Source organism: Alexandromys fortis, unplaced genomic scaffold (assembly GCF_014885135.2).
Source record: "Alexandromys fortis isolate MF-2015 unplaced genomic scaffold, M_Fortis_MF-2015_v1.1 scaffold_107, whole genome shotgun sequence".
NCBI classification, from domain to species: Eukaryota; Metazoa; Chordata; class Mammalia; order Rodentia; family Cricetidae; genus Alexandromys; species Alexandromys fortis.
This window is the reverse complement of record NW_026067987.1, coordinates 6,068,499-6,140,304: the sequence shown is the minus strand read 5'-3', so window position 1 is coordinate 6,140,304 and position 71,806 is coordinate 6,068,499. Positions and strand designations below refer to the sequence as shown.

At 40.2% G+C, this 71,806-nt stretch overlaps 7 protein-coding genes and 2 pseudogenes across 7 annotated transcripts; 2 read left to right on the top strand and 7 right to left on the bottom strand.

Moving 5' to 3' along the window:
- Window positions 1-3,094: 3,094 nt before the first annotated feature.
- LOC126511940 (trace amine-associated receptor 8b) lies at window positions 3,095-4,170 on the bottom strand. Its single transcript, XM_050159461.1, has one exon. The coding sequence runs from the start codon at window positions 4,127-4,129 to the stop codon at window positions 3,095-3,097; it is 1,035 nt and encodes a 344-aa protein (XP_050015418.1). The 5' UTR covers window positions 4,130-4,170.
- A 7,331-nt stretch (window positions 4,171-11,501) lies between these two features.
- Window positions 11,502-12,578, bottom strand: LOC126511958 (trace amine-associated receptor 7e-like). Its single transcript, XM_050159476.1, has one exon. The coding sequence runs from the start codon at window positions 12,576-12,578 to the stop codon at window positions 11,502-11,504; it is 1,077 nt and encodes a 358-aa protein (XP_050015433.1).
- A 1,895-nt stretch (window positions 12,579-14,473) lies between these two features.
- On the bottom strand, window positions 14,474-16,806 carry LOC126511953 (protein max-like; annotated as a pseudogene).
- A 2,363-nt stretch (window positions 16,807-19,169) lies between these two features.
- On the bottom strand, window positions 19,170-20,246 carry LOC126511942 (trace amine-associated receptor 7e). Its single transcript, XM_050159463.1, has one exon. It carries the CDS (start codon window positions 20,244-20,246, stop codon window positions 19,170-19,172), a length of 1,077 nt encoding a protein of 358 aa, XP_050015420.1.
- Window positions 20,247-31,439: 11,193 nt separating this feature from the next.
- Window positions 31,440-32,039, bottom strand: LOC126511952 (trace amine-associated receptor 7a-like; annotated as a pseudogene).
- A 3,359-nt stretch (window positions 32,040-35,398) lies between these two features.
- On the top strand, window positions 35,399-36,475 carry LOC126511955 (trace amine-associated receptor 7a). Its single transcript, XM_050159474.1, has one exon. The coding sequence runs from the start codon at window positions 35,399-35,401 to the stop codon at window positions 36,473-36,475; it is 1,077 nt and encodes a 358-aa protein (XP_050015431.1).
- A 9,068-nt stretch (window positions 36,476-45,543) lies between these two features.
- Window positions 45,544-46,581, top strand: Taar6 (trace amine associated receptor 6). The gene has a single exon (XM_050159475.1). The coding sequence runs from the start codon at window positions 45,544-45,546 to the stop codon at window positions 46,579-46,581; it is 1,038 nt and encodes a 345-aa protein (XP_050015432.1).
- A 9,573-nt stretch (window positions 46,582-56,154) lies between these two features.
- Taar5 (trace amine associated receptor 5) lies at window positions 56,155-57,168 on the bottom strand. Its single transcript, XM_050159430.1, has one exon. The coding sequence runs from the start codon at window positions 57,166-57,168 to the stop codon at window positions 56,155-56,157; it is 1,014 nt and encodes a 337-aa protein (XP_050015387.1).
- Window positions 57,169-64,169: 7,001 nt separating this feature from the next.
- On the bottom strand, window positions 64,170-65,213 carry LOC126511908 (trace amine-associated receptor 4). Its single transcript, XM_050159408.1, has one exon. The coding sequence runs from the start codon at window positions 65,211-65,213 to the stop codon at window positions 64,170-64,172; it is 1,044 nt and encodes a 347-aa protein (XP_050015365.1).
- Window positions 65,214-71,806: the final 6,593 nt, after the last annotated feature.

Here is a 71,806-nt window from a genome sequence, read left to right as displayed (position 1 = left end):
CTCACCAAGGCCAGCTGGCCTGGGTCTAAAAAAGCCTGGGATAAAACCGGACTTGCTGAACATAGCAGACAATGAGGACTACTGAGAACTCAAGAACAATGACAATGGGTTTTTGATCCTACTGCACTTACTGGCTTTGTGGGAGCCTAGGCAGTTTGGATGCTCACTTTTCTACACCTGGATGGAGGTGGGTGGTCCTTGGACTTCCCACAGGGCAGCAGGGACCCTGTTTGCTCTTTGGGCTGACAGGGAAGGGGACTTTTTGGGGGGAGGGGGAGGGAAATGGGAGGCAGTGGCGAGGAAGAGACAGAAATCTTCAATAAATAAATTAATTAATTAAAAAAATGAAAAAATATTTATGCCCCAAATCTTGAGGCTCTCGATTCTATAAAATAAATCATAAAAAGATTTAAAAAAAACTAAAAAAAAAGGTGAAGCTAAGCCCCATGCTGTGTGAGTCAGAATTGCCACACAACTGGGAGCTATGATTGCTAAGTGATTAGACACATGTGACCTTTGAGTTTAATCATATCAATATTTATGCGTTATCTCTGCCACTAAATAACATACTCTAGAAAAGCCATTATAGTTACTTTACTTACAAAATGAAAATTCTTAACAGAAATAAGTAAATTTTATTTATTTACTTAAATTTTAAACCACTGGTTTATTTTACTTAATTTTAAAACTACTTAACCATTGAATTAGCTTGAACACTGTATCCTTTGAAGAGCATATATGTGTACCTTCAAAAGACAAAGAATCATAGCCATACCTATTGTTAAAAGACCCAAAGGCATCTCTCTCTCTCTCTCTCTCTCTCTCTCTCTCTCTCTCTCTCTCTCTCTCTCTCTCTCTCTCTCTCTCTCTCTGAATGCTCACATCTGATTCTCTCACCTCTGCTCACTAAATCCAACTGCGCTTCAGGCTCACTCATTTTGAATTCCTTCTTCGATAACGATGCAGTCTTAACCTGTGTGGACTTCTGTAACTGGGCAGCTCCCAGGCACGACCAGCAGTCCTGGGCTGCACTTGCGCTGCTGCCACGGGGAGCAGCCAAAGTTCATGCAGGAGGGGAAAAGTTCGCGTGAGTGTCGGAGAGTGAGTGGTGAGCTGGAGAAGCCAGCCCAGCGGGAGAAGCACCAGCTGGGGAGAAAGGACAAGAGTTCTTCTTCTGGGGGAAACTGAGAAGTCCTGTGATCACAGACTTGACAACAGTCCTGTCTGCTTGGTGGCAGAGGGAGAGAATTCACACAGCAGGTCATACTGATAGCCACTGGGGGTACGGGTCTAACCACTTGTGTGTGGATTGAAAGGTGGACACCCTCACAGTGGGAGACAGTCAGACACTGGGCAGTGCCTACAGCTGCAAGTTCAGAGAGAATGTGTTGTAGCAAGAGGATGGATATGAGAGAGACGGAATATGAATATAGCAATCCTGACAACCTGTTTTCAGAACCCAAGGAGGGTTTTGTGTAATGAAGCACCCTGACCTGACTCCCGACAGACTGTGAGGATGGGAAGGATGCTGAGCAAACACAGTCATTGGACCATTTGTCAGTGGCCCGCAGCATGAGGGGTACTGAAAACAAGAGCATGCAAACTCTCCCAATCCGCTGCAGATATTCTCAGCAGAAGGATTAATAACCACCTTTTTCCTTTGTGCAAATCTGTTCTTATAACCTCCTTATGTGTTCGTTTACTTTTTACTTACTTATCTGTAGGAATATGCAAATGGAAGTCAGGGGACAACTTGCTGGAGTTGGTTCTCTCCTTCCGTTGTATGGGTCCTAGTGATCAAACTCACCTCATCAAGTTTAATGGTTGGTGCCTTTAGCCTCTGCATCATCTCTCTGGCCTTCACATTTCTTTCTGTTCTTTTCTTTTTTTTTCATAGTATATTGTTATAATTCTTCTATCTAGTTTGCTACTAACAACTGAATTTCCTGATGAACCCAATTTATAAGTTATACTTCATCTATATCCCCGGATAGTTAGACAGACTGACAGATAAATAGATGAGAAAACTGTATAAATAGGGTCAGGTGCCACCTATTATTTCAGTCATCCATCGATATCTTTATCTTGAGAACAAAGAAGTGCGACACATACCATTTTGGGGTGACAAAAACGGTTTAGATCTCATGCAGAAGTGAATTACGCAGTGCTTAAGGTGACTATGCTTGGTATAGCTTGTTCATTGTGCCAAGCCTATGCGGTAGAAAGCCTTGCCAACTTTCTGGAAATCTTTATACTAATTATATGACCACCAAGGCTGAATTATTGGTTCTACATTATTGTATGTGTTCCTAGATTCTTTCTCAATACTGAGTACAAGAAATTTGCTTCAGTCCCCCAATCTCCTGCTAGGGACAAACACTGAAGAAAGGGGGAGGGGATGTCACAGAGGAGCAAGAAGTAGACAGCCGCTTGCCTAGTGTCATCAAACTTAGATAGGTCTATTATGAGCTGAATTGTGCCACTTAAAATATACAAGTTAAAGTGTTAATTCCAAACACTCCAGTAGTGACTAAATGGTTAAATTGTGTACTTAGCATCCTATCAAATCCAGTATGATAGATGTGGTGCTTGCAGGAAGAGATGACAAGGCCACAGACACACAGAGGGTGAACCTGTGTTCACCATCTGAGTATAACCATCTCAGAACGTCTAACCCAGACTCTTGAATAAAACGAACGCTGACATCCCATGATCCTTGACTTCAAGCCTCTAGAAACCATCTACTCATGGAACATTTTGGCATCCCTAGTCACTCATGAAAAATTTCAAAAGAAAAGAATTACCATATGAGAATTGTGCCAGTCCAGCATAAGCTAGAAGCTTAGAAATGTCACATCAAAAATGATTTCCAAACTAGAAACCCAAGTGAATACATACAAAACGCAAATGAAGATGACACAAACCAAGCATTCATTATTCATTATTTAATGCAATAAACATCTTCACAACAGTTTAATCTGCCGATGACTTCTTTCTCACTCAAGTGGAAAATATTGTTTCCCCAACTCAGAAATATTTTCACATTAGTAAACTTACTAATGTGAAAATATTTTTAACAACATAGTGCTAATACTTATTCTGAAAACAAATTCATGGTAGATGAATGACTCTTTAGAACCTCCCCACTTAAAATAAGCCTTATGGCTTTCCTAAACCAAGGATAAAAGAAAGCATAAATCAAAGGATTCATGGCTGAGTTATAATAGGCACTCCAGCAACAAATTTCATAGATGTAGGCAGGAGTAATGAAACCCATGAAAGCATCAATCAGTGTGTCAATTGTGTATGGTAACCATGAGGACACAAATGCCACTACAGTGACCCCCAAGGTCTTTGCAGCCTTCCTCTCTCTCTTGGCCACTCTGGATTTGTAAGTCTCTGAGGATGACTCTGTTTTGTTGCCACCTATGGTAGTTTCAATTTTTACAGCTTGCTGTTTCGCTATCAAAAAAATTTTGCTGTAGAGAATGATCATAACAAGGGTAGGTATGAAAAACAAAAGAAAGTCTATCAAAACCCAGTCTTGATTGACAACAATTTGGCAGCCTCCTACACAGTTGAGAGCACTCACTAAGCTTTCCATCCCCTTAGCACTGATGCCTGTGTAGAACACAGCACTGCTATACACCAGGGGCAGAATCCAGGAGACGCTGATGCAAATTCCTGACACAGACACAGTGAACTTGGTGGGATAGACCAGAGGGTCAGTAAGAGCAATGTACCTGTCGATGGAGATGAAGCACAGGTGGAAGAGAGAAGAATAGCAAAATGCTGCATCCCAGCAACTGTGTAGGCTACAAAACTTGTCTCCAAAGTACCAGCAGCTCTCGATGGACCTGACCATGCTGAAGGGCATCACAGAGATACCCACCAAAAAGTCAGCGCTGGCCAGAGAGGCAATGAGGAAATTGGCTGGAGAGTGCAGCTGCTTGAAATGGAGAACTGAAATCACCACCAGGAGGTTCCCACACACTGCCAGCACAGCCCCAAAGCCAAAGACCATATACAGGATGGCCCTGGCCCCTGGCGAGTAGGGAGTTTTAATGCAGGATCCATTCATGTTCTCATAGCAGAGCTGTAGGACTGGTTGAGAAAAGTTGCTGGTCATGAGTCTGCTTTATGGTGCTTGAGGGATTTCTGTCCTGCTGGAAGACAAGAGTAATTCTGAGCTCTAAAAATTAAAGAGTTGGATCTCCTTATCTGAAAAATTATCTTTAAATATTACCCAGGATTATATTTCTTTTTAATTTTATTTTTTTTAAAAATTAAACTCAGAAAATTGTTTTGATAATTACATTTAGTTTCATCTTTAAATTCTGGTGTATCTAATGCAAACCTTAATTTAGCCCAGGAATTATTACCTGAATAGTTGAAGAAAAGTAATCTCAATAAAATTTTGAGTTCTGAAGTTAAAAAAATATTACAGAGTATTTGATCACTTGCTTTAAGTATTTTCCTAGATCACATCCTTCTACGTATAATGAAAAATTAAAAGACATAAATCTCAGAAAATTATCCTTAGTTCCTAATCACATAATAATTTATAATTATCTCTAAACTTCATTGCTAACCCACAGCAAATGTCCTATGAATTGTCATCAATCCAGAAATTACATTAGATTAATAATTTACAAACTTTTTACTTAAATACCTGTTTACAGCGGTGACACTCTTCTGCAAAGGAAAATCACACATATAAGTAAATATTAGAGAAGGAATCTTTTAATGAGTTTCTCCCTTTTAGAGTTTTAGGCAGTCAGCTAACCCACTTCAACCATTATAAAGTCCTCTCAGAGGGTCCCTGTGGCACGAGGTGTGAATCATAAAGGGGAACTTGCTTTGATAATTATAATCACTAAGTTCTCTGAAGTGTGCTCTCTGTGCTGTGCCGCTCTGTAGAGATGATTCTCAGTTCTACCACCCAAGGGTTTCTCTCAGTTCAATCTTGCCTTCTTCATTAATCTACCTTCAAGTTTTCTAAGGCCTAGGACAAAACAAAAATGAACATAAGAAAGGCTGTTTACTTCAATAAAGGGCGGGGTGGGCATATGAAAGGCTTAAAGCATCAAGCTTTTTCCTATCTTATGCGGTCTCTCATGGAGTTTGGTGTTTGCAATGGTTTACTTCATTAGCGTCACAGTTACTTTTCAATTGCTGAGACAAGCTTGCTGCCATGATCCACACCATGGTGGTCATGGACTCGATCCCAAGACCAAAGAGACTTATCAAAAAGCATTTAATTTGGACTGACAGCTCTAGATGATTAGAGTCCATGGCCATTGTGATGTGGATCACAGCAGCAAACAGACAGGCATGGTACTGGAGAAATAGCTGAGAGCTTACATCTTGATCCATAAGCACCAGGCAAAGAGAGCTGAAATTGCCATGGGTTTATGTAACCTCAAATATTACCTCAAAGTCATGTCTACTAACCCTTCCAAATAGTTTCACCAACTGAGGACCAAGTATTCAAACTTTATGGGGCCTGTGGAGGCCTATGGGAGCCATTCTTATTTAATCTACTACTTGGGTACAGGGTTTTTTTTTTTTATGTTTTGGTTTCTTTTTTTAATTTAATTCTCTGCTCCCCTCCATGACTCTCCCCTTCCTTCAGCCCTCTCCCATGTTGCTTCCAATTTACTCAGGAGATCTTGTCTTTTACTACTTCCCACGTAGATTTAGATCTATGTACATCTCTCTTAGGGTCTTCATTGTTGTCAGGTTCTCTAGGATTGTGATTTGTGGGCTACTTTTCTTTGCTTTATGTTTAAAAGCCACTTATGGGTGAGTACATATGATGATTGTCTTCCTGGGTCTGGGTTACCTCACTTAAAATGATGTCTTCTACTTGCATTCAATTATCTGCAAATTTCAAGCTGTCATTATTTTTCTCTGCTTTGTAGTACTCCATTGTGTAAATATACCACATTTTCCTTATCCATTCTTTGGTTGAGGAGCATTTAGGTTGTTTCCAGGTTCTGGCTATAGTAAACAATACTGCTATGAACATAGTTGAGCACATGTCCTTGTGAACTGAATCGAAGACCCAGATATTAATTCACACACCTATGAATACCTAATTTTTGACAAAGAAGCAAAAAATATCAAATGGAAGAAAAGAAAGCATATTTAACAATGGTGCTGGCATAACTGGATGTCAACATGTAGAAGAATGAAAATAAGTTCATATCTATCACCATGCACAATACTCAAATCCAGATGGATCAAAGATCTCAACATAAAGCCATCCAGACTGAACCTCATAGAAAAGAAAGTGGGAAGTACACTTGAATGCATTGGCACAGGAGACCACTTCCTAAATATCACCTCAGTAGCACAGACACTGAGAAAAAATATTAATAAATAAGAACTCCTGAAACTGAAAAGATTCTGTAAAGCAAAGGACATGATCAATGAGACAAAATGGCAGCCTACAGAATAGGTAAAGATCTTCACCAACCCCACATCAAACAGAGGTCTTATCTCCAAAATATACAAAGAACTCAAGAAATTTGTCATCAAAAGAACAAATAATCCAATAAAAAAAATGGAGTACAGACCTAAACAGAGATCTCGCAACAGAAGAATCTAAAATGGCTGAAAGACACTTAAGGAAATGTTCAACATCCTTAGTCATCAGAGAAATGCAAATCAAAACAACTATGAGATTCCTTTTTATACTTGTAAAAATGACCAAAATCAAAAACAGTGATGACAACTTATGCTGGAGAGGTTGTGGGGTAAAGGGAACATTCTTGCATTGTTGGTGGGAATGTAAGCTGGTACAACTCCTTTGGATGTCAGTGTGGCAATTTTTCAGAAAATTAGGAAACAACCTTCCTCAAGACCCAGCAATACCACTTTTGGGTATATATCCAAAGGATGCTCAATCATGCCACAAAGACATGTGCTCAACTATGTTCATAGTAGCATTGTTTGTCATAGCCAAAATCTGGAAACAATGTAAATGCCCCTTGACCAAAGAATGGATAAGGAAAATGTGATACATTTACACAATGGAGTACTATATAGCAGAAAAAAATAATGATATCTTGAATTTTGCAGGCAAATAGGTGGAGCTAGAAAACATCATACTGAGTGAGGTAACTCAGACCCAGGAAGATAATTATCATATGTACTCACTGATAAGTGACTTTTAAACATAATGCAAAGAAAAGCAGCCCACAAATCACAATCCCAGAGAACCTAGACAACAATGAGGACAATAACAGAGACATACATAGATCTAATCTACATGAAAGTAGAAAAAGATAAGATCTCCTAAGTAAATTAGGAGCATGGGGACCTTGGGAGAGGAGCAGGGAGGGGAGCAGAAAAAAATGTAGAGCTCAATAAAAATCAATAAAAAAGAGTAAGTTCTTAAAACATTTTAAATGTCATATTCTCTAAGTCTTTGAAGTGTTTAAGGAATACCTATCAATTTGAAATATATATCTGCATATTTAGAAAAATTAACATGGCTATTAAATTTAACAATTATAGATAACTATTAATTTGCATTTCTTAGCTATATATTACATTTTTAAATAAGCTGAATAAACATAATACCTTAAACATGAGTAGAAATATATATATAGTATAACAAAACTGGCATTAAATTTGCATAAGTATGGGGCTGGAGAGATGGCTCAGCGGTTAAGAGCATTGCCTGCTCTTCCAAAGGTCCTGAGTTCAATTCCCAGCAACCACATGGTGGCTCACAACCATCTGCAATGAAGTCTGGTGCCCTCTTCTGGCCTGCAGGCATACAGACAGAACATTGTAAACATAATATATAAATAAATAAATTAAAAAAAAACTTGTATAAGTAAACCAAAATTCATGCCAATGTAAAGTATTTTGAGATTAAAAGTTACATTTTATTAAAGCCAATTTAATAATATACCATTTTATCATTTCTTTTTTTAAGTATTTTATTTATTATGTATACAATATTCTGTCTGTGTGTATGCCTGCAGGCCAGAAGAGGGCACCAGACCTCATTACAGATGGTTGAGAGCCACCAAGTGGTTGCTGGGAATTGAACTCAGGACCTTTGGAAGAGCAGGCAATGTTCTTAACCTCTGAGCCATCTCTCCAGCCCCATTTTATCATTTCTATATCATATCCCCATTTTCTTTCTAGGAAAAGATTGACTATGACCATTAACCATTTATAACCAATCCCCTTTAAATGAAAATATACATTTATAAACAATATTTAGGGAATTTGGGTGTAGCTTTTTATACTACTTCTGGCTGATTGGGGGGCACTAGCAATCTCATGGGGATCTTGAGAAAATTTAGAATTATGGTTAAATTTTGGCTGTAGTGGTTTGTGAGATTACATAGTCTCAACCAATTGCATTGAAGCTGTTACAGATGTTGGATCACCTGGGCCACAGCTCCCATGGAGAGCGGTCCGGGGGGGGGGGGGCTTACTTGATCAAGCCATATTAGCCTAGAAGGAATCTATAGTTTTTCATCTTCTGTGGAAACAAAAGCAGAACCCCTTTTCCAAAGCAACATATCCTTAGATCCAAAGTTTTAAGTTAAGTTACCTTTATGTTCATTTAGCTTAGTAGCCCCCACAATCAATTGTCTTTCTGCAGTTAGTTCATTAGCAGTCAAAAAATTCCAAGTTTTTTGCAGGGACGAGGAGAGATCAGCTGAAAAAAAAATCTCACATACATGGCTCAGCAGGGCTGGATTCCTCCTATGAATTTGGGTTTGTTTAATATCACAGACCTTACATTGCTTTGGTGGCCTCCTCATGGATATTGTCCATCAAGGAGGCTACATGACTCTTACACTCGGGGAAAGTTGTTTTCCTGGTATCAATATTCTCTTTGCTTTATCTTTTTCACTTCTGGACAATGAGTGGGTATATAAAGAAGGAATGGAGAGACCAAAAAATAAGATATATCATTCAGTGGTTTGCATCTGGGTGGCATGGGCAGGAAAGATAAAAATGTGCTAAATTGTATGTGATTTTGAAGTTTTAATTTAAGTTATATTTTGAATAAGCTTTGAAATTCATATGCTATGAGTATTTCCAGAGTTGGTGTGTTTTCTACTGGATCCCTTCAATAAAAAGTCACTGAAATAAGGGCGCATGCAATAAACCACCACAAGTAGAGAGATTCTTAGAGATTAATCATGCACTAACATGTTCAGATTTGTAATCAGTCTTTCAATGCTTATGAAAATAGTTAGAAAAGTTTATTGATCTTGGGAAATGGTAAAATTATTTGTCTAATTTATTGAAAGGTGTCTTAGTCAGGGTTACTATTGCTGTGATGAAACACCATGTCCAAGGCAATAGGTAGAGGGAAGTGTTTACTTGAGCTACACTTCTATGTAACAGTCCATCACTGAGGGAAGTCAGGGTAGGAATTCAAATAGGCCAGGAACCTTCCAGAGGCAGGAACTGTTACAGAGACTTTGATACGTATTGCCTTGCTCAGCATGACTTGCTCAGCCTGCTTTCTGGGATCAATAGCCCAAGAATGGCACCACTCTCAATGGGCTGGATACTCCCCCTTCATCCCTAATTGAGAAAACTTGTTACAGCTAGAACATATGGAGGCATTTTTCCAATTGAGATTCCCTCCTGTAAGATAACTTTAGCTGTGTCAAGTTGATATCGAGTAGGCTACTAAAAGGGAATTGCTACTTGGAGCATACTGAACTGAGTATTAGAGCTACTTTTGAATACAGACATTTACAGTATGCATCAATTACTGTAGAGCTTTTGTTTATGTATACTGTCATTCAAGTAAAGAAGGAATCCTGTTCTATGGCTGCAGGAAAAGACTCTTGCTGAAACAACTGAAGTCAAACGAAACTGATGGTGTTTAATATCTGAACTGAAGACCTATGAGCAGAGAACATTAATGAGTCTGAGGAGCCTTTAGTCATCAGTCAATCACACAATGACAGAGTTCCTCAAACATCCTAAAAATAAAAAAAAAATAAAATAGCTTAAGCCTCTATTCAGAACATTAAGAAATTTAAGGCAGGGGGATTTCCTGGAGTTCCAACACAATGTAGAGTCTGAGTTACAGAGAAAGACTCTATCTCAAATAAAAATGAGAAATGGGATCTCACCTAAGGGAAAGTTTTAAATATGCCTGACAATAAAAGACAGCATGCATTAATAATAAACAGATTTGGTGTATGTCACCATAGAAATTAGAAAAATAAGAAACAAGAACACTTCAATATGTCTGGATAACTTTGCCAAATATATAAGGCTCAGATTTTTTCCTTTATTTTTCTATCAATGCATGGGTTTATTTTCTTCCATGTATATCTGTGCACCATATGCTTTCTATGCCTTTAGAGGCCAGAGTTCCAGACGGGGCTAGAGTCACTGATGGTTGTGAGATGTCATGGAGTTTTCTCCTAGAAGAGCAACCAGTGCTCTAAACTGCAGAGCTGTTGCTCCATCCCCAAAGCTTGCAGTTTTATAATTTCTTATCTGAAACATGCTAATCTAGTAGTTTACACAGCTAGTTTATTACTCTGCTGTACACTGCCCTCTAGATCATTACTAAGATAGTCATCTCAAATACACACAATTGTATTGTCCAGAATTTATTGTACAAAAATTCAGATTATTAGGGCATCTCTGTATTCTAATAAAAATGTGTTTTTCAGACTCGGGGTGACTGTACATATTGTCCTTTACCTTAGTGATTTCTTCTTCTGAATACATTAATTGGCTCTTGTGCATATCTTTTGAAAATTTCGATAAATTTTTAGAAACTTTATAAAAGACTGGTGGATCAAAATTATACATTGCATTGAATAAAGAAAAAAATCCTCAAATTCTAGATTAAAACAAATAACAATTTGTAAAGCTTCTAGACTGTGACCGTTCTTATGCACTTGCTCCCTAAAAAATAGGTCACTACAGATATATAACTATTTGTGACACTGTTTTTCTTTCCTCTGTAAACAACTGTGTAGGTGTTAGCTAATACATAAACTACTTGGTTTATTTTTGCTGGCCTTAAAAATTACATTTTTGAATGTGCAAGTAGTGAGCCTCAGAGAGAAGAGACCCACACATCTCACTTTTCTCAACAAGAGACAGCCCATAAGGGTCACTTCATTTCATTTACATTGAATTAGAAAAATACTACTAAGGGACTAAAAGGCTAAATATTAAAAAAATTGAGGCTTCAAAAGATTAACAAAAGGAAAAAACTAGAACTTTAGGAAGGCAGGAAAGGGGGGACAGGGAAAACAAGCAATACTAATTAGCACAAAACACAGTGGAAAATGATTAGGTCTAGAGTCATCTGATTTCATTACAGATAGAAACTAATTTTATATTTCTTGAAGAAAATAGAAGCTGGATTTAAGTATTTTCATCAGAGCTAAAGCATAATTCATGCCTCTAAAGATTGAGATGTGGCATTCAGTCTCCCGGTGATGTTCTTCCCAATTGTCAATTCCCATTAACCCAAGAATCTACTCAAGAAACAAGTTAGTGGCAGAGGAGTTCTCTCTCAAGATCCTGCCAGTGGCGATCAGTTTAATGGCTTTTCGAAACCAAGGATAAAAGAAAGCATAAATCAAAGGGTTCATGGCTGAGTTGTAGTAAGCAATCCAGACTAGGATTTCATACACATATGTGGGAGTGATGAACCCTAGGAAGGCATCAATGATGGAGTCAATGAAGTATGGCAACCATGACAGGAGAAAGGCTGCCACTGCGATCCCCAGGGTTTTGGCTGCTTTCCTCTCCCTCCTGGCCACTCTGTCCTTGTAGCTGTCTGATGCCTTGGCAGTCTGGTCGCTCATTCTCTCAATCTTCTGAGCCTGCTGTTTAGCAATGAGGAAGATCTTAGAGTAGACAGTTATCATTATGAGTGTGGGGATAAAAAATATCAGGAAATTGATGAAGACCCAGCTCTGATTCACTGCAAGTTGACAGCCTCCCACACAGGTGAGGGCAGTCACTAGATCCTCCAGCCCAGCTTCATTTGCTCCTGTGTAAAGGAGGGAAAAACTATAGATAATGGGCAGGAGCCAGGAGAATGTTATGCACTTGCCAGAATTAGTTGCTGTTAACCTTGTTGGGTATGTGAGGGGGTCACTGACAGCAATATATCTGTCCACAGAGATGAAGCACAAATGGAAGATAGAAACACTACGAAATGACACATCAAAGCAAGTGTGTAATTTACAGTAAGTGTCCCCAAAGTACCAGCAGCTCTCTACAGACCTCACTGTGCTGAAGGGCATCACTGTCAGTCCCACCAAGAAGTCAGCACAGGCCAGGGATGCCACCAGAAAGTTGGCAGGGGAGTGAAGCTGCCTGAAATGAAGAATTGACATCATCACCAGGAGGTTTCCACACACAGCCAGCACAGCCCCAAAGCCAAAGACTGCATAGAGGATGAGGCGAGGGCCTGGGGAGTATGGGTTCCTGATGCAGGATCCGTTCAGGTTCTCATAGCACAGCAGGGCAGATGGGACAGAGAAAAGATCTCTGCTCACTGTGCTGTCTTGATCCCGCAGAAAACTTTCATCATCTGTAGCCATGTATGCTATTCCGGAAATCCTCAGAAAAAATGCAGATTGTGTATTTGCTAATGTGTTTTCACTTCCTAACATTATTTGCTTCCTAATTCACAGTCAGACTTTGTTATTACAGGGATGGTCTTTAAGCCTATTTTAATTTTTTCCCCTGCTCTATCTATTTCTTCACATCTCAAAAGCAGAGTTCTGGTCTGAGATGCCAGTTTAAATCTCACTTTTTATTGGCATTCAACCCTTATTTACCTCACCTACACTATGCCTCCAGCACCTTTAACTCTCAGGATGAGGCCTAATGATGCTCAGAACAGTGTGTCCCTAGACTGAATCCCTGTGGTGTAAGGTGAGGTAAGTGAGAATTCATCAGTAGGGATGTTGTTTGTGCCACAACCAAGTCCCCCATTCTGACTTGGACATAGCTAACCTTTCTGTTCAAAGCATGTGTATGTGATTCCTGCTCTAAGAGAACGTTACACAGAATTTCAAACTTTGTCCATTCACTAAAAATAACCTTTCCCCTTCATGAGAAATTTTATCAATGACTCTCATATTAAAAGTGAATAAAATTTTCTTGCGTTAAAAATCTTTCTTCCTTCAGGCATTGGTTGACTCTATTTCTTAGAAATACATGCAGAAAGAAATGAAGATTTGATCGTTACTTTATGAATCTGTCGCTTTACAGTATCGACATCATCAGAAATAGGGCCATTTCATTCAGATTCAAATTTCAGTAGCAGGAAATAAATATCAAAACATCATCACTGGCCCTTAATACAAAACCTCTACCCCTCCTACGACTCCTTCCCTCCCTGTCCCGCCCACACATTGATGTGGGAGTCTTCTGTTTTGTGTTGATTTCATTGGTTAAATAAAGAAATTGCCTTGGCCCTTTAAGAGGACAGAAAATTAGGTAGGCGGAGTAAACAGAACAGAATGCTGGGAGAAAGAAGCCGAGTCAGGCAGTCTCCATGCCCCTCCTCTCCAAGATGGGCGCAGGTTAAGATCCTTCCTGGTAAGCTACCACCTCGTGGTGCTACACAGATTCTTAGAAATGGGTTAATCAAGATGTGAAAATTAGCCAGAAAGAGTCTAGAGCTAATGGGCCAAGCAGCGTTTAAAAGAACACAATTTCCATGTAATTATTTCGGGGCATAAACTAGCCATGCAGGTAGCCGGGCACCGGAACGCAGCCCACAGCTCCTTACAACAACACATAACCACCCCTACCACTCCTGGTGGCCGTTTCACTGCTGTCAGCTCCCACACATACCAGTGTCACCTGGCCTTCTGTAAGGCTGGCTCTGCAGGCTTAAACAACTGAAGCGTGAAACATGCCAAGGATTCTGCAAATCCTTTTCACCACAAACTTCTTCAAGAATCTGGTCTTTCAACAGGAGCGATAGATAGCATTTCCAAAACCCAATCCTTACAGAGGAGAGGGGTAATTCTGATTACTCCAATCTGGTCATCTTGCCAAAGCAGAGCAGTTCAGAGTCACAAATTCCACCAAACAGAGGTGAGAGGACTGGGAGGGGCCTAGCGGGGCAGATGCCCTCCAGGCACACGCTCTGAAGGCAGGAGTTGGGGGGTGGGGTGGGCAGGACACCATGTACTCAGAAGTCTGGCCAGCTGTCTGTCCTCCACAGAAAGAGCTGCCAAGTTAGGGTATTTTGGTTTAAAATTTCTGGTGGGGACAGGAACCCCTGAAGGGAACACATTTAAAAATAGTGGACACAGGGAGGGGATGAGGGCTGTTGTCCAAGAGCTTCTATGCAAAAATAACAATTAATAAGGAGAGAGGAAACTAAAGAATCTGTCAATGGTTTGCGAGTTCTAACGATGAACTGAAAGGATGAGGCGGTGGAGATGACAGGTTTTATTGCTGGCCTGTTCTGCGTGGCTTAGCTGGCCTCCATCCGGAGTTTCTTCCTGCTCTTGGCTCTTCAGGCTCGGACTCTGAGCTGGAGTCTGAACCCCCATCGAAGGCAGAGGTGGTGCCGCCCTTGGCGTTGGTGTAGAGGCTGTTGTCTGAGGAGGGGTAGTTGGTCTGCAGTTGGGCACTTGACCTTGCCTTCTCCAGTGCACGGACTTGCTGCTCCAGAAGAGCATTCTGCCGCTTGAGGTCATCAATGTCGTGCTGGTGCGTGTGGTTTTTTCCTTTGCATATATTGGATACACTCTGTTGTTTTGTCTAAGATTTGGGCCTGGGATGCCTTCTCTCCTTGGAGTGATGGGACCGAGTCCCGCAAACTGTGAAAGCTGTCTCCAGTGCATTATGGTGAGCCCTTTTGTCAGCCTCGCTCTCCGCCTTGATGTTGGCCGAGGAGCGGAGGGGTGGAGGGAAGGGGGACGTCACCTACAACAATAAGCCAAGTGCCCCCAAGCACACACTCACTCACTCACTCGCTCCCTCACTCACTTACACACACACACACACCTACTGTAACTCTTCTACACTTACACTAGACAATCCAAACTCAAAGACACCCAGGCTAATCTGGCTTTTGCCTTTAGACTAAATGAAAACCTAATGCTGAGGTAAGACATAATTAGGAGATATTCCCAATACTATAACATTCCTGTACAAATGCAAATACCACTGTTGTTTGCAAAATTGTGTTCACTAAATGCGTCTGCTAAAAGTCAGATCAAGATCAGACAGTAGTTTTGTTGCCATGGGGTTGAAGATTCTAATACTGAAAGCATGATTTTCACGCCAGCGTTTGGTTCTTTGGTGAATATAAGTTTTCCTTCTCATTTCTGCATTAGTGTTAGTTTAGAAGCTGTTGGCTCCTGAACACATTATTTAAAACCCACACACTTGTAATTATCCAAGTGATAAAGAGTGTGAACCATTCTTTATTAGCGAAGAATTTTGTAATGATGGTCTATAGTCATAGCACAGCCAAAATTAAGAAGACATTTAGTGAAAGAAAAAAGAGATAATGGTTTAATGCCCCATCTTTATGTGTTAGACTCTAACGCAATGGTTCCCAGTTTTACTAATGCTGTAATCCTTTAATTCAGTTCTTCACATGGTGAAGACCTGACCCCAACCATAAAAGTATTTCATTGCTACTTTATGACTGTAATTTTGCTCTGTTGTGAATAATAATGAAAATATTTGATATGCAGGAGCTCTGCTATTTGACCCCACTGAAAGGGTAGTTCATCCCTACGAAGGGATTGAGACCCACAGGTTGGGAATGTAAATATTTGGTATACAGGATATCTGCTATGTGACCCCAGTGAAAGGGTAGTTCATCCCTCCAGAGGTATTGAGACCCCACAGGTTGGGACTCCTTGGAATAGAGGATAGCAACAAACAGACATAAGAAAGACCAAAATAAAAGCCTATATATGAGCAGCAGTGAGCAATGAACACAGGCAACAAATTGTCTACTAATGGATCTAGGTAATTCTTTGAGTTGATGAATAATTGTACCAGTTCAGCTTGATTCACCACATAATCTATGTGTATTTCACAAACATTTTTATAGATACTGTTAATTGCCTAAGGAATGCTTAGATATGAGTATGAAATTATGCTTGTTTAACCATAGAATGAAAGTGTCCTGCAACCAATTTTGCTTTTTCCTCTTTCAATAAATTCTCGATTGTTAGTCTCCACAAGCACTGAAAATGTGGATTTCTTTCAACTTCAGCTCCACACGCTCAGTCCATATCTGAGCATTGCCCCCCTTTCTTCCAGCAGAAGATAAGTGATAGTGAATAATGTTTGGTTTGAGGAAGATAAAGGTCTTTCTTCATGTTCAGTATACTACAGCCATTTCTGTTTTCATCCCAAAAGGAGGAGCAAAGGGTAGATTAAAATGGATGAAATAATTCTATAACTAATTTCATCTGCTCTGGTGAAGAGCTCACTAGGCGGGCTACATTTTTGTCCATTAAGCCCCTAATCATGAAGGCCTAATCTTAAGTATTCTGTGGGAAGCATAACAATCCACAATAACAAAGGGGCCTCTTTCTACCAATTCAGCTCCTGTATGAAATTCAGGCAAGCTCTGCCTAGGCTCTTCGACTTCCATGAGTGCTCTATTTCATGTAGAACTCACATTTCTTTGTTTTATGGCAGAGAGAGTTAGCGTTGGTTTCTTCCAATCACTCCAATTACCTTCCCAATTTTACCTTCTTTCTTCTCCAAATAAACATGGCCAAGTTTAGGAATATAAATAAATAAAGAGACTTGACTGGGGACTGAAGCTTTAACCATCTTATCTGTGCCTTCTTCAAAGTCAAAGTCTTTAAAAAACAAGACATTATGAAAATCCCATAAAGCTTCCTGTCATGCACAGACTGCTAGTGGGGACTGGGAGAGATCCACTGGAAAATCTCAGCATATGTCCTGGTAGGGAAGGATTTTGCCAACAGGATCAGATGTGTACCATATCACAGAGCTTACATTTGTTTGGTGGCTTGTCCATTAAAGCTACATGACTACTACACACAGGTATTTATTTTCCTGGTATCAGTACTCTACTTTTTTTTTTTTTTATCTTTCTTGATTCTGGACAATGAATGGGTTTATAAAGAGGGACTGGAGGGACCGAAAATTAAGAGCTTTCATTCAATGGTCTGCAACTGGACAGCGTGAGCAGGAAAGACAATGTGCTGAATTGCACATGATTTTGAATTTTTAATTTAAATTATATTTTGAATAAATTTTTAAATTCATAAACTATGTAGTATTTCCGGAGTTGGTGTGTTTACTACTGGGTCCCTTCAATAAACAGTTTCTGAAAGAAGGGCACATGCAATAAATCACCACAAGCACAGAGATTCTTAGACATTAATCATGCACTAACATGTTCAGATTTATAATGAGTCTCCAAATGCTTATGAAAATAGTCAGAAAAGTATATTGCTCTAGGAAGGGGCTTGAGAAAATTACTTTTTAAATTTGTTTGAAAAGTATCTTAGTCAGGATTACTGTTGCTGTGATGAAACACCACAACCAAGGCAAGTAAGGGAGGAAAGCATTTACTTGTGCTTACACTTCTGGGTATCAACCCATCACTGAAGGAAGTTGGGGCAGGGAATTAAACAGTCCAGGAACCTCCCAGAGGCAAGAGCTGTTGCAGAAACTTTGGCACTGACTGCCTTGCTTGGTCTGCTTTCATACGTAACCCACTATCACCAGCCTAGGGATGGCACCACTGAAAGCTGAGACGTAAGGACTTCCTGGAGTTCTAAAACAATATAGGTTAGTCTATAGAACTACAGAGAACCTGTCTCTAATAAAAATCAAATACAGTATCAACTCTAAGGGAAATGATTACCAATTTAAAATAGATCTGATAATCTATTTTATTTTAATCTAAAACCAGCAATCATTAATAATAAAATTCATGGTATACATCAACAAAAATCAGAAAAATTACTAAGCAAGAACAACACAATGTGTTTCCATAACTTTGCTAAATAGAAACAGCTCAGTTTTTTTCCTTTATTTTTCTATTATATGTATGTGTGTTTTGCTTGCATGTTTGTCTGTACACCGTATACTTGCAATGACTACCAAGTCCAAAGTTGCAAATGGGAGTAGAGTTAGCAAAGCCTGTGAGCGGCCACGGAGGGTCCTCTGAAAGAGCAGTCAGTGCTCTTAACTGCAAAGCTGTCCCTCCAGCCACATGGTTTATACCTTTTTGTCTAAAAAAAAAAAAATAATCTAGAATAGAGTATGGAGTTTGTTTATTCCACTACTGTATACTTACTGCTCTCTAATTTATGATTTAAGCAAGTCATCTGTATAACACTAAGTTGATTTTATCCAGGATTATTTTTAAGACAAATTCAGAAATTTTGATAGGTAGGCATTAGTGTTTTCTTTTTCAGAACACATTATTAATTTGGCTTTTGGGTATATTTTAGAAAACTTCTATAAATCCATATAAACTTTACAAAATATTGATGTATCAGGTGATTTATGTATGTCATCGAATAAAGAACAACCACATTTAAAACCTTAATTTAAACAAATAACCACTTGTAAAGCTTATGAACTGTGACAATTCCTATGTGGGTTTTTTCCTTAGAAAGCAGGTCTCTGGACAGAGGTTATTATTTGTGATATCATTTTTTCCTCTTTAAACAATCCAATAAGTGTTAGTTAATATATACACTTCTTGGTTTACTTTTCCTGACCTTAAAATTCACATTTTAAATATGCAAATCTGGGCCACAATGAATAGAGAATCATACACACCACTTCTCTAAGGAAGAGTCAGCTGGTAAGGGTCTTTTTGATTCAAAAAATTAAAGACTATTAGATTTAAAGACTGTATATTCAAAATTGAGGCTTAAAAGGTTTAACAAAAGTCAAAAATCAGAAAGTTAGAAAGGCAGGAAAAAGGGCTACAGGATACCATACAACAATAAAAAGCACAAAATACAAGATCATCTAATTCAATTACAACTAGGAAATTTTACATTTATGGAAGAACATGGAACCTAGAATTAAGTATTTTGATCAGAGCTGAAGCAAAATTCATGATTTTAAAGGGTCACAAGTGGCACTTAGAATCCTGGTGATGTTCTTCTGTTAATCTTTTGCCAATCCCCAACTAACCCAAGAATCTACTCAAGAAACAAGTTGGTAGCAGAGGAATTCTTTCTCAAGATTCTGCCAGTGACAATCAGTTTGATGGCTTTTCGAAACCAAGGATAAAAGAAAGCATAAATCAAAGGATTCATGGCTGAATTGTAGTAAGCAATCCAGACTAGGATTTCATACACATACGTGGGAGTGATGAACCCTAGGAAGGCATCAATGATGGAGTCAATGAAGTATGGCAGCCAAGACAGGAGAAAGGCTGTCACTGCGATTCCCAGGGTTTTGGCTGCTTTCCTCTCCCTCCTGGCCACTCTGTCCTTGTAGCTGTCTGATGCCTTGGCAGTCTGGTCGCTCATTCTCTCAATCTTCTGAGCCTGCTGTTTAGCAATGAGGAAGATCTTAGAGTAGACAGTTATCATTACAAGTGTAGGGATAAAAAATATCAGGAAATTGATGAAGACCCAGCTCTGATTCACTGCGACTTGACAGCCTCCCACACAGGTGAGGGCAGTCACTAGATCCTCCAGCCCAGCTTCATTTGCCCCTGTGTAAAGGAGGGAAAAACTATAGATGATGGGCAGGAGCCAGGAGAAGGTGATGCACTTGCCAGAAGAAGATGCTGTGAACCTAGTGGGGTAGGTGAGGGGGTCACTGACAGCAATATATCTGTCCACAGAGATGAAGCACAAATGGAAGATGGAAACACTACAAAATGACACATCAAAGCAAGAATGTAATTTACAGTAAGTGTCCCCAAAGTACCAGCAGCTCTCTACAGACCTCACTGTGCTGAAGGGCATCACTGTCAGTCCCACCAAGAAGTCAGCACAGGCCAGGGATGCCACCAGAAAGTTGGCAGGGGAGTGAAGCTGCCTGAAATGAAGAATTGACATCATCACCAGGAGGTTTCCACACACAGCCAGCACAGCCCCAAAGCCAAAGACTGCATAGAGGATGAGGCGAGGGCCTGGGGAGTATGGGTTCCTGATGCAGGATCCGTTCAGGTTCTCATAGCACAGCAGGGCAGATGGGGCAAAAAAATGATCTCTGCTCAGCATACTGTCTTGATCCCAGAGAAAACTTTCATCATCTGTAGCCATGTAGGCTATTCCGAAGTTCCCCAGGAAAAAAAAAATACAGAATGTCTAATTGCTAATGAGTTTTTATTTTCTAAAATATCTCCTTCCCAATTCACAGTCAAACTCTCTTATTACATGAATGCTCTTTATGTCTATTTTAAGTTTTCTCTACTCTATTTCTTCACATCTCAAAAGCAGCAATCTATTCTGTGACACACATTTAAATTCCACCTTTTATTAGCATTCGCATCCTTATTTAACTCACTTATGGTAATGCCCTGAGCACCTTTAACCCTCAGGAAAGCAGCCTAATGATGCCAAACACAGTGTGTCTCTAGGACTGAATCCCCATGGTGTAAGGTGAGGTAGGTGCCAGCTCATCAGCAGGGATGTTGTTTGTGCCACAACCAAATTGTTCCCCTTCTCACTTGCTAGTGAGCTGATCTTACTGTTTGATGTATGTCTATGTGATTCCCTTCCCAACAGAACTTTACCCAGAAGTTGAAACTTTATTCATTTATTAAAAATAAACTTTCCCCTTCATGAGAATTTTTTTAATTTATTTATTTATTAAAGATTTCTGCCTCCTCCCGGCCACCACCTCCCATTTCCCTCCCCCTCCCCCAATCAAGTCCCCCTCCCTCATCAGCCCAAAGAGCAATCAGGGTTCCCTGACCTGTGGGAAATCCAAGGATCACCCACCTCCATCCAGGTCTAGTAAGGTGAGCATCCAAACTGCCTAGGCTCCCACAAAGCCAGTACATGCAGTAGGATCAAAAACCCATTGAGATTGTTCTTGAGTTCTCAGTAGTCCTCATTGTCTGCTATGTTCAGCGAGTCCGGTTTTATCCCAGGCTTTTTCAGACCCAGGCCAGCTGGCCTTGGTGAGTTCCCAATACAACATCCCCATTGTGTCAGTGTATGGGTGTACCCCTCCGGGTCCTGAGTTCCTTACTCGTGCTCTCTCTCCTTGTGCTCCTGATTTGGACCTTGAGATTTCAGTCCAGTGCTCCAATGTGGGTCTCTGTCTCTGTCTCCTTTCATTGCCTGATGAAGGTTAATATTCAGGAGGATGCCTATATGTTTTTCTTTGGGTTCTCCTTATTTAGCTTCTCTAAGAACCCGAATTATAGGCTCAATGTCCTTTATTTATGGCTAGAAACCAAATATGAGTAAGTACATCCCATGTTCCTCTTTTTGGGTCTAGCTTACCTCACTCAGGAGAGTGTTTTCTATTTCCATCCATTTGTATGCAAAATTCAAGAAGTCATTGTTTTTTACTGCGGAGTAGTACTCTAATATGTATATATTCCATAATTTCTTCATCCATTCTTCCATTGAAGGGCATCTACGTTGTTTCCAGGTTCTGGCTGTTACAAACAATGCTGGTATGAACATAATTGAGCATATACTTTTGTTGTATGATAGGGCCTCTCTTGGGTATATACCCAAGAGTGGTATTGCTGGGTCCAGGGATAGGTTGATCCCGAATTTCCTGAGAAACTGCCACACTGCTTTCCAGAGTGGTTGACAAGTTTGCATTCCCACCAGCATCATGAGAAATTTTATCAATGATTCTTATATTAAAAGTGATCAAAATTTCTGATAAAGGTTCTTTCTTCCCTCAGGCATTGGTCCATGTTGAAGAAACAAGAGGCAGAGTCATGAGAACAACTCTTTTTCTCCCTGATCAGCTTTAATATTTTTGATTTAGTCAAGTTAGGGTATGGACTTCAAGTATTTGCTCATGAAATTAAGCAAGGAGGCTAATATCCCAAACAGAATTATCTTCTCTGTGTTCTTTGATTTAACAGGATCATTAGAAAGATACTGTAAAACTCAAATATGGAAAGATTCTTCAGAGTGTTGGGTTGCAATACATATTTCTATTTAACTTTAAAAATGTTTCTTCTCAAAAAAAAAGCAGTGTTACAAAATCTACCTAATCTCTGCAAAGCTTATTCTGTTCAATGTCTGGACATTGTTATACTGGATTTCTTGGGGGGCGGGGGAAGAATTAAGCTCTAAATTATATTTTAAATACTTTACATTAAAATTTATCTAAAGATTTTTTAAATAATTTTTGCTTTCATCAATACATGTAGACATGAATTTTCCCTGTAGTTAAATGATAGTCAATGTGCAATTATATTTTTTCATAATAATGATATTAATAATAACAATAATATTATACAAAACAGATTTTTCTTATTTGTCTATTGTAACAACAAAAATGTAATACGCCTTGAATTACATTTATGGTTCTATTAAAAATAAGACCACACTTTCAAGGCAGGGAGCTGCCCAGTAAACAAAGTGCTGGCAGTACACATGTAGAGATGGGAGTCTGAATCCTCAGAACACTAATAAATACCTGGTAGACAGGGCTGCTCACCTGTCATTCCAGTGCTCAGAAGGAAGAGTCAGTGATTCACACAGCAAGTGGGCTAGCTAGAACAGTAGTATTGGCAAGCTATGGGTTTAATTAAGAGACCTTGCCTCAAAGAATGCGGGAAGAGTGTGGAGGCTCAAAGAGGCCAAAGATCAGAGAGTTTGGTACTTGTTTTTAGTTCATTCCAGGTTATTATACTTCTAACTCAAAGGTCCCACCTAGGTGTAAAACAGAGTTCTGCTCTCTCAAGGCTATTGTCAACAGGTGTGCCTAGTTGCCAGACCTGTGCTCCTGAAATAGGAAAGTAGTTGGTTCCTACCTAAAACAAAAGTCTAAGGATCCAACTAAGTTCCAGTTCCCTTTATGGAAGTAACTTGTGATTCTACCCAGGGAGTGATTTACCTACAGAGTGTTTGGTCTAGGGCGTGAGTCAAGGGCATGAGTGGTGAATGTAGCCCCTGACTTTCTTTTTCTTTTTTTTTAATACTGCGATTAAATATATTTGGTGGTCAAATAAAGAATAAAACATACAAGTTGGCCATTGGAATTTACATTATGAGAAAATATAAGCAGCATTGGGTAAAATACCAAGTTTTTCACATTTGGGTCATGGTGTTTATCCCATCTGCATACCATTGGACTCTCAGTTACTATTTTTATTTGGTTGATCTAACTTTTGTCATTTAAATACCGACTTTAGATCTGTCAGACATCTCACAATCCCTAAGACTCCCGTGTCAGGACCGGAAACACTAGCGTTACAGCAAAGGGAGCCAGACGCCTTCAGATCTGTTTCCTTCATCTAAGAGTTGCAGGTTCTGCATGGGCTGCTGTAAGTGGAGACTGTACTTTGTTTCCCATCCGTCCAGACCCGAGTAATCACACAGGAACTATATTAATTACAACACTGCTCAGCCAATAGCTTAGGCATATACCCAGCTGTTATATCTTAAATTAACCCATTTCTATTAATATGTCCATAGCCATAAGGCTCTGACTTTCAATTTGGATGTTAATGCAGTCTTTTGTTTAACTCCTACCTTTTGGGGTCAGGGATATATTAACAAGTTGAAAATTAAACATGGGCGAATTTTCAGTGCTCACTGAAAAATTCCCTCTCAGTACTATCCTATATGTTTAGTGTCTCTGGATTCTTTACCATATTTCTAAATTCCCATGCCTCCACTCTGGAGAAAGGTATTTTTGTTGAGGCTGGCCCCCAACAGAAGAGAAACTGGATAAGCCTCCCATTGTCACCTACAGGCACATGTACACATATGGACATTTATAAACATGATAAATACAGTGATAGTAAATTTTAAGATTTCTGTCTAATTGTAAACTGTCCATTGTATTATTGGTTATATTTTGCCTAATCTTTATAATTTTAGGAGTTTTTATTTAGTTTTACCTGCTTGGATTTTAGATTGCACAGTATCATCTTTTATTATGCATTGCAGGAGTGGTGTATCCCATCACCCACATGGTGGTTCACAGCTCTCATTAAGACTAGTTCCAAGGAATCTGGTACCTTCTTCTGATCTCCATGGATACTAAATATGCAAATGGTGGAAAGACACACAGGCAAGCAAAACACTCACATAAAAAGAAGAGATATAATTAAAGCATTTTAAAACTTAAAAGGAAGTTTCTGTTGTAGAGATTACATTTTTTGCTCATAGTAGAATGTGGACTGGAGGCTTTTTGAGGACAGTAACTAGCCACTGATGAAGTAGGCATACAGGCAGATTTGAGTTGAGGTATTTAGGAAATACTGCACAAACTAATATTTACTAAACCATATTTTTTATCAAGTAATTTAAGATGATCGTACAACCAAGAACCTACTAAAATAAAGGCTATGCTATAAATTTTACATGTCATTTCCCCTCCTCAAGTTAAAACAGCATAATTATGGGCTGTATAATAACCTGAGGTTCGCCATTCATTTGAAGCACCTGGATTTCATCATTGTATTTCTGACTTATTTTGACTTTGTGTGGGATGTCCTTTAGCATGGTCACAGCCATTGAGAGTTGCTGGTACTTTGGGAGAAACTTCTTTACTTTTCTGACCTGATGAGGGTTTGGAGTGATATTTTATTTGTGTTTTAATAAATAAAGCTTTCCTGAAGATCAGAATGCATACCTTAGACACTAGAGGCCAGGGAGTACCGACACACACCTTTAATCTCAGGACTCAAAGACACCCTGGGCTATACAATATTGAATCTGTCTGAAAAAAGAAAGAGAACTCACACAAAGGTGCTCCCAGCACTCGGGAATCACAGGCCTTTAATCCCAGCATTATTGAGGTGGAGACGGGAGTGGTATGGCTGGGCAGAGAGGGGAATATAAAGCAAGAGAAGACAGGACTTCATTACAGTCTGAGATTGATGGAGAGTATTGCAACTGTAGTCACACTGAGTACAGGATTGTCACTTAGTTTGTCTGAGCCTTGGTAGAGGGAAGAACTCTAGAGTGGCTTGGATGCTTTGCTTTCCTAATCTTCAGCGTGAATTGCAATATCTACCACTGGGTTTTTATTATTTCTGCTACATGGGTTCTGGACTCTGAACTCAGGTCTTCTGCTAGAGCTGTACATGTTTTTGATGCAAAGCTTTATGTTGCTTAATCTGACTTCAAACACTCTTTACAACTGAAGACAACAATTGACAATAAGTCTAATACTCCTGTCTGTACCTCACAAGAGATGGAATCAGAGGCAGTTTTATTTTCTGTCACCTAATAATTTCTCCCTTGGTAAGGATATAATATTTTTTTAATTTGTTCTTTTATTGTTTGGTAAGCAGGTTGATCCTAAACTAGCTTGTTGTGAATAGAGCAGCCATAGACATGAGTGTGCTTGATGACTTTGGGTACACTGTAAAGAATGACTCAACTGTGCCATGTGGTAGTGACTACAGACGAGTAAGTACTAGAAAGGGGAAAGCCAGGGCCTGACAGCGCAGCAAACACAGGGATGGTCATGTGCAGGCAAAGCAAGATGTCTCTTCAATGTTTTTATACTCCTCTACATTCACACTAGACAATCTAAACTCAAAAAGGTTTAATTTGATCGTTGCCTTTAGACTAACTAAATGAAAACCTATTGCTGAGGCAGGACATAACTAAGAGATATCCCCAATGCCCGTAACATTCTTGTCCAAATGTGAGTCCCTCTGTTATTTGCAAAAACATTTTCAATAAATAAGTCTGCAAAAAGTCAGATCAAGATTTGAGAGAAGTTTCGCTTCTGTGAGGTTTAACATTCAAATACTAAGAGCACAATTCTCATGCCAACTTTTGGGTTTTTTTTTTTTTTTTGGGTGAACATAAGTTTTCCTTCTCGTTTTTGCACTTGAACATTAGTTTATTGGTCCTTGGCTCCTGAAACACATTATTAAAACTCCAATAACTTGGCCAGGTGGTGGTGGCGCATGCCTTTAATCCCAGTACTCGGGAGGCAGAGGCAGGCGATCTCGGTGAGTTTGAGGCCAGCCTGGTCTACAGAGTGAGTTCCAGGACAGGCTTCAAAGCTACAGAGAAACCCTATTTCTAAAAACCAAAAAATAAATAATAAAAATAAAAAAATAAACCTCCAATAACTTATAATCATCCAAGTGACAGAAAGTGCAAACCATTCCTTATTAGAGAAGAATGTAGTACTAATGGTCTATGGCCAAAGTATAGCCAAAATTAAGGCATTTTGTGAAAAGAAATAGAAAGATTTTATGTCCTATCTTTATGGATTAGATTCTAATGTACTGCTTCTCAAACCTCCTAATGTTTTGACACTTTAATCTAGTTCCTCATGTGTGGAGACTCCCCATTTTAAAATGACTTTGTTACTACTTCAGAACTGTAATTTTGCTACTCTTAGGAATCTTAATGCAAACATCTGATATGCAGGAAATTTGATGTGTGACTCCCGTAAAAAGGTAGTTCGAACCCCAAAGGGGTCAAGACCCACAGGATGAAAACCCCTGGATTAGAGGATGGAGGCAACCAAAGCCCTGAAAGATCAAAATACTAAGCTTTATACAACATGCAGCAAGCACTGAACACACACACCATCTGTGCAATTCTCTGAGCTCATGAATAACTGTACCAGTTCACTACATAATCTATGTGTATTTCACAAACATTTCTGTTTGTATTTCCTGCCTAAGGAATTCTTAGAGATGGATGTAAGACTGTATGAAATTATGCTTGCTTCAACTATAAGTTTTCTGCAGCCAATCATCTCTCCTCCCCTTTTGGTAAAGCCTCAACTGTTACTTCTCCATGAGCACTGAAAATTTGGATTTCTCTCAACTTCACTTTAAAACTTCAGGCCCTGAGTATTGCCACCCTTTATTCCAGTGGGAGACACGCAACAGCACATAATGTTTGGTTTGAAGAAGATAAATGTCTTTCATCGTGTTCAGTTTACTACAGCCTTTTCTGTTTCCACCCCAAAGGAAGGAGCAAAGGGTAGATTAAAAGGGATGAATTACTTTTATAAGCAATTTCATCTGCTCTTAGACTTCACTAGCCTATCTCTGTGTTTCAAGCCTCTAATCATAATGGCCTAATCTTAAATACTCTATGGGAAGCATAATAGTTCCCAACTACAAATGGCTTTCATTAAGCTATCTTCCCATGGCTACAGTTCTCTTGTGGAATTCATGCAAGAGGCTCTTCACCTTCCATGACCTCTCTGTGCCATGTGGAACTAACACTTCCTTGTTACATGACAAAGAGGGCTAGTGTGGACTTCTCCCAATTACTCAAATTACCTCCCCCATTTTATATTCTTTCTGCTCTAAGTCTAAGCAAACACAGTGCTAGTTAAGGACTATTACTAAATAAGGAGACAAAAGTAGGAGCTAAAGCTCGAACCCTCTTGTCGGTACCCTCTTCAGAGGCAGCAGTTCTGTAGACATCACATTTCAATAATCGAACGGTTGAATCACTGTACACTACCTAAACACTGCAATAACCAAATGCAAAGTTTCACTTACATTATTACTAAATTCTCACTGAAATGTTCTAATACACAGACTTGAAAGATGAAAATCAGAAGTGGTCAAACTGATGGGAAAAATAAAATATCACACACATACATACACATATACATACTCACACACACATACGTATGAATCACCCTACACACATAAATATGTACATGTATATGTACATAAAAGCACATGCACATGTATAAATATCAACTTTAATTATAGTTTTCATGAGGCAAATCATATTTTCTCTTGATAATTATGTGAAACTTATGTGTTCCATAATTTTTGCTCTAAAAAAACTTGGTCTACTTCTTTGTGATGGGAGGAACATTTAGGAGCACACAACTTGCTCCCTGAAACCTAGGTGGTGCATGTTCACATCTGGTTGTGATAACTTTAGATGTGGGACTTGACTTCTTCTCACCTAAGTATGCTCAAGAACAAAAGCAGTTTTACTTGTTCTACCAGATTGCGCTGAAGAAGAAATGAGCGGTTGTAATTAAAACAGTTCACAGCACAGAATAAACATCCAATAAACTCACATGCAGACTTCAGAAACCATAAGTTCCCTCCCTGTTGTCTGCTTCCAGTTCCGGAGTCAGCATGTCTGCCACTGGGTTCCAATCTATCTCATCTAGAAACCATAATAGATTCTAGACCTCTTAGCTGTGGAAGACGCCTTCATGGTCACATGTAGCTTATAAGCTTTATTGTGTGCTTAGAATCAGAATGATTACTGCTTGGAAAACTTTTCCCAAATTCTATTGTGTTTAAATATGCGTATAATAAACCACCATGTTTCAAACTCCCTAAATTGATGCAGATTGACACAGTCAATCTGAAATGAGTTTTTATTCTCACTTCTTCATTTGCCTGCCTGCTATGACACCTGCAGGGATCCCGTCTGCTGTGATAAAATACCATAACCAAAGTAACTTTGGGAGGAAATGGTTTATTTCAGCCTATATTACACTACCGGGTAAAAACCCATTACTGAGGGAAGTCAGGACAGTAATTCAAATAAGGCAGGAAACTGGAGGACATAAGTGATACTGAGGCCAGGGAGGAGTGCTGCTTACTGGCTAGATCAACATGGCTTGCTCAGTCTGCTTTCTTAGAGAACCCAGGACCACAAGTCCATGGGTAGAACCACTCACAATTGGCTGGGCTATTCCGTATCAATTACTAATTAAGAAAATGCCCTGCAGCCAGAGAATATGGAGGCGTTTTCTCAAATGACGTTCTATCCTTGTAGATAACTCTATACATAAAAAACTAGATAGCACAAAGGGGTACTAAAAAGGAATTGTTTCTTTGAAAATACTGAATTAAATATTAGAGTTACTTTGGAATGCAAACATGTTGGAGAAGGCCGCTTGTTTCATCCCCGGCTGCTCAGCCCCGAAATAATCACACAGAAACCATATTATTTCGCTAACTCTTACAAATTAATTTAACCCATCTCCACTAATCTGTGTATCTCCACGTGACAGTGGCTTACCAGCAAAGTTTCAGCTTGTCTGACTCTGGCAGGAGCTCCATGGTGTCTCCTTGACTCTGCCCTTTTTTTCTCCCAGCCTAGCTTTCCCTGCCTACCTAACTTCTGCCTTGCTATAGGTGCAAAGCAGTTTCTTTATTCATTAATGGTAATCACAGCACACAGAAGGGACTCCCACACCACAGACATTTACAGTATGCATCAACTACTGTAGATCTTTTATTTATGTACACAGTCACTCAAGTGAAGAAGGAATCCTGTTCTAAGGCTGCAGGAAAAGTCACTGTTACTGAAACAGCTAAAGTCAAAAGAAACTGATGATGTTTAGTATCTGAACTGAAGAGCTATGAGCAGAGGACATTAAGGAGCCTGAGGAGCCTTTAGTTAGCTGTCAATCACACAAAGACAGACTTCCTCAAGTACATTAAAATAAGAAACAAATACAAAGAAAAGTGTGGTAGCAGGACTGGAGAGATGGCTCAGAGATTTAGAGCATTGGCTACTCTTCTAGAGGTCCTGAGTTCAATTCCCAGCAACCACATGGTGGCTCACAACCGTCTGTGCTGAGATCTGACGCCTTCCTCTGGCATGTGAGCATACATCGAGGCAGAATGTTATAGACATAATAAATTAAAAAATCTAAAAAAGAAAAAAGAGAAGTGTGGTAGCTTAGCCTGTAACTACAATGTTCTGGAAGCAGATGCAGGGGGATTACTTGGAGTTACAATATAGGTTATTCTGAACTATAGAGAAATTGTCTCAAATAAAAATCAAATATAGTACCATCTCCAATGGAAACCTTTATCAATTTAAAATATATATAATAAAAGACTGTAATCATTAATAATAAGTATCCATGGTGAAAGTGTCAATGTAGAAATTAGGGGAAAAATGCAAGTAAGAACATTTCAATATCTATCCATAACTTTGGCAAATACCTTATTTTTCTATTATATGTATGGACTTTTTTCTTGCACACATGTCTGTACACCATGTGCTTCCCATACGTGCAGAGGCCAGAGTTACGGATGGGACTAGAGTCATCAATGACTGTGAGCTGTCATAGAATTTCTTCTGGAAGGGCAGCCAGTACTTAACAGCAGAACTCTTTTCCCAGCCCCAAGACTTAACATTTTATAATTTCTTGTCTGAAACATGCTACTCTAGAATAAGGTATGCAATTTGTTTGTCCTCTGCTGTACAGTGCCCTCTAGATTATTATTAAGCTAGTCATCTGTAAAACACCTAGTTGGCATTATCCAAGATATTTTTATGGTACATTCAGACTTTTGGAGGGCTTTAGAAATACATCAGTGGATCCTTATAAAAACGTGTTTTTCAGACTCAGGGTGACTGCATAGTTTGCCCTTTATCTTAGTGGTTTCTTCTTCTGAACACATTATTAATTTGACTCGTGTATGTTTTTGAACACTTCTATAAATCTATAAAAATCTAACAAAATAAGAGAAGAATAAGTTAATTTATAAATCACATTGCAAAAAGAATAACCAAATCCTTGAATTCAACAAATAACAACTTGTCAAGCTTTTGGGCTGTGACCATTTCTCTGTGAGTTTGTTCCCTAAAAGCAGGTCACTGGATAAAAGTTACTTTTTTTTTTTTTTAAATTTTAAAGACAGGGTTTCTCCGTAGCTTTTTGGTTCCTGTCCTGGAACTAGCTCTTGTAGACCAGGCTGGCCTCGAATGCACAGAGATCCGCCTGCCTCTGCCTCCCGAGTGCTGGGATTAAAGGTGTGCGCCACCACCGCCCGGCTAGAAGTTACTATTCGTGACATGGTTTTTTTTCTCTCTGCAAACAATGAAGCAGGTGTTAGTTAATACAAGAACTTCTTGTTTTATTTTTCCTGACCTCAAATATTACATTTTTAAAAGTATAAATCTGGGCCTCAGTGAGTAGAGAATGACCCACACCCCTTCTCTGAGGAAGATATAGCCCATAAGGGTCTCTTCATGTTCTTTACATAGAAATATACTACTAAGGGATTTGATGACTATATAGTCAAAAGTGAGGCTTAAAAAGTTTAACAAAAGCCAAGAATTTTAGAAAGGCAGAAAAGGGGTTACAGTAAACAAAGCAATGTGAATCAGCACAAAACACAGGGGGAAATGGTTAGATCTTGGGTCATCCGATGCCAGTACAAATAACTACTAAGTTTACATTTATTGAATAAAATCATAGCTAAATGTAAGTATTTCGGTCAGAGCTGAAACATAATTCATTCTACAGAATTAGATTAGGCCCTCAATCTTCCCATTAATGTTCGCTGTGAATCTCTTGTCAATCCCCAATAAACCAAGAATCTACTCAGGAAACAAGTTGGTGGCTAAGGAATTCTCTGTCAAGATTCTGCCAGTGACAATCAGTTTGATGGCTTTTCGAAACCAAGGATAAAAGAAAGCATAAATCAAAGGGCACATGGCTAAGTTGTAGTAAGCAATCCAGACTAGGATTTCATACACATACGTGGGAGTGATGAACCCTAATGATGGAGTCAATGAAGTATGGCAGCCATGACAGGCGAAAGGCTGCCACTGCGATTCCAGGGTTTTGGCTGCTTTCCTCTCCCTCCTGGCCACTCTGTCTTTGTAGCTGTCTGATGCCTTGGCAGTCTGGTCGCTCATTCTCTCAATCTTCTGAGCCTGCTGTTTAGCAATGAGGAAGATCTTAGAGTAAACAGCTATCATTATGAGTGTGGGGATAAAAAAAAAAAAAAAAGAAAATTGATGAAGACCCAGCTCTGATTCACTGCAAGTTGACAGCCTCCCACACAGGTGAGGGCAGTCACTAGATCCTCCAGTCCAGCTTCATTTGCCCCTGAGGGAAAAGCTATAGATGATGGGCAGGAGCCAGGAGAAGTCGATGCACTTGCCAGAAGCAGATGCAGGACATATTTCAGCCATCAGGATTTTTTTTTCTTTCTGTGAACATTCATGAGCTTCTCAAGTTTCTGTTTTTCTGGTAAGCTAAACAGTATCTGTAGTGTTCATGGCGTAATTCGATATACTCAGCAGTGTGGTGACAGCTGCTGGGCTCAACCTCCAGACCACAGGGAAGTGCTCAGAGATCCAGGACTCAACCTGGTGCTGACACAATCAGGGAAGGCTTTGACCTTCCATCAGCAAGAGTGAGCACGGCATTTTTGCCTTTTCATGCCTGGCTTATTTTGTCACATCTGCTGTCTTTCATTTCATCCATTTTCTTGCAAATGGTAGAATTTCATTCTTTTTTTTAAATATTTATTTATTTATTATGTATACAATATTCTGTCTACATGTATGCCTGCAGGCCAGAAGAGGGCACCAGACCCCATTATAGATGGTTGTGAGCCACCATGTGGTTGCTGGGAATTGAACTCAGGACCTTTGGAAGAGCAGGCAGTGCTCTTAACCACTGAGCCATCTCTCCAGCCCTAGAATTTCATTCTTAATAGTTGAACAACACACCAGTGTGAATGAGCACAGTGTTTTAACATCTACCCACTTGTTAATAGACACCTTGGTAAATTCAATATCATGGCTTTTGAGAATAGAGCTGTCAAGAACATGGGAACCCAGGTGTCTCTTTTGTTTGTTGACTTCATTTTCTCAGGCATACTCCTAGTCTCTGTATGGCCAGATCATACCTTAGTTCCATTCTTCAGTTTATTTTCAGCTTTTTTAATCACATATATTTATTGGTTCATTTGTTTCTTTTGGCGGGAGCCTGACTTGTGCATTTGTTGTGGTGTGTATGGCAGTCCGAGGCAACCCTCAGGAGTCAGTTCTCTCCTTCCACCGCGCAGATCCAAGGCATCATTCTCAAGCTGTCTGGCTTGGTAAACGTTTTCAGTCAATGAGCAGCTCGCCAGCCCCATTCATTAGTTTTTAAAGAGATTCCTCACTGATTCCCATGACTCTTATAGTCTATTTTCTCACCAAGCATTGATAAGGATCTCTTTTCTCTACAGTTTTTCCTGCATTAGTTATTTTATTTTATTATTATTTTCTTTCTTTTTTGTACTAACCATTCTCCCTGGGTAACAGGTTTCTCATTGAGCTGTGGTTTGGATTACCCTGATGTTTCAGAATGTGCACTTTTCTTGGGTAATTATTAGCCATTTATATTTAATCTCCTGAGAAGCGTTGGTTTAGTTCACACATTTATTGACTGATTACTTGTCGTTCCATTTTCTTTCTTTCTTTCTTTCTTTCTTTCTTTCTTTCTTTCTTTCTTTCTTCCTCCCTTCCGTCCTTCCTCCCTTTAAGCCAAATGTGCCACAACATCTGGCTTAAACCATTTCTTTTAAAGATTTATTTCATTTTTAGTTTTATGTGTTTCCCTTTGGGGCATCTGAAGGCTCAGAAAGGATGGCCTAATGAAGGGAGCTATGAGACAAAGGAGATATCAAAATCAAAGTTACAATGTCTAATCAGCTAAATGAAGAGAAAAATTCAATCAGTAAAATGAAAGAAAATAAAAATTGTGTGACGCAGGGTGAAATTTCTGACTGGGTCTGCACGTGATGAACAATCGCTTGTCTGCACTCCAACCCTGACACAGGCAGCAAAGAATGGGAGCCGAATGGACCCAGAACAAAGATGGCTGAGATAGTTGGGGAAAGGGACACACTGAGCTGAGTGGGGGTGCTCGTCAAAGATTCTTACATCTCTGTAGGATCTGTTCTTCCTGGAACCCACGAAAACTAAGCAGAAAATGGTGTTTTAATGGTCCACTTTCAAGTAGCAATTGAGAGCTTACTAAATTATATTAAAGCACCTGTCAAAAATACTGCACCTATGCTTAGCTTGGCTTAAGAAAACCGAATCTTGAACAAAATACTAACATTACAAAATATAAACAGGTTTTGGGGTACTTTTCATAGAAATGGAAAGTAAGGAAATGAATAATTGTTTGAGATTATGACCTATATAAATTGCACATCATCCCTGAGATGTATAGTAAAAGCTATGGCATCTAAAATTCATAAAATTAAAACTAAACAATGCTCCTAAAATCCTAATCTGTAGGCAAAGTATCTCCAATAATAAAATAGAGAGTTCGTAATTGAACAGAGAGTGAGACATTATTTGTCATTATAATTAGATGTGTTTGAATGTCCACACGTGTGCATGTGCATGTGGAAGTTTGTAGAGAGACTGAGAGTCTTCTCCAGTTGCTCTCTCCTTCTTGGAGGAATGTATCTCAGTTGAACCCATAGCTTTCCAATGCTATCATTCTAGCTGTCCCACTTGCTATGGGAATCAACTGTGTCTTCCTTCTGAGCCCTGGAATTACAGGTGGGCAGCCATGTCTACCAGGCATTTATTAGGCTTCTGAGGATCCAAGCTCACACCCTGACATGTGTACTGCCAGCACTTTGTGTACTGGGCCACTCCCTGCCACGAATATCCACCCCTTCCACATTCGATTAATACATTACATTTCCGAAGAATCCATTAAACCAAATGCAGGACACGGAGAAGAAACCTCTATTTGTTGTAAGAGCCTTTTGCTTCTTTCCCTGACCTCACTTTCCCAATCCAGAAATAGAATCCAGAAATATTAAAGCTAAACCTGAAGAACAACTAGGGGTTTCAAGAGTCTGCACCATATTCCTCTAAGACAGATGAATGCCTGAAGGGAGAAAAAAAAATCCTTTATGAAGGGATTTTTATACCTTTCAACATGAGGGCTTTTGATAAAATTTCTCACAAGGAGAAAAACGAGCTCTAATAAAAGAACAAAGCTTCAAATTCTGTGCAAAGTTCTGTTGCAACAGGTATCACATTCACCTACGTCATACCTAAAGGTCAGCTGCGACCAGCAAATTAGAAGGGGGAAAATTCGGTTGTGGCATAAACAACATACTTACTAACAAGCTGCTACCTGCCTACCCTTACACCATGGGGATTCAGTCCTAGGGACACGCTGTATTTGGCATCATTAGGCGGCTTTCCTGGGGGTTAAAAGTGCTTAGGGCATTGCCATAGGCTAATCAAAAACAATGGCATTGCTAATAAAAGGTGGAATTGAAATGTATGCCACAGAATAGACTCATGCTTTGAGATGTGAGAATAGATTAAGCAGAGAAAATATTTAAAACAGATGTAAAGAGCATTCATGTAATAGGGAAGGTTGACTCTGAATTAGGAAGGAGATAATTTTAGAGAATGAAAATCTGAATTTATGCCAAAACCTGGTGCATATATGTGCAGGTACAGAGAAACTGTGACAACTATAAGCTCTGCATTTTTTTCTGAGGATTTTTAGAACAGCATAAATGGCTACAGATGATGACAGTTTTGACTTGGATCAAGTCAGAATCATAAGTGAAGCTCCGGTCCCTCCCACAACTGCCCTGCTGTGCTATGAGAACCTGAACGGATCCTGCATCAGGAACCCATACTCCCCAGGCCCTCGCCTCATCCTCTATGCAGTCTTTGGCTTTGGGGCTGTGCTGGCTGTGTGTGGAAACCTCCTGGTGATGATGTCAATTCTTCATTTCAGGCAGCTTCACTCCCCTGCCAACTTTCTGATAGCATCCCTGGCCTGTGCTGACTTCTTGGTGGGATTGACCGTGATGCCCTTCAGCACAGTGAGGTCTGTGGAGAGCTGCTGGTACTTTGGGGACACTTACTGTAAATTTCATTCTTGTTTTGAAGGGTCATTTTGTTATTCTTCCATCTTCCACTTGTGTTTCATCTCTGTGGACAGATATATTGCTGTCAGTGACCCCCTCACCTACCCCACCAGGTTCACGGCTTCTGTTTCAGGCAAGTGCATTGCCTTCTCCTGGCTCCTGTCTATCACCTATAGTTTTTCCCTCCTTTACACAGGGGCAAATGAAGCTGGGCTGGAGGATCTAGTGACTGCCCTCACCTGTGTGGGAGGCTGTCAAATTGCAGTTAATCAGAGCTGGGTCTTCATTAATTTTCTATTATTTTTTATCCCCACACTCATAATGATAACTGTCTACTCTAAGATCTTCCTCATTGCTAAACAACAGGCTCAGAAGATTGAGAGGATGAGCGACCAAACTGCCAATACGGCAGACAGCTACAAGGACAGAGTGGCCAAGAGAGAAAGGAAAGCAGCCAAAACCCTGGGAATCGCAGTGACAGCCTTTCTCCTGTCTTGGCTGCCATACTTCATTGACTCCATCATTGATGCCTTCCTAGGGTTTATCACGCCCACGTATGTGTATGAAATCCTAGTCTGGATTGCTTACTACAACTCAGCCATGAACCCTTTGATTTATGCTTTCTTTTATCCTTGGTTTCGAAAAGCCATCAAACTGATTGTCACTGGCAGAATCTTGAGAGAGAATTCCTCAGCCACCAACTTGTTTCCTGAGTAGATTCTTAATTCATTTGGGGACTGACAAGAGTTTAACAGAAAAACATCACAGGGGAACTGAGTGCCCTGAAATGCTCCTGTAAAGTGATGAATTATATATCAGCTGAGACACGAACACATAAATTCAGCTACAATTGTTCCCAGAATAACATAACACTGAATTTCAATTGTAAAGGTTTTAACAGGACAGAATCCCCCAAATGGGGGGATTCTGGCACATTCTGCCTTTTATCATTGTGTTTTTATTCTGCTTAGTTCTTAGTTTCCCTCTATTTCATGGATTAGTAAGCCTCTCTTTGTAGTATTCTTGAGAAAACTTTGTGTGTGTGTATGTATGTATGTTTGTGTGTGTGCATATATATGTAGATATATTTTATTTCTATCATATCTCTATGTTTTTAATCAAATATATACATATATGTATGTATTCTAAACTATGGAATTTCTACATTCATGTTAGTTCAACCCCTCGGCATAGCACACCTTCATTCTTCTGTATATTTAAAATAAAATGTAAATGCAAAAGAAGAATGTAAATATAAGATGAAAACATAGGTGCATAGTGTCATTCAGAATTCTGAGTCACAAAGTGCAGTCTCAGTCATAAAAATTATTATTAATAATGTTAGTTCAATTGCTGGCAATTATAAAGAAAACAGACATCATAAGGAATAACATCCATTCACATATCATCAACCTGGAAATGAGCATTCACATCCTCAGAGTCAAAGGACACAAGGTTACTCCTAAACGTTCTCTACTTACCAAGGACAAAGAGCCCCACCACAGTGGTCAGTTTGCTTAAACCCCTTTGAAGGACAATTATTTACCTAAATAATTGTCATGATATAAAGTATGAGAATCACAGATAATATAGACATTGGAAGGAGTAAATTAATTTACAGCAATACAAATGTCTAATCTACTAATAATATCCTCCATACTTCTTAATTCAAATGTACCTTTGTTGTACAAGATGTTTTGCTCTAAGGCCAAAAATAAACAAACAAATAAATAAGAAGCTGTCAATCAGATAAACTGTTTTGGTTATTAACACAAGCTTTACCCATACAAACAAAACTATGATTATGACATTTTATACAGTTTGATCTTACAGTGCCTTTGAGTCTCTCCCCAACCAGACTAGCACACTCAAGCTCATTTTCTCACCCTCGGATTACCTGAGATAACAAACCATAAACTACTCTCCCCGTGGGTACTAGTTTGTTATTGGAAGAACAATGTGATCATGTTTGTGAATTGCATACCCCTTCCATGGGTTATGTATTTGATAGCACTTTGGCAAGCATTCTATGTAGGAAAGTTTAAGGCTAATGCGATTCTGAGAGCCTTCTTGCATAGTAGCCCAGGCTTTAGGACCCATCGATCAGGTGACATTCTGCATTCAAATGAGCCACACATATATTTGCTTCCTTTCCCTGTTCATCTGCATGCCTCCAGCAAGGACCTTCCACTCTGTATGGAATAGAATTATTAGTCAATGGATTTTAGCTAAATAAACATGTTTTTCCTTTAAATTCAGGAATATTTTAGTATCCTTCTCTTAAATCCAGAAGTATTTAAGAATGAGAATGTGCATGCTCACAGTAAGCGACTATGGCTCAGTGACTAGGATCCTTATACACTGAGGGGCTGTTAGACACTGGTGAGGTTACACTGCAGACGAACCTTCTGACATTTAGTGGGAAATGTCATGGACATGAACTTGCTGGAACTCATAAATGTAGGCTGTGTATTGTTAATTCAAGAGTGGCAAAAACATTAGCAAACCAAGACTTCTTTCCACATTCTTTTTCCTTGTCAATCAACATGCCACTATGGCAAACATAAAATATTAGACACAAAAGCCAATTTAAGATGATATTAAGCATCCTTTTCATAGAGGATGTGGTTATGATGTTGAGATTCAGTCTTGGAAAGGTGTATGGTATGTCAGACCTGCTTCTGCTGTTTCTGAACATTCACAAGGCCAAGAGTATTTTTTCAGAGCAGCCAGTGTTCCCCTTTTGTCACAGCACAACCTCTCCTTTCTAAGCATTAGCTTAGGTATCCTTATAAAATTGTACCAGCCTGGTTCTATGGATCCATGTCTATATATTCTCTACTCTAATAAAATATATAAAATATAATTAAATTTATTCTTTATTTGCTTATAAAATATTTATGGTGTTTCTATTATAATTATACCATGTCTCTCTGAACGAAAACATCTATTTTTTAAAGTGTGTGTGTGTGTGTGTGTTGTGTCGGTCTGTGAGTGAGTGAGTGAGTGTGTGTGTGTGTGTGTATCTGTGTGTGTGTGCACGCACACATGGTGTATGCATGGGGACATACAGGTGCACGCACACAGAAGGCAGGAAAGGGTATCCAGTGTTATCTTTTGTCTCTATCAGTATTGTCTTGAGATGAGAGCTCTCACTGAACTAGAAACTCACCATTTGGGTTGATCTTGCTGAGGTGTCTATTCTTAGAGTTCACCTGTCATTGCTTCCCAACACTGCTGTCCATGTAAAAAGCCTTTTACATGGGTTCTGGAGGTTTGAGGTCAGATCCTCAAGCTCTCAGAGCAAGTGCTCCTGTCTACTGGTTCTCTCACTGGCCTGAAAACATTTGTTTATTTCCTTCAAATAGCCAGTATAATGAAGATGAATTTCATCATCATTTGATCTCTTTTCTAAAAAGTCTATGTGATTTTGTTATGCCCAGATCTGCAAAGTCCCCTGAAAGCCAGCAAGAAGACCTTGTTCCATATGTAAAAGCAAATAGCCTTTATTCTATACAGGTTTGCAAACTCAGACTTTCTGTGTCCAATGTATTGGAGTGATTGAAGAGGCCCAATCTCAATTAGAGTTGTTTTTTATAGTAGTAAAAGTGGGGGTGAGGAATTTCTAAGGTTCAGGACCCTTGATTGGCTGACATTTATCTAGGGGTGTCCTGGTGAATGTGTGCTGGTAGAAGATCCTATCTACAATGGCTGGAATGTTAGGAATACCTTTGGATGGTCTGTCCCTGGTAATTTCAGTTTGTGGTCCTTTCTGCAAACAAGTATTGCCTCAGGGTAGACAACTGAGTCTCAGGCCTCTATCATGGCTAGCTAGGTCCTACACTGGCAGGTGATAATGTTTGGAAGTTAAGAACATCCTTTAGGTGATGTGTTCCTATGAAGCTTATCATGATTGGGTCCCACAATTTTATTTCATACTTATCCGTGATTAGTCCCTGTTTATTTGTTGTCTTTATTCTGATAGACATGCTAATAATTTTATTAACATATATTTGTTCTGTCTCTTTGAGATTCACTGTCATATTTCTGCACATCTACAAAGCATGTATTAACCAAATAAAACCTTTATTGTGATACAACCCCCAGCACCTAACCCAATCCCTAGTAAATTCTAATCTCCTTATTTTAGCTTCCACTAATAAAAAAGAATTCATTATGTTAATCCTTCTGTGTTGGTAGATACTTTTTGATGCTTGAGCATTTCTTTAATCTAGATGAAGCTTTGTATGGAATTGATGGTCTTGTATTCACTCCATCCTTCTCTCTGAAGACTTTTCCTAGGGCGTAGAATTTTTCTCTGGCTCCACGGAGAGGTGAGGAAAAGATAGCTCTTAGTCCTGGAGCCATCTCCTGCTGTGTGTGCTAGACTATGTGATTCTTTTCTTTGGTTTTTCAATCGATTTGATTCCATACGCTTTCTCTCATCTACACACACTGGGGTGAGCATTCTGAGAAAATTTAAGAAATAATACCACTGGAACCATGTGCTCAAGTGGATTGACGGGTGATCTTCAGATGGTCTGTAACATTTCCACTGCCGCAAATGCTAAAGATAGAAATGCTTAAACAGAAAAAGGCCAGAGTAATTTACTTTATAATTATCTGCTATTGTGAGTCCCCATGCAAGACTTTGGTACACTGACCCAGATTCTCCCTGTGTGTGCTCCAAGCTTCTTTGTGATACAGAAATTGAATGAACAGTGTGAAGAGAGGCATCCCAAAAGTGTATCCTTTCAGATCAAGGCCTGGCCTACATCCTGCCACAAGGGTATCTTAGTGTATGAACGTCAAATCTGAATACTGACCCAGAAGTAAAGCTGTTACACTTTAAGGATGACTGCATCAGCAAATTGTTTATTTTTTATTGTGTGGTGATCAAACACATGATAAATTTAAGAGTGGAATTGGAGAGTGACTTTAGTAATATTATACAATAGTTCACTGTTTGATCTTAAAATTGAATGAGCTGTCCTGGCATGCAATCTGCCATTTTTTTCAATATTCAGGAAATCCACAGTGAATGATCTCTGAGTCTTCAGAGCTAGTCTTCCCTCCTTCTAACTAGGAAGTATGAACGCATCTCTACTAATGGGACAGTTTGAACCTGATGCATTATGGATACAAAATATCATTACCATTACATCAATTCATAAGTGGAAGGTTGTTCCAGTCAATCTTTTCCCTCAGTTTTTATGACTATATGGGAAGTTCATACAGCTTGATACTCAACGTCTAGATTCAAAAGTCCACTCCAAAGTCCATTCTAATTGTCATTATAACTTTAATCGCATACTTACTAAACACTATTATTTTTCTGCCCTTATTCCTAACCTCTTAGGGTCAATAATAGGAGAGGTAAAGCCTGTTCATTTGTTTTTTTTTCATTCTTTCTTTCCCTCTCCCTTTTTTTTAAATACAGCCCCACTCACACCCCAGAATAGAAAAGAAAGATTTTTGAGAGTGGATCAATGATTCTCTTTGTGTCAAATCGTGTTCTTGACGGGATCTGCCGTCAACGTGGCAAACCTAGTGTTGGAGGTTGTGTCATTGGGTTCCTGTGTGATTTCTCTGGAGAATGTATGTTCACAACAGATCTCTGGTGTGGGGGGAACATTCCAACAGAGCTCTCCATCTCTCCATGCTCGCATTTAGAGTCTGAACATGAAAAGAAACCGTGTGGACTCGTGTGCTCAAGTTCATTCTGTCCATCACGCTTCTGAAGAATGCATGAAAAAAGTGATTTAAGCCTCATTCTCTTTTAGGCTTCTTTATTCAGTGGCCTCGACGACCCATGTTTTACTCATTTTGAGCAAATTAAGTTGAAACTGAGCACACTCGTAGTAGGAAAAGTGGAATGATGGAGGGAGAAGCCTTACTCTGTCACTCTCTAGAAGACAATGGTCCATAAGTTCCAAATGGCCTGTAAGGGAGGAGCATCCAGGCTTGTCCCTTCCCCCAGCTTCCTCATTTAACAGTATGTCAACTGTGCATGATACATTCTGCAAGGTCTGAGGAGTAAATGTGACAAGTCCAAATGAAAATAACCATACCCCCAAAAGCAACGTGGTGGAGTGCCTATGGCAGAGCTTACTGGATAGTGAATGCTTCTGCCATGAGGCCAGTGTGATTTAGCTGAAAGGTAGAAACCCAGCTGACTTCATACAAGATTCCTTGGTTTCTTTTCCCATATCTTTTCACTACTTTAATGGAGGGGGACTTTTAAAATGTTCTTGATTTGCTTGAGACCTGTATTAAGAGCATAGTCCTCGTATACATCACCATGGATGAAGACCAAGCAGGGAAGAGTTTGTTCTCCAATTAAAGCCCATTGATTTAAAGGATATATATGGAGAAACCCGAAAGATACCTGAATAAGAGTATTGATTTCATTGATTTGTGAGCAGGCAGCCAATAGGATAAGTAAGAAATATCTCTCATTCTCTATAATGTACTATGCAAGCATATGTGTGTGTATGTGTGTGTGTGTGTATGTTGTTGGTTGTGGTGGTGTATACTTTAACCGCAGCACTCAGTGGATACAGACAAGTCTCTGTGAGTTTGAGGCCAGCTTAGACTGTGTAGTGAGTTCCAGCATATTCAGGGCAAACATAGTAAGGACGGGACAGGGAGGGATGACACATTTTAGATAATATGTATATAATCACGTAACTGAGTTTTATGCATTTTTCAAACACTATAAAATGAAAAGAAGTCATAAACATTGCTTCTAGTATAGACATTTCATGCTTAGAAATAATGTTGTGGCTAAATTATAATTAAAATCTTTGCCAAATGTGGTAGCCCACACCTTCCCAGCACTTGGGAGGTATAGCCTGGTGATCTCTGTGAGCTCTAGGTCAGTCAGGAATACTCAGAGACCCCGTTTTTTTTAAAAAATTCTTTTTATTTATTTATTTTTGTGTAGGAAGAATACTTTTTTTTTTTTATTCTTTGCCTAAAACCAGGCCCTTTGAGGGAAGACATACTCAAGTAAGTGTCGGCTGAAGCCCTGGCTGAAGTCCTAAAATTGAAGCTTTTAGTGCTCAGAGTGACTAGACGAGTTTGTGTGGCCCCTGAGGTCTGCCTAGCAGACGAAAAAGGACACACTCACTAAACTGCACTTGAAGAAAAAAAAATGGTTTCTCACACTTTCTCACTCTCCTCCACGTACCCGCAAGCAGTTAATGCACCCTTAGAGAAACACACGTCAACCCTTGGTGGTGATGGAGAGAATCAAGTTGACTCGGTAATGCACTAACATATTGAGCTTCTGAGACCATTAGCAGACAAGCTGGATGCACGTACTCAATGCCCAGTGCTCTTCAGTTACAGAGTAAACTTCAGCCTGCCTGGTGTTTGGTTACCTCAGCCTCTAATCCACAGAGACAAGAGTAAACACGACAAGAGTAGAGTCTCATTAACACTCCTCCGACTTGGTGCCCTGCATGACCACAGGCCATCGTAATCACATCCTTCTCTTACTTTGGTCATAATGAGGAAGAGTTCACACATTCAGTCACTGGGGGATGCTCTCGTTAGGGATGTCTTGGAGGACCAAACTAAAGATCAGGTGCAGAAATGAGAAGGAAAACTTCATCTGATGTAAGAACCAAAAGTTTGCCTTAGCATCCTTTCTAGGGCATTAGAGTCATAAACCCATGAGAATCAGGACTTCCTAACATTGCCCAACTATTTGCTAAAGACGGTTTGGGGAGGACAACATTAGAAAACTCATATTAGTGCAAGAATTTTATAAGACTTAGGACAAGCCTCCAACTACATCCCACCTCAGTACTGGGAGAAGTGCTGCTTACTGACTTAGTAAACATGAATGCACAAGTTAGCCTAGATTCCTCTGTTGATCTTAGATTACATTTAAAAAAAAAATAGAATAGCTAGAATCGTACAAATACTGGAGCAGGTCTTTGCAAGCCCTGTTTTAGGATCCCTGGGCCTGGATCCGCCTGTCCTTATGCTTCTCATATCGTACACATTGTCTTTTCCCTTCTGGTGCGATCCTTACATGCCCAGCTTTCCACGTACTTTCAGTGCTGTTTCATCTTCAAGACCTTGGTTTTTCTGATCGTAGAAATGGCATGCATTTTTATTACTTTATACCCAGACATCCACTATGTTTTTAATCGATGAATTAATTAATATAAATCTCAGAATGATGGAGGGATATATAAAGTTCTTTCTCTTCCCAATGGCAAAGATGCCAATGGAAAGGCTTTTATTTACTAGAACGCAAATTTTAATAAGAAGGAATCAGTTTGCCTCGTGAGGATATATGAAAATGTTTAGAGACATTCGCAATCAGGGGTTGGGGGTGGCTATGACTGGTTGTACACACACAACGTATAAAATTGTTTATAAAGCCTATAGAACATAAATGAGGAAAACATGACATAAAAAGTTGAAATTATTTTATAAAATCAGACATTAAGAAGATGTTAGGAGGAACAGGAAAGATATCTGGGTAAGAGTATGGATTTTCAATAATCCATCTGTGATCAAGTAGCTAGCAGGGTGAATAAGAAATAACCCTCACTCTTTATAATGTACCATGCAAGCTTATAAATGCCTGATGTCTCCATCCCTCTACTGCTAGAGACTTGAACTCCTTGTCAGGAAGGCTGAAAAATGGTTTTCCTTAGTCCGCAGTGCTCTGCCATGCTGGAGACTATGAACACAAAACCTGTTTCCAAGATCTCACGCCCCGTCCATTGTTCTTTGTAAAAGGAAATCTCCCTAGGAACATGGGCAGAACGGGCAGGAACCACAGAGAACAGCACAGCCAGAGTGCTCATTGCAGGTCTATTGAATGCATGGAGAGACTTTGTGAACAGATCCCGGGTAGCAATGGCTTGAGCACAGAATTCATCTTCTCAGTTGTCTCTGAGAAAAGCTGCTGCATCTAAGTGCTACACAGTTTTGTTTTTTAAGGTTTTCGTATAATACATCTCTCTTCAGCGTTATTATTTCCCCATAGCTTGTTATCTCGCTGCTTGGTAGCCATGGTAGATGCATAAATGACTCTTATCAGGCTATAAAGAGCCAAGTCGACCTTTAAACCTTGTGGCCCCAACATATCTTTTTAAAACACCAGGAACGTGACTAAGTCATGACTGAGAAGGAGGTCACCGTTCAAGTCTGCAAACAAAGGAAAAAGAATTATTTGGCCTAACATACATAATAGTAATTAATGTCGAAAAGACTTGTTTTGTAGACCAACTTTACTAATAATCACTGTTGAATATAATCTTATTGGTTCACACCTTGCCCTGTTGGGATTCCATCAAGGGATTTTCCCATTGGGGGTGTCTATTTAGCTTTAGGCGGTAGTTTAAGACGTGTAACTATAGAAGTAAATCTATAGGTGATCCACCAACCGGTTCCACAGCTGCATCCACTGTTACGACTGCTGCCAGAGAAACACTAGAGGTAAAAATAAAACATAAAAACATGTCTAGGAATCAAAGAAAATGTAGCCAATTAAGAAAAAAGATCATTTGTTAATTGAAATTCAGCTTTAATAATTTCCGACCATATCAAACTTACTGGACTTTATTTTGTTCCAAAGAATGTTTAATGTTGCCAGGAGGATTAAAACTGAAAAATGATATTAGACTTAGCATCTCATAATAGCCTCTGGCGCCCTACTGGATTGATGTGTACTTCTTTTACCTCTACAGCAGTAAAATCAGAATTCCTGACTCTTGAGAATCGAATGCAGACCTGCTGCCCATGCAGATAGCAGCAGCATGGATAGTAACTCATCTCCGCCAGCAGTCCTACAGTTCTGCTATGAGAACGTAAATGGGTCCTGTGTAAAAACTCCCTATTCGCCTGGGCCGCGGGTCATCCTCTATGCAGTCTTTGGCATTGGGGCTGTGCTGGCAGTGTTTGGAAACCTCCTGGTGATAATCTCCATCCTCCATTTCAAGCAGCTGCACTCACCTACCAATTTCCTCATTGCCTCTCTGGCCTGCGCTGACTTCTGGGTGGGCGTCTCTGTGATGCCCTTCAGCATGGTCAGGTCCGTGGAGAGCTGCTGGTATTTTGGGAGAAGCTTCTGCACTTTCCACACCTGCTGTGATGTGGCATTCTGTTACGCTTCTCTCTTCCACCTGTGCTTCATCTCCATCGACAGGTACATCGCTGTCACTGACCCTCTGGTCTATCCCACCAAGTTCACGGTGTCTGTGTCAGGAATTTGCATCAGCATCTCCTGGATTCTGCCCCTGGTGTACAGTGGTGCTGTGTTCTACACAGAGGTCTACGACGATGGCCTGGAAGAATTATCCAACGCCCTCAACTGTGTAGGAGGGTGTCAGGTAGTTGTGAATCAGAACTGGGTGCTAATAGATTTTCTTTCCTTTTTTATACCAACTCTCGTCATGATAATTCTGTATGGTAATATTTTCCTGGTAGCTAGGCAACAGGCTAAAAAGATAGAAAATATTGGTAGCAAAACAGAATCATCCTCAGAAAATTACAAAGCCAGAGTGGCCAAGAGAGAGAGAAAAGCAGCCAAAACACTGGGGATCACCGTGATAGCGTTCATGATCTCATGGTTGCCATATAGCATTGACTCATTAATCGATGCTTTTATGGGATTCATCACACCTGCCTACATTTATGAGATTTGTGTTTGGTGTGCTTATTACAACTCAGCCATGAATCCTTTGATCTATGCTTTATTTTATCCATGGTTTAAGAAAGCTATTAAGGTTATTATGAGTGGCCAGGTGTTCAGGAACAGCTCAGCCACTATGAACTTGTTCTCTGAGCAAATATAAGCACAGGCACAGAGGAACTCGCAGGTACCTTTAATTTCCAAATGAATTGAGTCTTTAAAGAGTTTAGGAAGATGCTTAATGGGAAAGAATAGCGGCTATTCACACTAGACAGGATGAGTTAGCATTTTCTAGTCTTGGTAGGATGTGCACCTTGCTGCCATTTCTCTGAAAATATTAACTGGACCAATAAATGTTAAGTTTTTATTAGCTTCCTATTTTAGAGCTGAGCTTGCAACACTCCTTGCATTTAATTCCCTCCATCCACTCCTCCTTTTAATCCATGATTTTCCCTTGATCCTGGTATATTCTCAGAAAGCATCGAAGATTCCCTCTGATGCTTTCCTCTTTTCTTTACAAAGCTTCCAGGCTGACCCTAGCTTGCTAAACATTTCATTTCATGTATGTATAGGCTTCCCCCAGTTCCTGCTTTCCTTGGCTCTTTCAAATACAACTTAAAAAGGGGGAATCGTTGGCCAATATAATTGACTCAGTCTTATGAGAGATGACAGAATACAGGGGGATGATCTGCAATGGCATCACCTTTATTAGGCTGTAGTGACTGCCAGCCAAGTTATTGTCCTCCTATCCCATGATTTCCTCTCCTAAAATAAGAGACAGAAGCCACTAGACTTCCTGGAGTGGAGGCGCTGTGATTATGTGGCTGCTTTTTTTGGCTGGAAGTTGGATACGTGTGACATATGGAACCCTGTGTCACACTGGTCTGCATAGGTGCATGGATTATGATTTGTTCATTAATGTACCTTTTTGTTTTTTAACCAAACATGAACTTCATGCCTGCACCATAGTGAAATCTGTGCTGAATGCCCTGAAACAGGTAATAGCATTCCTACTTTTGTTAGCCATGTTTCTGGTAAGAAGCAATGTTGCTCGTTGCAACTATGTTTTAAATAAATAAGCTCAAATTCTTCTCTCTGAATCAATAAATAAGATAAAGTAAAATAAATAAAAATTTAACAGTCTACAGAACAGGAGAAAAATCATTGCTAGCTTTCCACTCTGACACAGGACTAAAACCTAGACTATATAAAGAAACAAATAACCTAAATTCTAAAAAAAAAAAAAAAAAAAAAAAGACAAACCAGCCAAGAAATAGGCTAATGAAATAGACAGATGATTCTCAAGAGATGAAGTGAAATTGGTCAATAAATATATGAAAAATTAGTTCAGCATCCTTAACCATCTGTGAAATTCAAGTTTAAGCTACGTTGAGGTTCATTCTGTCTTATTTCATCCAGAGTAATGAAAACTAAGAACATAAACAGCATCAGTTGCTGGTGAGGATGTGGAGAAAGGGGAACCCTTAACACAATACTTCAGAAATACTAACTACTCTAGCCGTACTGGAAATTAGAGTGGCGGTTTCTCAAGAAGGGGAGAGAGAGGGCAGACTTCCCATGACCTTCTAGGCCTTCTAGGCCTCCCATGCCACTTCTAGGTGCACGCCTGAAGCACTTTGAATCAGAACACACAATGATATTGCACATCCATGTTTATTGAGGCTTTGTTTGCAATCGCCAAGTCATCGACTCAGCCTCTGTCAACAAATGAATGGACAAAGACAACTTTTACATATGCCCAGTGGAGTTTGATTTCACCATAAGGAAGAATTGAATTGGATCATCTGAAGAAAAATGGATGCAACTAAACACCTTCATGTTAAGGGAAACAACTAACTCAGACTCAGAAAGACAGATATCATATATTTTCTCTCATTTGTGGATCCTAGATTTTACATAGACATAGAGCATCATACGCACATATGCATTTATAATATGCACTTAACTTCATATATATGACGTGAAAATAGAAATGAGTTTAGAGTGTTAATGGAAAGAGGGTAAAGGGAAGGGTGTGAGGAGATGAATATGCTTGAAATACGTGATATATTTGAATGAAATGCCTTTATGGAACTATTATGGTATGTAACAAATATTTAATGCGAGATTAGATAATAAATTAAGACAAACAACAAGAAATATCACAAAAGAATACAATTAATAAATTCTATACTTAAGAGAACATGTAAATTTATCCTGTCAATGATTTTTAAAATAATTTTTAGAACATACTCACATTGAACATATGTCTCCACTTCCTTCACAAAGCATACATAATGTATTCATGATATTTGGCATCTTGTTCTGGAGTTTTCCCAAAGCCCTGAGACCAGCTACAGGTCTAGGATACAATGACCCTAATCAGAAATAAGAGACCAGCTACAGGTCTAGGATACAATGACCCCAATCAGGAATAGGTTCTACATTGCTTAAGTAAAAAACTGGTACCTCTAGAACCTAGCATAGAAAGGTTTGTTTTGGGCTCACAGGAAGTCTTGTGATGCTGGAGCGCTATCCTGGGCAGCTGCCTCATATCTGTGACTGTGGGTTGCTTGGATTTCATGACTCTTTCTTTTAATGAGAAGCTTCCTTCTTGCTTCAGCCTGAAAAGGCCATGCTGGTATCTTTTGTCAGAAGCCAAACGGACTGCTCCACCTAGTGGCCAAGGATAGGGGATGAGCAAGCGGGGACACCTTGCTTTACGGAATAAATGGCAGGTGACAGTGTGAAGGTGTATCACTTAGAATTTTGAGAATAACAGAGACTGAGGTAAAGCACATTAGCTGTTATTTAAATAGCAATGTAATTGAAATGTGGTGACTGTGGCCTTAGGTTTGGTGACTCAAGCATGCTCAAGTCAAGATGCTCAGATTCTTCGTGTTTCCAAAATGACTCCCGCCAAATCATACTTGTTCCTAGGTACAGGGGGCTGTACCTAAGTCCCATAATGTTTAGAATCAAATTCTAACCTATTGCTAAGGCATGAGGCTCACATAGTCTAGCTCATGTCAAACTCTCTAACCACATTTTTCCCAGTCCTCCTAGTCATGCGTCCCCTCCCACTCCTCCTTATCGCTCCCTTCCTTGGGAAGTCCTAGGACCTTGGCACAGGCCATCGGTCTGATAAAAAAGATTCAAGTTCTGTTATAACCTGGGAAAGGTAAAAGGGTGTTAGATGGTAGGAAAGAGTTAAAGCTGAGCCTACTGTAGCCTTGCCTGAGGATCAAAGATGCATGGTCTCTGTAAATTTTATTTGCTCTTTACAACAAGGAACCATATCTAAGTTCCCTTGACAAATAGAGAAGTAATGGTGTTTGTTCTGAACTGATATATCCAGAACACATCTCCTGCAACTAAGGCTCAAGGATCATGGCAGAAGACAGGTCGGAAAGATTGTAAGAGCCAGAGGCACAGAATGTTTGCTGTGAGATTGTGTCTTGTAGAAAGGACAGGGAAACTACAACCATCAGCTGTCATCAACATGGCTGCCTAGCTAACAAGGAATATACCAAAAGAGAGGGGGGAATGTCAGGGGGCCTCAACATAAACAAAGAACTACAGGCAATTATGGGACATGGATAGCAAGAGAAATAGTCTTCCAGGAAAGAGCCCCCAGTTGGTTATCCTACACAATGGTCAGTTCTGAAACCATATACATACATGTAACAACAGTACATGGATTGCACAGGCTATATGTGTGTGTGTGTTCATATGAGTTATGTATAGACAGGCAGACAGATAGATTTGAGAGTAAGTGAGAGGGAGGAAAGGGAAGAAAGGAAATGACATAATAATTTATCTTCAAAAAAGTATTAATCCCCTCCCAAAAACATAGAAAAATAGACACATGGACTGTATCAAAATGACTATCCTGACCTTGTTGTTTCTGATTCTGTAAACATGCCAGCTTACTTTTAAAAATTGGAAAAATAAAAGTTCTGCTAGAAGACTATAACCAACTACACTACAAGGTAAAGCCCACTACTCAGGAAAAACATCAAAAATTGATGTTGTATCACCAAGAAAACTATGATACAAAGAATTGGGGTCCTAGTGCTTAGAGCATTAACTAGGATCAGAACATCAGCTAACAGTAAAGCTGAGTTCTCTGTCAAGTGTAATCCATGTCTTGGGATCTGTTTCTGTAGTGTATCTATTCATTTACCCATCTACTAACTATAGATACCAATGTGTGTATATACCACATCTATCCTTCTTCCCACCTACTAACTATAGATACCAATGTACAAAGTTTCTGTACATCACTTATTCCTCCCACCTTTGCCAGACGGGTTCTGGTCATTCTTAGAATCTCTGCTTTGGTATTTTTTTCTCTCAGGAATGTCACTGTGGAGGCCAACATTGACAACTCTCTCCAATTCACTATTTTCATTTTTTTTCTTCAACCTCTTAATTGTATTTATCAAAATGGGTCACGATCTTATTTTCCTGCTTCTTACTAATGTTATACCTGTTTGTCTCTGATTGAGGTATATAAGATACTTTAGAACTTGTCGACTAGTCCACTTAATGGGATTTAGAATCACCTAGGAGACAACCTCTGGGTATGTCTTAGGGAGTTTACCAAAAGGATTAACTTAGGTGGAAAAAAAACCAGCCTTAAAGTGTATAGCCCCTTCCAGCAGGTAGCGCAGATATGAAGGAGTTGGTGGAGAAACCCTGCTTCTACATCTGAAATGAATGTGTCTAAGGACATTTCTGATACCCTCTGTTGACATCAGACCCCAGTTTCTTCATCCTTCCAATGTGGATCATCTGTGGATCTCCAAACCTTCAGTGCTAGGTTGGAACTGTTAAGGCATCCTACCTTGCTGAGCAATTAATTACTGGGTTCTTAGCCTCTCTGGCATGCAAATAACTTTTGTTAGACTACTTAATCCTTATCATGTAAATCAATCTAACAATCTAATACATTCTCTCTCTCTCTCTCTCTCTCTCTCTCCCTTATACCTCTCCCTCTCTCTTCATATATATGTATATATAATACTGTAAATCAATAAAAGTCATAGAAAGTTATTTCAAAAGACTTATTTGTCTGTAAAAATGCTTTCCAAAGAATTAAGGATGAAAAGACTGAGATTTGAACCATCTGTGTCTTTGTTTTCATTATAGGTAAACATGTCATGTGGCGGCCAGTTAATCATTTTTAGTGGAATCTCTAAGATGATTACTATCTTGTACCTCTAAAGGGGAGCACTGAAGTCTAGACAGTAAAATTCACATGATCTAGACTTTAGGGACAACTGGGACTTGGACCCATGTCTATCAGATACAGAGACTGTACTCTTCACTCACTTCATGGTCCTCCACAGCAGCCATCAGTGATGGAAACCATGATGACTAAACCTTGGGAGCAAAGGAAACACCAGACTCTAAATCCTGGGGTCTTGCTGTGTGCCCATAGTGGAAGTTCTGGTATAGGCTGACTATGGGGAGCTCATCTTGATGACAATTCAAATAACAGGGATGATTTTTCAAGTCTACTTTGTGACTAAAATGTACAGCCCTGATCATCAAGGTTAAAATTTTAAGAAACAAAAACAGTATGAGAGGAAATGTTGAGCTCAAGCTTATCAGGAAGGGACACTAGTGACATGCTCCAGATTGTCAGAGCAAAGGACACTGGTGATATGACCCAAGAATGAAAGGAATTCATTAGACCAAAGCAGCCTGAGTTAGTGGAGTATAATACAGTGACAGATAGACTTTACCATACTCACCACATAGTTGAATAACAACAATCTGTTCCACTGACTACACTTGGAATTCAATTCAACCATTGTTGGAAGGATGCTGCTAGTTAGTCCTGGCCACTTAGCCCCAGAATAATCACTCAGAAACTGTAGTAATTAAATCACTGCTTGGACCATTAACTCTAGCTTCTTATTGGCTAACTCTTACATCTTAATTTAACCCATTTCCATTAATCTATATATCACCATGTGGCTGTGGCTAGCCTGGTAAAGTACTGGCATCTGTCTCCAGTAGGGCTACATGGCATCTCTCTGACTCTGCCCACCTTTTCCCCAACATTCAGCTTAGTTTTCCCCACCAAGTTCTGTTTTCCTATAGCTCTGCTACAGGCCCAAAGCAGTTTCTTTATTTATCAATGGTAATCACAACATACAGAGAGAAATCCCACATCAAACCATTGTTTTCATCTACCCTTAAAGTAGAAACTAGCAGGCAAGCACTTCCTGAGTCTCCCCACTACTGTTTTCTGTGGGTCCAAAGGAGCTTATGTCTGCAGCCGTGCCACCAACTGCCTGGACCTCTGTCACCATCTTTACTATAACCTGCCCCATTCTCCTTTCCTTTCCATGTTCAAACTGCATTGTTTCATTCTGTGCAGACTCCAGCCAGATAGGGCAGCTCATTTATCCAAACATGGATCATTTGCCTTTGAATTTTTATCAAAAAATTACTAAATCAAAGTACAAAATGTAGCATTTTCCTTGCAAGCTTACATGTTGAATTGAATGTAAAATCTAGAGCTTTCTACAACCCCACTGCCTTCTATACCTGACCCTTCTAGATACTCCTGAGTCTAGTTCTTCCAAACAGGCCAAACCTACTGTGCATCTATGATCTCTAATAAATACTTAATCTTCTTGGAGCAAATTATGTGAGTGTTTCTTCCTTTGATGATGCCTAGGGTCATCTTTTCTCTTTTCTTCTTGTTTGTTTATGTTATGTGCGTGCTGCGGGACGGTGGTAGCCCTGTCTCAGGTGTAGATATGTCTCATTGTTCCTTCTTGCGTCTTCTATCTCTGAGGCCTTGGCAGAAGAAAGCTTTTGTTGGGACCATCTATTCTAATGGTGGAAGAGAGAAGTGTATCTCAACCATGTATTATTTTTTAAGCTCCTGTTTGAGGATGGCAAATGCAATGGCCCACAAGGCTTTGATCAAGGTAAATCAGACAGCCAAGCCCAACATTAATAAATCTGAGGCATTTGCTTGGAGAGTGCATGAAAGAACCATGAGAAAGGAAAGTACAATAGAGGTTAAGAATGTAGAAAAAGTCAATCTATAGTCAATCTATAGAGTGCCCCACCTATGAGATTCACTGGGGTAAGAATGGCCTAGAGATTGAGGGAGTGACCAACCAAGGACTGGTCTAGTCTAAGATCCATGCCACAAGAGTGAGCCCTTCTCCCCTAATACTACCTGGAGCATCAGGACCCACTGGCTCGATGAACCAGAAACCTCGGATATAACCAAATACGACTAATGATACTTTGAGAAAATGAACCCCTTCCCCCATGAGTATAAACACACTCACTTATGCACGCTTATGTATACTAGTATAAGCATGCACTTTGATGGGTGACTTAATTGCTCATACAGTCAGCTGTCTGAGCTGAAATGGGTTTGATTCCACTGAATCAAACAATATAATTAAATTGAAATGTGCATAGAAAATGAAATACTGGTTAGGGTCATACAAAACAAGGGCTATTCACCTTAGAATTTTATTACTATTTTTATCTATATGTCATATGTATACGTGTGTGTTTCTGTGTGTATATTCCACATGTGTGCAGGTGCCCATGGAAGCCAGAAAAGTGCTTTGGGTCCCTTAGAGCTGGAGTTACAGACCCTGATGTGGGTGTTGGGAATTGAACCTGGGTCTTCTGCAAAAGCAACAAGTGCTCTTAACCACTGGACCATCTCTCTAGTCCCTAGACTATACTGATGTTTTTGGGGAACATACACAAAAACAAAAATATAGGCAAGCATGTGCACACACCACCTCCACTATAACCACCACCATTATCAGACTTTTGACCTCTTTTCCAGTGAGATGCTCTTGAAGAAAAGCAGTAGTGGTGATGTTACTCTGCTCTTGCCTTCTGCTTATATTTGAACCTAAAGCTACTGTGTTGGAAAGGGTGCCTGGAGTCCATGTTTAAAGGGGGCCATGTATGATGAAGAAGTGCATCTTTCTATCGATGAATCATATCATATCTGAAGTTTTATCTGTCCCAGTTTTGATCTGGGCAGAACCTGCAGTGATCATAGCAATTGCTCTCATAATTGTCACAATTGGAAATTAGTATTCTCATACCTCAGTATATCTATTGCAGATACTGTGTATATATATTAACTCATTGCTACTCTGAATTTTAATTTCATGATACCTATTGGTGGAGTTTGTTAGATGCTTTCACATATTGTTATATTAGAGATGTGGCTATTTTTCAAGACGTTTTAAAGATGTGTTCAGCAGTATTTCCCTTTGGATTTCTGGAGGTAGGGTCCACGGTCTTTCCCATGTACTCAGAAGTCCATAGACCACAGAAGTCAGGGCACTTGCCTGTGTGCATGTGGCTGATTCCCTCCTAACAGCAGCACAGAGGGGTTAGGGTGCTAACTCAGCAAAGTCTCACACCATACTGAGATCTCAGGAGAATTTCCTACCACCCAAAAGGTCCAAAGATATTTGCCTCTTAGAGCTTGTAGTCATAGCATAAACATATATGGTTTTAAATCTGGGTCCCACATATAAGAGAAAATAAAAATATGTGGTAGATATTTACTTCCTTAAAGGCTGCTCTCTGAAAGCAAATGCTTATTTTGCTTATAACTGCTTAGTGGTTAATCTTGTGAGTATTCCCATGCTAGTTGTTTCAAAAACACATGCAATTCATTCCTGGTCTGTTTATTGAGATTGGCAAAACCATAAACATTTATCCACGCTTGTCAATATAAATGGACTAGAGAAACTTCAAATTAATTTACAAAGAAATTTTGCAAAGAAGCAATTATTGGTTCACAGACAGAGCCAGAGCAAACCATGGAAAGAGGGTGATTAGAGGCCTCTAGGAAATTTTAAAAAAGGAGACAGAAGCAGGACATACTCTTATTAGTAACAACTGCTAGTGGAAATACGTTCCAATTCCCTCTCCGCATGGGCCTTGGGTTCTGGCTTTACCTCTGTAAAGCACGCGCTGGGACTTGTGGGAGTACAGTGAGTTTAGTGTGTGGGATGCAAGCACAAAGATGCCTATTCATTCCATGCCCAGGGGTGGCTAATTATCACAGACCACATCATACATTTCCGGTTTAAAAGAGGGAAATATTCCTTTAACAAGATGAAATGATTCCACCTTGGAAGGGACAGAAATGTCTTCCAATAGTCGGGTTCTAAGGATACGAGGACTCTAAAATGAGCATTTTAAGAAAGACACACTCCAAGCATTGTACTCCACGTGTTGACTAGGGCATGAAATTATGACTCAGGCAGAGTTTCCCAAAGTTAGATTAGACCCTCATTTTCAGGTCACTTTAGAGTAAGCTTCAATTTTTTTAGTGAAAAAGCAATGGCAGAGGGAAGCATCAAGGCTGTGAGTTTTCTCACTTGTCCAGTGCCCATAGCAGACGCAGGGAGGAAACTGGGAAGGAAACCCCAGGTCTCTGCAACTTCAACTTCTGCTTCTTAGTTTCTAGGAAGCAATGACTTAGAGGTGGGATATTTCCCAGAATTCATCTTACCCACTCTGTATTCAGATGACTTCACTCAGCCCTTTTCCTACACTCTTCTAGAGTGAGAATGCTGGGTAAGAGTGGTGTTTTACTTCTTTGCTGATTAAGTAACAGGCTTTTCTTCCCCACTAAAGCCCAGGAAACTGCCTAGAAACTAGGGAGACACCATAGCCTATGGTAATACTACCGTCCTCCCTCCTGCTTGAATCAGTCATGGTACAAATCAATAGTTGGCGACCGCGGTGAGAGGATCTCCCTGCTCAGGAGGAGTTTCAGCGCCTTCCTAAACCACCGGTAGGAGAAGACGTAAATGATGGGGTTACAGGCTGAATTGAAATAAGCAAACCAGATAAAGATGTCAAAGACCAGGGGCGGGGTGATAAAGTTAAGGAGGCTGTCAACGAGTGTGTCAACGGTGAAGGGGAGCCAGCACACAAGGTAGACGCCCACAGCAATGCCCAGCGTCTTGGCGGCTTTTCTTTCCCGCTTGACCGCCCCAGCCACGCTTTGGCTCAGGGCGCTGATCTGTTGAGCCTGCCTAGTAGCAACCACAAAGATCTTCACGTACAAACTGATCATGACGAGGCAGGGAACAAAGAACGCGGGGAAGTTTAACCAGCCCCAGAATTTATTAAACAGCAGCTGACAGCTGCCCACACAGGGCATCCCTTCCAGCCACTGGCTGAGCCCTCTCTCTACCACATCTGTGTAGAGAAAGAAGGCGGTGTAGGCTGCTGGTATCCCCCATCCTGCCACGATGTACCGGAGGGCTACCCTGACTGTGACCTTGGAGGGATAGAGCAGGGGGTCACAGATGGCACAATGACGGTCAATGGAAATAAAACAGAGATGGAAGATGGAGGTGAGGCAGAACAGCGTGTCCAGGTAGGTATGGAGGCGGCAGAGGAAGTCCCCAAAGAACCAGCAACTCTCCACGGAGCGTACCGTGCTCAGGGGAAGCACCAGCAGGCCCAGCAACATGTCAGCCAGGGCCAGGGAGAGCAGCAGAAAGTTGGTGGGAGTGTGGAGTACCTTAAAGTAGGACACAGCAAAGACCACAAACAAATTCCCCAGGACTGTGATCAGCACACCTATTGTGCAGGCCAGGTAGATGACTACCTGGATGGCCAGAGGGTGGACCGTCCTAGGACAAGACCCATTCACCTGGTAGCAGAACGCTGCAGGCTGCTCTCCAGCACCTGGGAGCAGGGCAGCTCTCATTGAAAGGTTCTGTTCTTCGTCTGCTTCTGGGATCTGGTCACCTTTTCTACTAAAATAATAAAAATTATTTTCCTTATTATTTTTTAAACATGCGCAGAATGAGATCAAGAAGAGGAAAACGAAAGGGTGATTGAATTGATTTATCCTGAGTATGGGATCAAAGACACCCTGAAAATCAAGTGTGGCCTGGGACTGGAGGTGAGGGACTATGCTAGCTGGTCCATCAGACAAGGCTCTTTTTAAGGGTAGATGATACCCTTAAAAGAAAAAAAGAGGATCTGGGATAAACACTTCCTCGAAAGAAAGTGTATCATAGTGTTGTGTAAAAAGAATCATAAAGCATTCTCCTTTTCTGATAAGGCACTTGTCAAGTGAGATTTAAAGTTTTGAGTATGAACCAAGAGATAAATTAGCTATTGTGAACACATTTTTTTTTCCTTGGGAGAAAATGTCTAGCTTCCTCCTTCAAAAACTAAGTAAGCCAACAATAATTCAGTCGGTTCAGGTTTTTAATTATACCAACTCATCTCCAAATAAGAATTCAGCAGACAAGTAATTAAAAGGACAAAAATATTCTTAATGCAGTTTTTTTTGTATTGCATGCTTTTAAAAATATAGCACATAGGGTGAAGCTATCTGAGATGAGAAAATATTTGATTGACCGAACACCAACCTGTAGAGAATGAAACGCGTGCTAACACATTGAACTGAGGGCCTGGGGATGTAGCTCGCTGTGCAGAGGGCTTTCTAAGTATCCACAGTGCTCTGGGTTTGCTCTTTCATTTAAGCCTAATGTAGTTGCACACAACTACAATCTCAGCACATGGGAGGCAGAGGCAGGAGAATCATGAGTCCAAGACCATCCTTAGTGCCACAGTAAGTTCAAAACTAGTCTGGGATACATCAGACCTGTCTCAAAAAAAAAATGAAAAAAATATTTAAAGTAAACTGAGAGTTTTCAAATTACTTACTCAGGCAGGAATTAGTCACCCCATAAAAGAAGTCCCCACGTGGGACAGACATGCACAGATCTCTTCTATCAGCAAAAGCGACAGGCAAGCGGTCAGGGGAGATTTTATATTCTCAGAAGAACCTGCTCCTCAGTGTGGGGTGATCCAAGCAAACAGTGAAGGAGTGCCAAGGGACCAGTTCACAGTGCTCAGAATCTCCATTGCTTTCTTTCCTTTGCAGTATGGCAATTAAATAGAGAGGCTTATAATATGGCAATTAATTAGAGATACAATTTAAACACAGTGGGTTTTTAGAGTCTGCTTTTCACCCTATGTTTGGGGCTAGCCACAAAGTTATTCTTACTTAGCTTGGCTTGTCTCTAGCCAGCTTTTCTTAACTTAAACTATCCCATCTACCTTTTGCCTCTGGGCTTTTACCTTTCTTTATTTCTGTATATCTTTTTTTCCCCTTCTTATTCTGTCTGTGTGGCTATGTAGCTGGCCCTATCTTTTCTTGTTTCTAAATCTTTCTTTTTCTATCTTTCTCCTCTTATTTATTCTCTCTGCCTTTTAGCCTATTATTTCTCCTGTCTTACTAATGGCCACTCGATTCTTTATTAGCTCAATCAGTTGTTTTAGACAGGCAAAGAAACACAGCTTCACAGAGCAAAGCAAATCCAACATAAAAGAATGAAACACATCTTTGCATCACTAAACAAATGTTCCACGGCATAAACAAATGTAACACATCTTCAAATATGCCATAACAGATGGCAAAATGTATTGTTGTAAGATTACACTATAATTTATTTAATCCATCCTCTACTGGAGACACTCATGTTATTCCAAGCTTTTACTATTATTCATAGTTTCCCATAGAAATATCTTTAGTATCCATGGTTCATACTTATGTGGTTATCTCACTGAGATGTAACCCTTGAATTGTTATGGCTAGTTCCAAGAATACATTATCACTAACCACCACCACTCCTTATTCTAGAAAGGACTTAAGAAAGATTTTAATGAATCCATATAAGAATGAGACATGGTAAATATTTTAAAAAGAAAACCAGAATGATGTAGGAGTTGATGCTGGCCATGGGGAGATGAAGGTCTGCCACCAAGAATACTCCCATAGAGCTCAGTCAAGTGAAGCTATAGTATAAATCCTAACCAAAGGCTTGTGCTCTTTCCCTGTCTCATCATCATCTTCTCTGTGCCTTTGAAACCCCTTTTCAGGACCCATGGTGCCACCTCCAAGGACTGTAGATCCTTACAGGCAACACAGCTCTCACAGAGCAGCAGCAGGACTTCTAAGCTGGGTTATGTATCCCATCCTAACTCACTTGGTAGGGTAAAAACTACACTGCAGAGTGTTATTTATTGTATCATTAGTGTGCTAGCATGTCTGGGGCATATTCCTTTATAGTGGATTTATGTTTCCTATGGATTAGATCATGAGGACTCTGACTTAATAATAAATAAGTTGATCTCTTCTTGATTTGTACTTGATGGACCCAATGGAAGGAAAGGTGGGAGGTGATGAGGCTTGGGTGAAAAGAGCAGGTACTGGGGTGTGTCCTTAGCATCTGGATCTTGCCTTGGTCCCTTCTTTTATACCTCTTTGCCTGCTGTCTAGCTGCCATGATATGAACAGTTCTTTTCTACCATGTACCTCATACACATATTCTCCTGATGTTCTCCAGTTCATGGGCACACCAGCTGATAGAACTAATGTTTTAAATAGAAAAAAAAACAAATATCAAGAAATTAGGTGTAACAAAACTGAACTTGCTTATCTCTGTGGTTGTATACACCCAGGGAGTGACAGCTCACAGTGGGTCTCTGGTTGGTTCCTTCATTATACTCTGTGGAGTTGGTTCTCTTCTTCCACTTTTACGTGGGTTCAGAAGATTGAGCACAATTTGCTAGGCTTGTTCTGGAGTCACCTTCCCTTGATCCATTTCATGAGCCTTATTCCACTTTTGTAAAGAAAATCTCTCCATGAAAGGAAACATCCATAAAGTTTTAAAAGGAAAATGAATGATAATGGCAATTAATTATTGCATTATCTTGTTTGTATAGCCATTGATCCCACAAAGCAACAAGATTGTTGCTGGGTTTATATACAGGTTAGAAGGGGAAGACTTAGAAAGGCAAAGGAAGTTGTCTAAGATCATTTAGAAGGAATTAGCCAAGTTGCTTTGGCTTGTCCTGCTCTATAACCCAGGGCTTCTTTCTTCCCTTCTTCATTAAGTTGCCAATAACAAAAGGATGGAAGTCTGGAGCAACCATATTTCCATCTTTTCAACAAATCCATTCCCTCTATCCACAAGTAGCTTCTGCTGCACACCCAGACCCTTCGTAGGTGAACAAGAAAGGGAAAGGACATCACTGAGAAGAACTGAACAGCTGTAAAAGCACAATTTTATTATGCTTTTGATGTGGGATTCCCCTCTCTATGCTATGATTACCATTAATGAGTAAAGAAACTGCTTGGGACCTACAGCAGGGCAGAACTTAGCCAGGCAGGGAAAACTCAACTGAATGCTGGGAGAAAGAAAGGCAGAGTCAGAGAGAAGCCATGGAGCCTCTGCTGGAGACAGTCACATTGAAACTTTGCTGGTAGGCCACAACCTCGTGGTGATGTACAGATTAATGGAGATGGGTTAAATTAGATGTAAGAGTTAGCCATTAAGAAGCTAGAGCTAATGGGCCAAGCAGTGATTTAAGTCATATGGTTTCTGTGTGATTATTTCATGTCTGAGTTGCTGGGCCAGGAAACAAACTAAGGGCCTCCTTACAACATGCTTTTGCATAACAGTATGTCACGATTAAGCACATAAAAGCCAAGTTATATAACAGGAGATTCAAGTCTCTTTTTCTTGCATTGCTCTCTGGGATTATGGAGATGAAGAATAAGCTTTATCATGCCAGTGCAGAGCCTTCAGTAGCCCTATAGCTCAGAGCAGCAGGGAGACAATATACAGAATAAGACAAAGCTGTTTCCATGAGCTGGAGCTCAAATATCCTCCCAAATGTAGATCACTAGAGGATTTCCCCAGAACCCTGTCTTTCATTTCCCTCCCTCCTGTGTTTATAAACAAGTGTGTTCTCAGAAGACCATTTCCGAGTCCACATGTGATAACCTGCTGGAGCAGCTAGCACGGGTGCTGTGGGAGACCTTCCCCAACCTGGACAGAGGCCCAAGAGGGAGTATTATCATGTATTATCTTTCCACTGTCTAAGCTAGTTTTTACCTCTCCACTCACATGTCAGTCTACTAGAATCAGAGCTGCTTTGGAATAGAGATGCAGACCTGTTGTGTCGGCACTCAGGAGGCTGAGGCAGGAGGATTGAGACACCTAAGCCAGCCCGGGTTACACAGAACTTAAATGTTTTAATAAGATATGGAGAAAAGTGTGGGCACTTAGTAGTTGAAATATCTTTGTATTTAAATTTTTCTATTCACCAGGTGGATGTAGTTTCATAGTAGGCTACATGTGGGGCTCTCCAGTCCTTTTCTCACACCCTTGCAGCTCAGCCCGTGTTCACTGACTGACTGAACTGACTCTATTCTGATGCAGTCTCTGTTCTTTTCTCATTTTATTTTCCCATGGCAAGCCATGCTGTGCAACCTCAGCTAGAAATTACATCCCCCAAATCTCTTTTTGGACATGATCCCAAATTAAAGAGTTGCATACAAGATGCTCTCAAGACTCAAAAGGACAAAAGACCAGGTGGTGACCATCATTCTGCATTTAGCAGTAAGTTGTTACTGAGCTGGAGAGGAGGAAGAGCCACTGGGTACTGTCTCCGCTCTGCATCCAGCTTGTCTTCCTGACAGCTGGCACTGCAAAGCACCTGTTATCCAGAGGTGACCGCTCACTGCTGTCTTTACCAGCTCACGTGGCAGCCCTCACTTCAGTGCTTGGAAGTTCCTGCACCAGCCTGCTTTCTCAAACAAAGCATCATGAGAGAGCTTAGTGGCTTTCCTGTGATGGTCTGGCTACTTTCCCTAGCATTCATCTCAACTCTAGTGGAGGTGTTGCCTGGCTTGCTTAACTTGATATGTCTCCTTGACTTAAAAGGCACACAATCCCCATTGTATCCACATGAGGCTGTTTCCCCTGTGTGCTCTTGAAGTGTCCCGTGTCTGGATTTTTCATAGCACCTGTGATCCTTCATCCTGGTATTCTTCCCCTGCTAGTGCAGTAGCCTCTTGAAAATGGAACTTGATTCATTCACCTCTGAACCACAGCACTCAGAGAAGCTGCAGGCAAAGAGTAGGGCTAAACAAATGTTTATTAACCTTTATGTATTTTAGTACAGAGTATGTATCCAAGAAATCACCAACTTCCTGAGATAATGGCCACTCTGCCCACCCCAGAGAGGTCTTCTAAAGCGAAGAATTGAACAATATGTTGCATGACATTTTATTTCTGCTTAAACAGTCGTAGAAAGAGTATACCATAATGTTCTGGAAAACAGTTTAGTAATATTCATGGACACTTTTGTAAGCTATAAAATTCCTTAACATAAGGAATGAATTTGACTCCAGTAGAGACTTCCACCAGCTCCTTCATTTCCCCTTAGTTGGTCTTCTTATAGACCAACTTTTCTGTTAGAAAAGCCTCAGGCCCCAGCTCTTCATCTTGGCACAGCTTGTGTACTATTTTCAGGATCAATAGAAAGAATGACTACATGATTAGTGAATTCCTGTCGCATTCAGTCACTTAGATTCAGCAAATGCAAAGGACCTTGCTGGGTTACCAGACAGAAGGAGGCCCACCATAGGAGGGAGTCTCAAGCTGTCCCTGCAATTAATTATGAGAGGGCATCTTGTACCTTCAAGACCCGGATTGAGGTAAAGCCCAGAGCAGCTCCCCTGTGCCTTTGGCGCTTTGAAAAGAAAGAATAATTCAGCCTCTGCTTGCTGCCGTTAAATATTCTGAGCTTTCAGGGATCAGGATTTGATCTGAATACAGTTACCTTCAAACGTACCAACAAGGTTCAGCAAGTTACTCTTTATTAGCATAGGACAATAGTTAAAGTGAAATTAAGCTTTAAGGGCTTGGATGCAGTTTTCTGTCTTGTGGTTAGGGTCATTTAACCATTTAGATATACTTCACCCTGAAAGCACAACATACTACACACACACACACACACACACCACACCATACCACACCAAACACACACACATACTCCCTCTCCGTGATACTCCTGCCCCATACACACATACTCCTGTCCCCAAAATGTGCTGTACATATGCACATACACACACACACACACAATCAGTACATATACTCACAGAATATATACCTATAATTAAACAGCAAAGATGTATATCAAATGAAAAAAGGAAAATTTTCCTAAGACTCTTGCTTTACTTATTTTTCTCATTTCCTGACAGTTTAGTGTTATCAAATATGATAAATCCCTCATCGATTCTTGCTGAAAAGAGGCTTAAACCTGAAAGTATTGATAGCTGTCTGCTTCATTCCCCCCGCTATGCTCAAGTTCTTTATCAATCCTCTCTACAAACAGCAATGGTCTTAGTAAGGTGGGGTAACTAGAGACGCACTGCATGGCTGTCAGGGATTATTGAGGATGTTTGTGTCTCATTCTCTGATGCTCCAAGTTCAAGTGAGGATACTGTCATTAAATCTAAGCCAAAGAAGTCAATCCCTAAATTTCGTAATTCTGGAGTCACCAGCATTTGTTGGAAATTTGTCTTCTTGTTTGTTCAAATGAATGACTTATGTAATAGACCAGAAATGAACCACTCTCTGAGCTTTGGCACGGGTGTGCGTGCATGCTTGCACACACACACACACACACACAGAGAGAGAGAGAGAGAGAGAGAGAGAGAGAGAGAGAGAGAGAGAGAGAGAGCAACAACAACAAAAAGCACACTAGATCTACTGCTCTCTCAGGTGGTCATAATGTCTACTGGAAAATTTTTCTCACCTAACCAGCCCCCTCTTCTTTCCCTGGGAAGAAAGACCATCAAGGGGCATTTCTCTAAAAAGAAGGCAGGCTAACGTCGGACTAAGGATGTGCGGGATGCAGGTTTGAGGTAGAAGAGTCAGAGCGAAAGATCATTCCTGTGACTATCATCCTCAAGGCCTTACGAAACCAAGGGTAGAACATGCCATAGATAATGGGATTGAAAGTGGAATTAAAATACCCTAGCCAGAGGAAAACATTATACAAATCTTCCGGGGTTGTAAAATCAATGAAAGGGTCTATGATTGTCAAGACAAAAAATGGCAGCCAGCACAACACAAATACTCCCATGACGATGCTTAAGGTCTTGGTGGCCTTATTTTCCTTTTTGGATGTGGCCTTCACTTTGCTTTCTGAGATGGCCTGTTTTGTCCCAGGACCTGTGCCAATCTGCCTGGCATGCTTCCGGGCAACTGTGAAAATGTGTATGTATATCCCCACCATGACCGTCCCAGGCAGAAAGAAGGCTATGAAGGAAGCTAGCACCCCCCAGAGCTTGTTAAATATCAACGCACAGAAACCTGTACAGTCAACAGCTGCAACAAAGTCCTCGACACCGATCAGATTTAATTCTGAGAATACCAAACCAAAGGCAAAAAAGATGGGAATTGACCAACTGACAAGTAGAAAGACCTCTATGACGGGGATGGTGATTTTGGTGACGTAGTGCAGGGGGTCACACACAGCATAGTAGCGGTCAACTGAGATGAAACAGAGGTGGAAAATGGAGGTGGTGCAGAGCATGATGTCACAGCAGCTGTGAACTTTGCAAAAGAGGTCTCCAAAGTACCAGCAGGACTCGATGGACCTGATCATGCTGAAAGGCATGACCATGCAGCTCAACAGGAAGTCCGTGGTGGCCATAGAGAGAATAAGGAAGTTGGTTGGGGAGTGGAGCTGTTTGAAGTGGGCAACAGAAATGATCACGGCCATGTTTCCCAGCATGGTGGTCACTATTGCTCCAATCATGACAAGGTACATGGCGCAGACAACATATGTGGGCCTCGCCTTCCTAGGGCAAGAATTGTTGATCGCAGCAAAGCAAAACTGCGCTCCTGGGGGGCTCCAGAGGTCAGACACATTCATTGTCTTTGTCTTGTGGGTAGTATGAGTCCTTTTGTGAAGAGCTGTGTTTCTTTCTGTGAAAAAAGAAAAAGAAAAAGAACAATAAAACCCTTGGTGGGGCCTTTGTCCATGTAATCTTAGCTAGCCTGCAAGTCTGAACCAACTTGGAAGTCCCTAGGAACCAGGAATGTTTTCTCCAAGCCTCATGTGTGTTATGAATCATTTTGGATCTTTCTAAAATATAAACTATGATTCTGAGGTGGGAGGCTGCAAATTTGCATTCTGATTAGCTCTCAGGAGAGGAAGATAGTATTAGTTTGAGGCCACACCCTGAGCAGGAAGGCAACTGAAAAATCTTGAATTGATACTCTTAACCAACACCCGTACATCCCAGGCGGAAGCATATGCCAGCTTATTAATTTAATAGACCTAACTCCATATGCTGATCAAGAATTTTTTCCTGTGCAGTTCTATTAACTTGTTTTCTATAGTAAAGCCCACTAGAGAATGATCATGAGTTGTAAAATTGTAGATCAGATTGAATGATGATTATAATCCACAGCTGTGCTGTTTCTTTTGCAGATCCTTCTTCTCTGTGAATGGCCACAAACGCTTGTGCCTCTGCCTGCGAGAAGCCTGTCTCTTTGCAATGTGAAGAATAGAGTCTTCAGAACTGAGAGGAAAAGTGTGGCCAACATTGCAAGACTGTACATCAATAATATGCAAAATGAAGAAAAATGACTAAAAGAACAGACTCCATAAATCTTAGCATCTGCATTCAGGAAGCAGAGTTGTGTTTGCCGATCCGCAGGGAGATCAGTTCCAAGTTTCGTATTGTTAACAAATTTGACATACGGGTGTATGTTGTTTAACCTGTCTTGTTATGACTTTAATAAGCTGAAAACAATGGGGCTGACTCACCCAGGCTTTGGCACGGGTTTGTTTTTCCAGTGACCATGCTGGACACGTCTTTCCGAGAGCCAGTATCAAGCATTTGTGAGCTCAAGAACCAATGGACTGAAGAAATGGACTTTGGCCTGAGAACAGACTAAAACTCACTGGCCCCTTGGGAAAGTGACCACACAAATGCATCCTGAACCACGATTACATGAAGAAGGTGGTACTAAGAACACAGCAGCTTTGACATCTGGATTTCTATTATTGGCTGTGATGCTTTAGCAACCGTTTCCAGGGTCTGTGCATTGTTCGACATATTACTGCTATAACACATTTTATTAGCTGTGGATATAGAAATTTTACTCTTAAAGTTAGCATTGATTTCTTTTTTAATTGTATCAACTAATATGGCAATTAAAGTGAAGTGGAGAAATTAAGCAGCAGCAAGTCAACTGTAAGACAGGAAAGCATTTATAAAGCTCCACACAACACAATCAGACCCACAGCACAGATTATCTGATTCTATATCGCTTTGGCTCCCAAGGTGTGAGACTAAAAATAATAAAATCTTAAACACCCAGTTACTTCATTGAATAAATTCACTTTCCCAAGTGGTTGTGACACACACTTTTAATCCCAACAACTCAGGAGGCAGGGGCAGGTGGAGATCTGTGAGTTAAAGGCCAGCCTACGCTACACAGAGAGGGTTCTAAGAGAGCCAGGATTGTTACAGAGAGAAACCCCGTCTCAAAAAAAAAAAAAAAAAAAAAAAAAAAAAAAAAAAAAAAACCAAGCCAAAAAAATTGTTTTTATTTTAAAGACTAACTTTAGATTTAACCAAGAATCACAAAACCCCTTGGGTATTTCCCATTACTGATTATTCACCAAAATTTTATTTCCCTGATGTAATTGTACAATCTCCAATATGTCACCGTATGGTTATTAAGGTTTTACGTTTCAGTTTTGTCAGGCTAATGCTGAAGAAAGCAGGCGAAAGCACCTTGACCTGAGTGCTGCTGTTTTGACTTCAGACTCCATTTTACCTGTAAATGAAACAAAACTCAGGACCCAAAGCCCAAGGAGAGAGGAGAGCTGGGAACCCTTCAATAACTGACCCACTTCCTCCTTAAGCTACAGAAATGGTAGTTATGCATTTGGAAGAAGCCAATGAGTCTTATTGGTGGGAGGGAAAAGCTTGCATTGTAGGTTGGTTGACAACAATGGAACGTTCAAGGAAGCCTCTAATCTCTAAATCCCGATTGGTGCAAATTGTAACCGTAACTGGGCAACAAATGTTTACAGTCTCTTTTAGCCTTAAAATCTTGCTTCAGCTGGCATTCGGAGTCACAGTTCAGCTGCTGAGTCTGTCTCCTGCAGCCCTGATCCATCCACCCTCCGCTTTCCTTCCTCTTTTGTGCTGCCCTGCATTAAATCTTGTTCTGCAGTAACCTCTGGGTCCACTTGGATTGATTCGGAGCCTCGGACCATAACAAAGCCACAGAAAAGCGAGGTTACCCCGAGGTAGTAAAGTATATTTTTGAGAGGAGGTGGGGGTCCAAGCCAAGATTGTAAGCATGCTTTGTGAGCTGCACCCCAGCAGGGGGGAGTGGGGGCTCTTAAAACATGGAACAAATCACTTATAGCTGCTCCCAGTATTCTGCTCTCCTTGCTGTTGCATAGTTAGCGTGTACTAAGGAAATAGTTAAAAGGTTCGATTGCTGCAGAAGATAGACTAAAATATAGTTGCACGTACTTGAGAGATAATTAAACAGATAAACATTAGCTAAAAATAGAAGAAAAAGTAAAACACACCCAGTATTTTAAAATGTTCACCTGAAAGAAGAGTTAAGATAATGTCACTAAATTCCTATCCTGAGCTCCTGGCCAGCAGCTGCAAACACCCATCTGACCGTTGGGTAGTGAGTGCTTTGTTATAACCAAACTGTCAGGGAGGTGAACAGAGATGAATTTTTGGGTGCAATATTAAAGCTTGACATGCTGAAGATTCCCCTCCCTAAATTAAATTAATTAAAATGTAATTCAATTTTCAAATTAAAAAAATTACAAGAATTTTTTTAAAACAATAAAACCTGAAGTCCTTCCTAGCCTCACAATAGTCACAATAGGAAGTGACTGCCTTACTCTTCTTTTAAACCATAACATTTCCCCCAAACGTGAGCAGCAGAGGGGTAAATTAATTTCTGTATTTCTTACCATCACTCAGGAAAGCTTGGAAAATTGTCGGTTATTTTCAGAAGTGGGAAGAAAGACTGGCTAATAATTCTGAAGAGGAGAAAGAAATGCAACTTCTTCATTCAGCACCGGCTCTGGAGAGAAAGGTCTGCACACTAATGAAGCAGACACAGACAGTGGAATACTGATTTTGACAATGTAGGATGGACCTAGTGTGTACACTTTTATCCCAGCATTCTGGAGGATGAGGCAGGAGGACCACAAACTGAAGGCCAGCCTAGAGAACCTAGCAAGACTACATCTTAAATCTCTAAAAACTAGAAAGAAAGCAACATATTGCCCCAAACTTAAAAAGGGGAGGGGACTTCATGTGATGATTTTCTGCAGATATTCAATGCTTAAAGTATCTCAATGTGTATGTGTTTCTCACAGTTGAGAGATAGTATTCCACAGTCCAATGATAAAAATGTACCAGAAAAAAAAACTAGAAGACACATCACATCAAATATACCGGATATTCTTTTTCTATTTTAACTGTTAGATACCTCAAACATCCTGCTTTGGGGACTCTCTGCAAAAGCACTGATTTCCTCTTCCCCAGTGCTTCTCACTCCTGCCTAGTTTCTTAGGTAAGGGAGCGTGTAGGGGTAACAAGAGATCGGCTTTCTCCATGGCTCTTTAGAGATTTTTGGAATGTCCCAGGTTCATTTTTACAGATCAGTGTTCGAAGTGTGGTTCCCCTCAATAGACCAATCACACACACACACACACACACACACACACACACACACACACACACACACACCACAACACAACCCAAAAACAATCTGAATTTCTTTCCCTCTCATAATGCAATCTCTGTTACTTTACCAGTATTTAGTTCCCTAATGCGTAATTCAGAGTGACAGCGATTGAACCAAGAGTAACCAACGTGTCAGTCTCTTACCAAGCCAAGGAGCACCGTGCTCCCTCAGTCTGCTCCTCCTGGCACGTTTCCCACTCTGGAGCAGACACATAGGACACGGGCTCCCACTCCTGGGGCGGCTCCTGGCCGGCTGTTCTGGGCTCTGTATTTAAGCATGAGATGCGCCTCTCGAGGCTGCACCTCCTGTGTCCTCACGGTCTGCAGATGACCCTTTCACCTCCTTCACTCTGCTGCCAGTTGAGATCACAGGAAGCCACCCGAGAATGGACCCCAGGGAACACTAGGTTTGTGGCTGCGACCTCAGGGGCAAGGCAGATTTGTCTTGCACAAGGTCAAAGGTGGGGAAAGTGGGAAGCGGGAAAGAAGGAGCAGAGAAACATAGGCGGAGACAGAGAAGGAGAAAATAATCCAGCAAATGTTCACCTTACCTCTTGTGCTAGATTGTTTGTTTGTTTTTAATCTAGATGCTAAATTATGGGTCTTTTTCACAAATGTGCTTTAATTATGTGTCTGGGCGGGAGGGGTATGCGTGCAGGAGTGCGGTGCCCTGAGGTCAGAGACGTGGTGTTTCCCTGGAACTGGAGTTGCAGGGAATAGTGAGCACACTGATGTGGGTGCAGGGGAATACACTCAGCTCCTCTGCTTGAGCAGTATGCACTCCTAGTCTCTGGACCATGCCATCTCTCCGGCCTCCGTTGGCTCTTTGAAACGGGGTGTAGCTATGCAGTGCTGGCTGGCCTGAAACTTGCTAGGTAGAGTGGGCAGGCCTCTAGCTTGTCAGCAACAGAAAATACATCAATTCTCCACAAAATAATTTACTTTGTAAACATCATGTTGCTGAGTATTTTTAATACACCTATATTCCTTGTATTACAAAACAGGAGGATTGCTACAAGCTGCCAGTTTGGGCAATATAAGGAAACACTTGTCTTTTGAAAAAAAAAAAAAAAACAGGCAAACAGAATGACAGAGGAAGAGGAGGGTCTAGTCACAGCTCAGTGGTAGAGATCTGTCTCACACACAGGAGTCCTGACTTTGATGATCTCAGCATGCCCTCACGAGGACACAGGAAATGGGACAAGTCCGTCACGATATGGATAGCTTCATAATTGTTGGGGACCATGAAGTCTGCACATTGTTTCAGATCATTTCTGTTATTCACTGAGACCTCAAAATTATTAAAATTCAGCTTAAGTATTCCTTTTAAAAAATAGAATCAAATCGTTCTCATCTAGACCAAATTGTTAAAAATTAACTTTATTGTCTTCTCTGAGGAATTTACTCATGAAAACAAACAAGAGAGATGATAGCATGGCCGGAAATGCTGAGATTTGATTGCTGTGCTCACCTGGGATGATTTTCTGTGCTCACTTGGGATGACAAGACTCACCTTACCACACTTTTCAAGTGGAGAACACATAAATGTGTAATGTGGAGTTATTTTTTACAATGTGTGTTAGTGTGTATTTATGAGTGTGTATGAGGGAGAGAGAAAGAGAGAGAGAGACACGAGTGTGTATGTAAGTGTGTGGGGGTGCCAGGCTCGTGCCACTGTATCCGGTGTGAAGGTCAGAGTGCAATCTCAGTTGACCTCCACCTTTCTGCTTGTTTAAGATGGGTCTCTTTGGGCTGGCTGACCCTTGAGCTCTTGGACATTCTCCTGTCTCTGTCTCCCATTTTTCAAAAGACCCCTGAGCTGCTCCATGTGGAATTTTTGGGGGGCCCTACAGACGAGCTCAGATTGTCAGGCCCTTACACTGAGCTATCTCTCAGGGCTGGTTTTACTAATTTTGATATTTTCAATAGTGTGCAGCCATGAAAACAGAAAGGAAAACAATATTTTAAAAGCAGTTAAGCTCAGAACGTGGTTGAAGGTCTCTTAGAGGATCTAAAGGCAAAGACAGAGCAAACAAAGGTTAGCAGTTGGAAACTTCTCCTGCCAGGGACTGTAAAACCAGGACGCTGATGGGATTACGGAACCCAGAAGCATGAAACCAACCCCTCGTTTTCTCCGAGTTCTGAGATGAGACTGTTAGCTGGTTCCACAGGAGCTTGGAAGGAGCCCTCTATAAGGTGAATTCTTACTATCCAATAGTTGCTCATATTGTTACTTTTGCATAAATTATTTTACCAGAGAACTGATTTCAATCTAAAAATGTTTTAAGTGTGCATGCCTCTATCCCCCCTCACACACATATATACCTACATGAATAAATAAAGCAATTTTAGAAAGTTAAATGAAGGTTTACTGAAAAGATTCCCTAAAATTACTTTCAGGCTATCTGCATAATGTATATGAAATACAAGTTTATTTTGTAGCTGTATTTATAGCTCACTTTCAAGATGTCTTACTATGTACATAAAAGTATTTTAAAAATTTAAAAAAAAAACACCTCTGACCTAGACATTTGTGATAAGGCATATTTAATATACCTCTACATTGATATTTAAAAGGATACTGTCTTTCCTTCACATTTCTGTACCAACTCTTCTCAGCTATTGATCTTCTCTCCAAAATCAGAAACACAAATTGAATGGTAAAGTATAAAAAATTAATTAAAATAAAAGAAGCAATCAATAGAGAGATATGGAATAAAAT

What these genes read in the sequence shown, in the direction of transcription:
- Taar6 (XM_050159475.1), top strand. Translation starts at nt 45,544, where the DNA reads ATGGATAGTAACTCATCTCCGCCAGCAGTCCTACAGTTCTGCTATGAG.
- LOC126511940 (XM_050159461.1), bottom strand. Translation starts at nt 4,129, where the DNA reads ATGACCAGCAACTTTTCTCAACCAGTCCTACAGCTCTGCTATGAGAAC.
- LOC126511942 (XM_050159463.1), bottom strand. Translation starts at nt 20,246, where the DNA reads ATGGCTACAGATGATGAAAGTTTTCTCTGGGATCAAGACAGTATGCTG.
- LOC126511958 (XM_050159476.1), bottom strand. Translation starts at nt 12,578, where the DNA reads ATGGCTACAGATGATGAAAGTTTTCTGCGGGATCAAGACAGCACAGTG.
- LOC126511955 (XM_050159474.1), top strand. Translation starts at nt 35,399, where the DNA reads ATGGCTACAGATGATGACAGTTTTGACTTGGATCAAGTCAGAATCATA.
- Taar5 (XM_050159430.1), bottom strand. Translation starts at nt 57,168, where the DNA reads ATGAGAGCTGCCCTGCTCCCAGGTGCTGGAGAGCAGCCTGCAGCGTTC.
- LOC126511908 (XM_050159408.1), bottom strand. Translation starts at nt 65,213, where the DNA reads ATGAATGTGTCTGACCTCTGGAGCCCCCCAGGAGCGCAGTTTTGCTTT.